This window comes from Kryptolebias marmoratus, linkage group LG5 (assembly GCF_001649575.2).
Source record: "Kryptolebias marmoratus isolate JLee-2015 linkage group LG5, ASM164957v2, whole genome shotgun sequence".
NCBI lineage: Eukaryota > Metazoa > Chordata > Actinopteri > Cyprinodontiformes > Rivulidae > Kryptolebias > Kryptolebias marmoratus.
The window spans coordinates 7,183,000-7,253,150 of NC_051434.1; the positions used below are offsets into that span (position 1 = coordinate 7,183,000).

Sequence of the window (70,151 nt, forward strand, 5' to 3'; positions counted from 1 at the left end):
ATCATATCAGCATAATTACTCTCAGTTAAACTTCTAAAAGTACCACGCTGTACCGTTGTATTGGTAGTTTTAGAAGTTTGAGCTTTTCCTTTAAGTCGTTGTTTGATTTGTATCATTGTGTTTTGTTGCTGTTCTTGTTTAAATAAAACTGGATTCATTTCAGTTAATTATGCTGATATAAGGAGCGTCAGCCTCTGTTTTGATTTGCCGACCCTTTTCCTGACACTTTTGTGTATTAAAGTGGCTCCTTATAATTACACTTCCTCCTCCGTGCTTCACAGTTAACGTTTAACTCGCTGTGGTAGTCATGGCAAAGACGTTTGTTGTTGTTTTTTTTTTTTCCCTTTCACATCATATTTCGAGGTTAGCAGTTTGCAGCGTCCTTCAAAGTTTCACAGAAACTCAGATTGTTTCAAATATAAAAGCAGCATCTGTTTGTTCGGCAAGAACTTCACAAGAACTCAGGCTTGCTGCAGCACAGCCTTTAAATTCTTCTTTCCGTGTGAAAAATTCAATAATCAGTGTAATTAATTTAGCTTCAGTTGGTTTTCTCGTATGTGTATAATTGATTACAGGTGTTTTCACATTTGCGCCATCAGGTTTTTATTCTGCATTTTCAACATAGTCTTTGAAAAGCTTAATTTTTTGTTACTGCCGAAGCCTTACAGAGCCCACAAAATGATGAATAAATTGGTGAAATACCCAATCTCAGGACAAAAGGTGTAATAGCTCTCTTGGTTTCAAGCACAAACCACTGCAGTCTCACAATAGAAGTGAATAAATTGTACAATGGGCCTGTTTAACTCACTCATTTCTCCATTGTCTGAAGACTCAATACCTTTTTTACTGAGGATTGGTTGGAGAAAAAAAGGTCAGCTGATAACCACTAAAAAAAAACATTTGTAAATGAATGTTTTCACATTCAAGACCTCACAGAGTACTCAGAAATAGAGTTTGGAGTTAAAAAAAACAGTTAAAGTTAGACAGAATATACACGTTTAGGTTTAAATGTTGCAAACACAGCTTGGATTTGGTTAGGTTTAGATTTTTATACAAAGTTTATTAGTTTTAATATTCATTTCCTGTCAGGTCACATAGATAATCAGCCGAGCAAGTTTTCATTCAAGTTATTACGTTTTTCTTTTGATGAGACTAAACTCAATTAAAACTTGTTTTGTTCTTAAATAATTCATCTATGTTCAAACTGTAAGCAGATACAGAAAGTCTGGCTGTCTTTGAATCAACAAAAATAACCCTTCAAACTAAGAACTTGACGATATTTTGATCTGTGCCAACAGATCCCGCTGAAAGTAGAGATTTTCATTTCACTGAAAAATTAAGTCCCGTATTTAAACAGCTGGGCACTTTCAGCAAACATTTTGCCGTCTTTGGCTGCAGAATAATTCACGTTTGATGCTCTGGAGTGTTTTTCCAGTGGCAGGATGATGGATATGGGACTGACCGTGAATAAAACTGAGGCATTCATCGTAATGGGAAAACATGACCAGTGCGATGTGTGGCTTATTAATTTGTTTCTAATCATTTTATGACACAGAGGTAAATAAATCTCAGGCTTTGGCTACACAAGCCGCATTTATTTTCCTCCCCCGGATGGATTTAGCTACGCTTTACAAGGGATTTGGTGACAAGAACTACTCTGTACAGTGTTCCTGCTCTTATTTATTTTAGGAAAACCGTTAAAATTCTGTCTTTTCAAGGCTAAAAATGTTTCCTACATTCCTGACAAATACTGTCTTCTGTTAAGTTTCCTTCTCTTTGTCTGCTGTCGTTCTGCCTCTTCCTCTTTCAAGTCAGCTCTACAAGCAGGCAGAAGGCAAACTTCCTGCCAGAGGGTTTGTGAAAGGTTATTCTCCTTTGAGCACATGCTGACACTCACACCTGTACAGAGAAAATAAAAGATTCTCTTGTTTTTCTAACACTTGTGCTCTCCTCTTCTTCCTACCTGTCCCGACATCCAAAAAGAAGAATGGGGGGGGGGAGAAATGGCAGTGGGGGGTACAGGAGGAGGAGAGAAAGTGCTGATGCGCCGGTGGGAGCTGGACGGGCCTTAATTGATCACTTCATTCAGAAAGGAAGAAAGGAAGGAAGGAGGGGGTGCTGGGAAAGGAGGAAGAGGAAGGGAGGGTTAATGGAGGAAAGAGTGGCATCATGGGTAATTCGTTGGATTTATGAGGGACGGTGACAGGAGAGATGGGTGCTCAGACAAGTATAACTCAGTCACTGGCATCAAATTAAAGGTCACTGCACTAGCTCACGCCACAAGGGGAAGATATATCCCAAAAGAATAAACAAATTAGACAACCGCCTTCATGCGACTCTATCTCTGCCGAGGGGAGCCGGAGTCGCCGCCTGGCCTTCGCCGTGTCACTCAGTCAGTGTGTTAGGATGAGTAAAGAGTCATCGGCGTATTTATAGTAGCCCGGCGGTCCTTTTTCAGCCCAGGCAAGGCTCCCTGCCTGATGAGCTAACTCGACGGTGGGAAAATGTGCAGCGCCAGCAATCTGGCAGCACTTAGATTTACTGTGTTCACTCAGATGGAATAAAAGAAGAGCGAGTCAGGAGGCTGTGTGTGTGTGTGTGTGTGTGTGTGTGTGTCCGTGGGGGAGATGAGCCTGCGGGTTTCCATGTATGAACCCACTCAGTCAGTTCTTGTTTTCTCCCTCCACCTCAATCCTTATTTCACGAGAGAGCACTGACCTAAAGGCTTCGCTCAAGCATCAGATGTTACCACAAGGCTAATTCAGCAAATCGTGCCGGCATCAGGTTCAGCCTCTCAGCTGTTTGACCTTAGGGTGAAAAAATGTAAGTCAGAAGGATATCATCACTGCTCAGTTTATAAGCTAAAAAAAAACCAAAAAGGCAGCAAGGAATGCATTTCAGGAGCTGAAACCCTTTGCATACTTCCATCCAGCTGTGCAGTGTTACATGTAAAGCAGCATGTGGGGACATACTGAGGAGCACCCACCCATGTGTGAGCACACCTGTTCACTCCAAAAGTCCCCGTGCTGCTGCAGGCTCGCATCCCAACAATCCTGCGGCTGAAGCCGATCAATGCCTTTTAATTACCAAAGGCCCAAAGCTCTGGTCGATAGAGCTGACGAGAAGCAGAGAGAGAGAGAGAGAGAGAGAGAGGAGGGGAGATTCTCCGGACGTTGATTGATGCTCACTCCTCCCAGCGAGCCTACCTGCAGATGTGTCGTTAGGCCTGATTAATCCTGCCGGCCTGTGTTCGCTCATTTCACAGACTGTCATTTAACCAGCTCCGGCCGCCGTGGTCACAAGGTTAAGTGGAAACGAGGCGTCCGCACCCAGGGACAAAAGCCCCCTACGACCAATAAGTCAATAGTGGCTGATTACAGACTACAATACTGACTGAAAGTCTGAGCAGACTGAGGTCTGGTTTCTTTTTAACACGTGGAAGACACTTGAACAAAATTCGTCAGTGCAAACTTCCACTCCCATAAAAGCTTCCTTTCAACACATTCACTCAGGAACCCTCAAGTATCTGGAAAGGCAGGGAGTTATTTCAGCTCGAGGTCATGTTTCATTGTTCTGACTTGTCGTCATCTTTTCATCCATTTTTTAAAAGCGTACTCCAGCTATATCTTTCTAATAAATGCCAGATTCAAAAAAAGAAAAAAGAAAAACAAGATGAAAAGCAGCAGAGGCTGAAACATTTCGAACCGAAGCCGACAGCATCTTTTATATGATCCCACACCTGTGAAAACTGGATCATGTAGAGCTCTTGTTCTTTAAAAAAGAATCTATCTAAATTCCAAAAAACAAACTACAACCCTGCAGCCTGAAATAATACACATGAAAAACAATCAGAGACAACATCTATTTACCCTGCCTCCCTCTCTCAGCAGCCATCGTTTCTCTTAAAACCACCTGATCTGGTTTTCAAAATGGCTTGCTGAGCTTCTACAAACAGAACCAGAACCCCAGTTTCCAAATGACACCAAAACATCTGCTTCCCACTTCATCTTTAGACTGTGGAAAGGATGTTTGAGCAGCTGCTAAAGAAAACAAACAAACAGACATTTAGGTGTGCAGGTTCTGACCAGAGTTAGAATCAGAAAACATCCTGTAAAGGACGAAGGAATGCATATCGCCCAACGAGTTTTAAACTGAAATCATTTTATGATGAAAAGGGATGGAATTCGCTTAGCTGGGGTGGCCATCTTAAATGGCATAGACCAGGGGTGTCCAATCCTGGTCCTGGAGGGCCACCATCCTGCACGTTTTCCTTATTTCCCTGCTCCAACACACCTGATTCAGTGGTTAAATCACCTCTTCATGTTCTGCAGAAGCCTGTTAATCACCCATTGATTCAAATCAGGTGTGTTGGAGCAGAGAAACAAGTAAAACCTGCAGGATGAGGCCCTCCAGGACCAGGACTGGACACCACTGGCATAGACACTAAAACTCAACAGATGTAGATCCAATGGTTCCTTTCTGAGAGTTTCAACAAATCCGTCCAGTGGGTCATGGGATATTTTGCCAAACAGATGCACGCACAGACACGGGCAACACTGTTTCCACCTCTTGCCTTTGGTGTCGGGAGTTAATGGTGTTGTTTTTTTTTTAAATAAATGGATAAATGTTCCCTGTGTCAGAGAAACAAAGGACTGAGTCCTAAGAGCAACAAAATCCTCCATGTTACAACAGAATAAGTTAATAACAAGATGAAATATTAACTCAGAATCTTCAGCTGTCTTATTTCAGTCACTTTGTTCTACGCCTCAGACGGTTCCTCACACTTTGTGTTAAAATACTGTCTCCAGCCTCGCACCGAGGCATCATCTGAGTTATTTCTGCACGCCTCAGAAGGTCAAAGACGGCCTTAACCAACAGCAGATAGGTACTGATGTGAGGAGGGCAGCAATCCTGACGTGTAAAAATGAGAAAGTGCTGCTTTATATACTGCTGATAGTGGAATCAGACCGACCGCTATAAAGTCTTGTTAGCTGACATGTTATGGGCTTTCATGTCTTGTGATGGATCACCTGACAAAAAGCCACGAGCCTGCTTTATGCAGTTACTGGTAATGGATGTTTCAGGAACTTTGGACATGCTGCTGTGAAATCTTGCTCAAGAAACGAGCAGAACGTCGCACGTGAATCTCACTGAAACCTGTAGGAGCGTTTAACGTTTTAAAGCTGTCGCCGTGGGAAAAAAAAACTGCAATTCAGTACAGCAGAGACGGGGAGAAATATACACGGATAATCCAGGTCTTCTCTGAGAAACCAAAAAAACAGAAAACAGGAGTCTTGATTTGGGACTCAAGAGGAAAATATACATGATTATGCAAGCTTTGGGGTTACATAATGTAATTTAAGATTCTGGAGTCAGCACTCTGGGAAGCAGACGCATGAGAAACACAAAGGAGCTGGTGGGTTTGCCGAATGAACACGGAAGAAAAAGAAAAAAAAAGACTGACAAATAATTGGACTCCAGCAGAAAAAGGCTGCTAGAGGTAACTCGGTGAAAAGCCAAGAATGGCACGTTGGACAGACGCCCACACAGCTTCCACTGGAGCCTCGGCGTAAGTGGACGATAAGTGGGCCTGACACGTTTTTCCTCAGGTGTGACCACTAGATAAGCAGCCCCTCCGCAGCTCTGAGGTCATTATTCCAACCTGACAGGGAAAATTAGCCGACTGTACGGAGGAGAGGTGTTCTTGTTGTAAGACAAGAGGATTCACCTCTCTCCGCCTGCACGACACGTCACCCTTCAAGCTGCGGATCCATGTTGGGACTGACGTTTGCTGTGAGTTCCAAACTTTAGACGTCCGAGTTAATGTTAGAGCCTGTCGGTGAACAGTGGAGGACCAAATCCTGAGTTCTTTAGCATCTCCGCTTTAAATCCTCAATAAAATGGTCAACTATTAGTTTATTGTTTGTTAAAATAAAGCAGACTTGCAGTGGCTGAAGAGGCGTTTTTCAGATGAATAAAAGGAAATACTAAAGAAAAGATGTTTATTCTCTCCGGTGGAGTGATTTATAAAAATCAGGGGATTTACTGCTTATAACTTAATGAACAAGACAATCAGATTGGCTTCAAGAAGTTATTTTTCTTTTAGTTTAAGTACTTAAATGCAACAGCCTGTGTATATTTATTCTAAAGCACCGCTGATGCATTAAAAAAAAAGGAGTTTAGGATTTAGTGACATCTAGTGGTGAAGTTACAATCTGCAGCCAAACCAAAAAAACCCTCGACTCACCCTCTCCAAGACAAACTATTTTGGCTGTAAAAGACTTTAAGTTTTAGGTTTTGGGCGTCAACCCCGTTTAAGATGGCCGCCCAGGTAAGGGACCTTGGCAAACACAAAATACTGATCTAAACTTTGGTGACTTTTAGCTGAAAGTCATTCCCAACACAGTCTGAGAGCTGACAGATCCAGGGAGATCTGTTTGCCATTACCTGTTACAGGAAACTGTGTCTGTCAGCAAAATATCTCATGTAATTAATGGATTTAAATGAACCTTTCAGAAAATAGTCACTGAATGTACTCCTACAACTCACTAATCTTTGAAATCAGCCCAATTCAAGATGGCTGCCACAGCTAACTGCCTCTAGCCAACACAAGCAGGGCTTTAACTCAGTCAGTCTTGCAGACATCGAGCTAAAATTTGGTGTGGTGGTCGCTGAGAGTCGCCCTCAACGCACCGTACAAGATCTCACAAAGGTTTTTACGTTCATAGAGCGGCGGCGGGTGATATGCATTCATTATTAGCACAATCAGCAGACCCTACTGTCCTCAGAGCCGCAGCTGTCAGTCCATCCGCAGGCATTAGGAGCTCAGTCACGTAGCTGTGAATATTATACATTAAACTTTTAAAACTTATAATACATGCAAATATATTTGCCTTCCAAATCTCTATCCAGACACAGAGATAATGATGCCAATTACATCCATGCTGCTAGTTGCACATAAATATTAATTCCACGTCGACACAATGTAGGAAATTAAACCGCGACAAACATGAAATAGTGTCACATAAAACGAATAATTAACGAGAAATGGTATAAATACCATTTCAGCACCAATCAAACCCAATCCTTGCAGACTGACAAGCTAATCCTTGAGTAGGTAAAATTAAAGAGTTTGATTTTTGGTTCCTTTTACCACTGTTGTGCAAAACAGAGCAACTACTTTTACAAAAAACACACAAAGCTGTGAACACACTTATTAAAACGAATCGAAGATGGCACAATAACAGAACAAATACAAACAGGAACAAGCCTGAAAGATTAAAAAAGATAACATTTCCAAGAATACTGTTATTCTCCTTAGTTTTAAAGTTCTTTTTTTTTAAAAAATATAAATACCTTTTTTGCTCTGTAATATCTCCTAATTTTGCCGTTTTTGCATCTTGGGGTACGAGCCTCTGTCAGCGTGAAGAAGATTACGCTTCAAAACACAATTAAGAAAAAGCCCAGCAGTTCTGCTTTTTAAATGACTGGCTGCCATTTAATGCTGTCAACAGACAGTCGTTTCTGGAATTAAGCCTACAGTTTTTGCGATAAATAAATACAAGAAAAGAGAAAGAAACATGAAGTCAGGGGTTTAAAGAGAGAGAGACATCTCTTATAAAGAATGAGCATTTTCACCTCAGCAGCACAGAACATTTTATGGGCTTGTTTCCATGAGCTGCATTAAGCATCCCTGCACTTTCAGTTTCGATAAAACCTGTCCCACTTTCCCCCCCCGTGCCGTGCAACAGTTCCTGTTCCTGTTCCTGTTCCTGCACAGCGAACGAACCCGGAGATCAGTGCGGCACGTGCCCATCAAAATGTCACCGTGTCCGAGGCTCTGCCAGGATAATGTGCCTGCCGGAGGAGCTGCAAATCATGATACATGGCCTTGGGACATGTAATGTTCTGCAAAGTGCTTCTCCCTTCCCAATAAACCCGGGGCTATGTGCAAGGCAGGGAAATGGGAATCTGTAATGAGAACTGCACAGTAAGAAAATAAGAAGAGAACTGCAACAGAGCAGCCTGTCATTTCATTAGCTACAAAAAAAAATTAGATGATGTTTAAATTTCTATTCATCTTCGCCCCTTTTAATGATGAAACTCATCCTGCCAACAAGCTGCCGTATCTGTTCCCCGTCCTTCTCATGCGCCGGGGCTGTGCAGTGCAAAAAAAAAAAAAAAAAAAGGTGTGGAGACGAACAAAAACTGCTGTCAAAGCCGCTCCAGGCCCTCGACTCAGCCGCTCTGAGCCAAACTCAACATTTATCGGCAGCGAGTCGGCATGAAAAGCCACCCACAAAGGCGGAAATTGCAGGAATTATCCTGCAAAGGGAGACGCACAAACCCAGAGACAGAATGATGTGAGTGAAAACATCCCATGGACTGGCAGCTCACAGAAGAAACATTCAGAATCAAAACTTATTCAAGATACATTAAAGGTCTAACGTTTCGTCGAAGGGATGCATATCGCCCGCCACCTTTCATGCACCGAGATCATCTTAAGACAAGAAATCGGAGTTATAGTTATTTTGGTCATTTTGATGCATGGTCCAGTGGTTCATGGGTTATTTTGCTAACGCTACAGAAAAATGAACACACACACCGAGACATGGAAAAGAAATGATCACCTTTGTCTTTGGGCGATAATACGTTTGATTTATGAGAGAATATATTGAACAGATCTTATTAAAAACATATTAGTTCTTGTTTTCTGTCACCAGAAGGTTGAATCGTCTCAGCTAAGCTCCTCCGCTGCTTCATTGTGTCCCAGGTGGACAGTCTGGACCCTGGTGAGGTCTCACCGGACAAACAATAATAAACCCAACATGAGAGACGCATCATTTAAACAGCATGTAAAAAAAGAAACAAAAATAAAGCCACACTGGAGGCTCAGATGACAGAGAGACCACAGTAAACACATTCAGACCAGCCTTTTTCCCAATATATAACTTTATTTAAAATATTGTTACAATTTATTACTCTACACAACATTTTTTAAACTCTTTTTTTCTTTTTTTTATATACTGGTTAGTAAACCTTTACAGACATTTTTAGATATAAAACTATTTTTTTAAGCTTGTGTTAATTGCTGTCTTTATACACTCATTAAATGAGAAACCAGATGTGTTTTAAACAACTTCTTGAGTTCAGGTAATTATCCGCGGAGCTGTTTCTCCACACCAAATTAACCGTTAATAGTGTTTGTACACGATGATTTGACCAATCTGTTTAAATAAATAAAAGCTCTGAGTTGGAGAAATAAGAGTGCTTTTCTGTTTAGAAAGAATACTTTTTTTTTTTTTTTTTTTAAACACGAACAAGTCTCAGGATTTTTCCTGTCACTGCCTCCCTGCTCCTGAAAAGCTACTTTTCCAGAGCAGCAAACGTAACTGTACGAATAGGCAAACACTTTCCGTGCAGGAGTTACATCCACCCGTCATGTTAGTAAAAGTTAGGACGCGCCAGCAGCGAGCGCGCTCGAGCCTGCAGCGAGCGCGCTCGAGCCTGCCGCGAGCGCGCTCGAGCCTGCCGCGCCTTCCAGAGGCTGACAAATACTGAGCTCAGACAGAAAAAGGCGATGATGAAACGAACACTGCGACTCTGACTGGACCGAAACTGTCCACGAAAGACAAACAACCCTAAAGAAAGTCCGTTTAAAAACTGGAAGCCTCGCGAAAACGCCGCACAGCTAAAACCCAGACAACTGATGTGTTGCTGTAGCAACAGCATCTAGTAGGTAAAGGAAAAAAAAAAAACTTTCTGAGCCTCATACAGCTCCACAAAGAGTTTTTTTCTTCCTCTTTTACACAAGGTTTGCTGCCTCATCCAGCATTCATGAAATTGCTCTTTTGATAAATAATCGTTCAGGTAAAACTTCGGCTGTCCGTCATCTCAAAACATAAAAGCAAGGCGGCCCACAAAACTACACAGACTGACGATATCAAACACAGGTCATCTGTTTAAAGACGTGCTTGGCTACATTCCTGTCACATCTCTGCTTTCACCGTATTTATTTTTTTTTAACGATGACATTTAGCTCGTGGATGAAACGAACAACCGCTGACAACACACACAAACCTGGCTATGATCGAGCGTAAGGCGGCACCCGGTACAGACGAGACAAACCAAACCACAGAAAGATTTATATATATATATATATATATATATATAGATATTTTTTTAAAAAGCAGCTTTCTAAAAGCATATTCACAGCAGCCACAGGGACAGAATACAAACAGCAAAAACAAAACAAAACAAACAAACAAACAAAGAAACAGAACGCGTTGAATACATTATTGGGAGGAGTGAGTCAGTTGGCTGACAGGAATAAAAGGAACAGAAGCTGCACTGAGCGCGTTGAGGCAACGTGTTGCTGCCACGGCAACCGCATCCCCCTGCGATGATGGAAGACCAACCTGGAGAGAGCGAGAGCAGAGGACAAACAAGGCTGCACGCACAATCACAAACCTCACACTGTCTATTCTCTGTTTCCCAGGGAAATTAAACAAGAATAACAAAAACTGAAACACCATCATGGCTGAGCACCTGCAGTTCGTCTATCATCCATCTTTAAACTGGTTTTTACTTCTGCTGTCAAAATGACCATCCAGCAGTTTCTCAAACAAGCTGCTCGTTCAAAACACCGACATCCTACAACAGGGAGGTGTGTGTTGCTGTGTGACTGGGAAACAACGATCAGATGTCAAACATCTTGTGCTTCGAATACAATTCTGTTTCAGTGTGGCAGATAGATGGGGATATCTGTGTGTGTTCTGATGGGGAAAAAAAAAAAACAGACAAAAAGAGATGCTTCTCATTTGTCTAAATCCATCCAGCATCCCCGCTGTCTTACAAATACAAAATCCCATCTTCATTTGCTGGCGCCCACACCGACAGCTCATCAGACACGTCCAATCAGAGCCTAAAAGCTTATCAGCAATGTCAATGATAAACACAGAGGACACACGAGCACGCTCCAAGGTAACTGGCTGAAAGCACAGGATTACCAAACGCAGACATACAGAACCTGAAGGTAAAGAAAAAAAAAAAAAAAGGAAATCTGCAGAAGTCAAATTTGTGCTCTAAAATTTATTGTGAAGAGAGAGAGAGAGAGAAAAAAAAAAACATTCTGAATTTCAGGCTTTTGGTCCAAATTGTGAGTGAAGCACAGTAATGAATTAGTGGAGATTAATTCTAGCCCTTAATGGGGGAAAAAACAAACAAAAAGTACAGCATTGAGGTAAAAATCAGAGCGTTTTCTGTCAGCATGTGCGCCTGCCTTTTTACAGTTCAGTTAAAGGTGGTAAACATCTACAGAGTCAAAAAAAATTATAATTAAAAAACATAAATAAACCTAGCATCTGTATAACAGAAAAAGAACAAGTGTGGGTAATTTTATCAGGTTATGTGCAAACGCACATGACTAATACTGTCTCCGTGTCTGCGCAGAGGGAGGCAGACGCTGATGGCTGCAGTCAAATAACTTCACGCTCTACTTTCTGTACAAGACTTCATCTTCTCTCCCGACTTCCTTAATGGACAAACTGCAAAGGAGTGATACTTTTGGGTGACTTACAGACCCAGAGGGGATCACGCTGAGAAGATTTCCATTTAAGCTCGCAAAGCTTACTCGAGCTTAGTCTCTGCCGCCACCTGCTGCCTATTCGGGAAACTGCGCCGCGTACGCTCATAAATCCTGTTGTGTTTAAATTCACAATCTGTCAGTGAGAGTCCCCCCGTCGTGTAAGATGTGACATTTTAATAACATTAACGCTTTGGCCCATCAACCTTTTTGTTGAAGAGATTATTCCTACGGAGCTGAGAATGACAAAGCCGCCTCCTCTCGGCTCCAAAGCTCGGTTAAATAGCCACTATAAAACACTCGCAATGGAGATAAAATATCCATACGCTGAGATTAATGGCCGCCTGCCAGCGGACGTCACTCTGCGGCGCGGGTTAGACCGGGGACGGGGAGGGAACCGGAGATTAGTTAATACATCCTTAACGTGATTCAGTTAAATCAAGAAAACAATTTTTACTGCTCTTATATTAATCTATACTTTATCAGAAGCGTGATCGTTAAACAAACAAATAGTTATGAACACATCTGCTTCCTTTGTGCTGCTTATATTCTCTGACAAAGACAGGACACTAAGGACCCCGGAAATAGAAAACGTTTTTTTTTTTTTTTTGTTAATGTCCAGCATCAGTGTAAAGCATGATTTTGCTTTTACCATTTGACTGTGAAAGAAGCAGAAAACCCATTTTCAGATGAACCCTTCCTTTCCCACCCCCTGTCTTATGTTTTTTTTTTTTTTTATCTCAGCTCAGTTCACCATTTAGGGCTCAAGCTGCAGGATTTGGGCTGAATGGGTCTGTCAGAAAAGCTGACTGTCAAATCTCCGTCCCAGAAGTCGGCTCTTTTCATCGGATTTCTTTGAGGTGGTCCGCTTTGCAACGGTGCTTCTCGCCATGCCGTGTCAAACCTGAGCAGCCAGCCTCGGAGCTGACACGTCTCATCTCGTCCAATGGTGACGAGCTGCTAGCGTCAAGCCCGGCGTCGCAGGGCAGATGCATGGAGGAAAACAACAGACACACTATGAAGGTCGAGTAAATTACATGGAAAGCTGGTTTATGCCGATTTTTTCCTCTTCTCACTCCGTCCGTCCGTCCCTGGATTTGTTTACATGTGACTTTTACGGTTTCCCAAATTGGTCGCCTCGGCCTCTCGGTTCCGCTGGTTAAAATCGATGGGCGCTCTCCGGGGTGGCTGTGATGATGCGAGTGGGTCAGTTCTGGTTCGAGTGACAGCAGGCGTGTTTTAGGAGGTTGCGATTTCCCCCCCTAGGTGGCGCCATCCCTTCTGCTGCGTCTCCAGAGGAGGCAGATACTCTGGAACACAGTGATGGTTCAGAGGAACAAATCTAAGTGATCGTCTTAGTTTACACGACGAATGAAAAACAACAACAGAGATCGGTGTGCGTGTTTTAATTACTGATCGTTATCACGTACGAGTCAATCCGCTGCACGCCGATACCCTCGCCTCATTTCTGACTGTCCTCAGCTCTCTTCAGGTGTTTCAGATTCCATCTCCTTTCCTGAAACTCTGAAGCTTGGTATTCCTGCAGGGTAGTCGTTTGTCCACATACTTGTGTTGATGACTGCCCGTCGTCTCACATTTGGCAAATAGCTTTAACGTCTATCTCGTAATCAGAACTCAGCAATGAACCTGATCGTGAGGCACGTTTATCCTAAAATCTCTGCTGTCCCGTGTGAACAAACACTATCAGTTCATGTCCCAGACTCTTCGCCCTCAGCGACTTGTTTGACTTTTTGTAAATGTGTGACGGTGATCCGACATTCACGCTGCGGTTTTCTTCTTTTTAGTATTCTGTTTGTTTTTTTTAATCCTACTTCTGTATATATCAAAGCGTTCAGCTCATTCAAGAAGATACCATTTGGTTTTTGTCATTTTTATACTTTAAAATAATTAACTTTATTTACAAAGACTTCCTAGAGAACTACATTAGGATCTCTTCAGTGCCTTCAAAACCACTGATCTCTTTTAAATTAGCTTCAGCTTCTATTTTATCTTATTTATTTTTTAGCTATAGTTCTCGCAACTGGCTTTAGGTCAGTTTCAGCTTCTTCAGCAAATTCCAGCACTCAACATATTTTCAGAAATATTCTCTAATTTTCTGTAACTTATAACTACACTGCAGCTGTCCTTCGCCCTTGTTTAGTTAAATATAGCACTTAATGTGCAACACAAAAAGGTATTTTGTAAATTTGGATGCATGTCTTCATTCCTCTTTTAATCTGGAAATAATTTACCAAATTTAATTCACTTTAAAGAGGCTGGAATAGATTTAGTCTTCAATCAATTCACACTTGAAATTCTTGCTCTGCCCTTGACATTTTAGGTTTTATCAGACAGGATGCTTTTGAATTATTTATGTTCTTTGATGGGTGCCATCAATCAAAGAAGAACAACATCTGAATGCATATTTCCTGCTGATAAAAATCTAGCTCCTCACACTGGAGTGATTTTTCTTTTTGGGTCCGAGAAGAAAAAAAACAGCAGCTGTTTACCGTTGTTGGTGCAGTTCTTGTTGTCTTTATCAGAGGCCTCTTCCTCAACCTGAAACAGATAAAACACGAACATTAAATACAAATCTAAAATAAAAAACAACAACCATGCAAGCACTTTCTGTATTTGCAAGGAACAATGTAAGACCAGGCTAAGTTTAGACCAAAGCTGGCATGCAGTCGTCAATTTCCCACAAGAGGAAAGGAGTGGTCCTTACCTGTTTCCTCCACTTCAGTTCACAGAAGACGCGCTCGAAACACTCGTGCATGTAGTTGAACTGGGAAGGGGGAGAAAACGGTTGTTCAGACATCCAGTAAAACTGCTAAATAAGGTTGATGTTTGCCGTTTTCGTTTGCTCCTCCTGACGATGGGAGATTAAAGGGTGTGTGAGCTGCGTAAAGTTCAGAACATTTGCATTTCAGGAAGCACTCAAGTCTGAGCAACAATTTCCTTAAAGTCCTTCTCATCAAAGCACATTCTTAGCTCTTCTGATGAAGACTGAGAAATGAAACTTTAAAGAGATTGCACATTTTAAACACCCTTTTCATTTTTTAAGTTCTCTTTTGCTGTGATACTTTCATTAGATATGTTTTATTCAATTTTATCTATTTAAAAACCTATTTCTTGGAAATAACTTCTCAGTGAAAACCATGTCAGTAAAGGTTGACTTCAGTTTTTTTTAATAGCAGGACATCAGATTTAAGCTATGCTACCACAGATAAAGTTACAGAAGCCCGGAAGGATTTACTGAAGGTCTGTCTCTCTTTGCAGACATTTAAATCTCCAAACTAAAGCGAATCAATAAACTGTTTGACCCAAACTAAAGCGGTATGTAGACGTCACCTCTCAAAGACTACATTCTTGCAGAAGCTTCAGCAGCAGTAAACACACAGCCTCGTCTCCACCTTACCATTTCTGGACAGATGTCTTTCACATCACTTCTGTTATTAAACGGATAAGTTCCTAAAATATGGGCCTCTCTTTAAATCAATGAGCTTCCAGGAATTCCAAATATGTCGTCATGATGCAGGTTTGTGATATTATTAGAATGTCGATCTCTATCCATCACCTCTGACGTAACGTTTCACAGCTGTTAGGTCTGTGTATCCATGCATGTAATACTACAGTATATGTACATACTCTCAGCTTTGTGTTTGTGTACGCTCAGTTCTGATGTGTAAAACGCACACACACTTACATATGGAGTGAAAATCTTGACCCAGCGAGGTTTCTTCTCTCCTCTGGCGTACTCGAAGCAGAAAGCCATCCCCTCCTCATCGGTGTCCCAGCGCTGCATCTCTGCCCACTCGAAGGTTATTACTTGGTTCTGGGAAAGAGACAGACTGATGGTACTTCATGCAAATAGATGTTTATACTAATGTCAAGATTTAATATTTAGAAAAGTCTTTTCAAAGAAGAGTGGGCATGAATAAGTGAAGCCAATTACTCTTCCTAAATGGCGCAGAAAACTGGATCCGTGACGTGCTCCGTGTTGTAAACCAGCTGAAGACAAATGCTCACCTCCAGCGTGCCGTCCTCAGTGCACGCGTGCAGCTTGAAGTGATGGATGCTGATGGCTGTGGTGACGTGGCCCTTCCTCCTGGAGTCGCAGGAGCAGTGGGGGAAGACCACCTCGTTGTAGCCCTCACATGTCCGCAACAGGCTTAGGTACTAACCAGTGACAAAGGACAGACATCAAAACGTAATGTAACCAAAACAATAAAGACGTATTCACATTTAGATGTGTTTTTGTTGAAAACAATCAAAAGACAATCTCAGACTTCGATTAAGTTTTTATCTAAACCATAAGAAAATAAATGCTACTTTCATTTAAAGAACGTTTCTCTTTCTAAGTGTAGGACTGTAATTTGTAATGTGACTGTAAATGTAGTTTGAACTTAGACACAAAGGGCTTTTTGTAGTTAATGATCCACAAACATCAATATAAGCTCAATGGCTTTATGTTCGTTTACTCCACAGAGGGCTGTTTTCTGAAGCGTGAAAGGATTTCAGATTTTTTTTTCCCCGGCCATGTTTCTGTGAAAGTGTTTTGGTGATGGCTCTGGTCAGCGGGCACACAGTGGTAGTCATCCCGGTCTCTTCCCTCAACAAAGACTGGTTTGTGGTACTGACCGTGGCCATCTTGCGCTGCTCCGCCAGCTTCTGCAGCTGGTAGGATTTGTCCTCTGTTTTTATGAATCCCTTCTTCACATCCTCCAGTGCCTAGACAAACAGGGAGCGGGAATGTGGTGGTGGGGGTTTAGGGTGGCGCAAAAAAGGATACAACAACACTTATCGGCTGAGATGACTGAACACAAACAATTAGACAAAGTGCAAAACAACAATTTCCCAACACAGTCAGAGCTCAGGACTGTTTGGTACAGCATTTAATGATAAAGAAAGAAATACTTCAGTTAATGTGTAAATACCCAGAGGACAAATTCCTAATAAGTAATAAATGCTACTTTTTAAACTGCTGTTAATACAAAACAACTCATAACAACCAAGTGACCTCTGTTGATGTTTCCAAGTGGTCGTATTCTGGAAAGGTTTGTTTTAGTTAATTTTTACTTGCTTTAATAAGTAAATATCACTGCTGTACCTAACATGCATCAGATAATGACCTTCATTGATTGGAAAACAACTTGGGAGGCTAATAAAGCCAATTCAGGTGAATTTATACTTAGATGCAGATCTAAAAACAAACTTCTCATGAAGAATTAGTAAATTCTCCTACGGCTGATATGAATAGTTAAGAGTAAAATAACAGAGTACAGCCCTTTTCTTTAATTCAAACAGGAACTATTCGATATGCTTGATCCTTTTCGACCTAAAAGTGCGAATGGAGACTGTCGGGGGGGGGGAAATGTTAATCATTGTCCCTACCTGGTGGAAGCAGTAGTGCAGTGCCAGCGGGTTATCTCTGAGTAACTCCTCCTCTTGGATGCTGAATAACCATTTGCGGAGTGCTAAACATGTTCCCGGAACAGCTGATGTGTAGTTTTGCACATAAAGCTTGTGGGGGAACTCATTCGGCGCAAGCTTCCTCACTGTAACAAAAAACAGATAGAAGGAAAAGAATGAGGGATGTGGTGGAGCTTTAAAAACAAACATGTTAGTTCACCTCAATGCCTACTCTTCCTGTTCCAACTTACACACAATTCCCGAGATAAACTCAACTCCGAAAGCAGAATTTCAGGTGACAGAGAGAATCAAACGCCTTGTCTAAGAAAGTCTCCCTTTAAAAATAAAGCTGACATTAAATTACTTACCAAAGGAATGGTTGATGACTTCAAAAAGAGCAAAGTAGCTTGCCATAATACTGTCCATTCCAACCTTAATCATTAAAGCCTACAGAAGAGCAAAAGAAAGCAAACAATGTTTCCCAGCAGACAAAATATGATACAGCTCACATACCAGAGGGTTCAACAGCATTAGCTGGTCTTACCTGGTACACCTGGTCTGTGGTGCTGTTTTTACGGACTCTGACAGAGATGGTGGTCTTGTCTGGCAGGGCTATCCGCAGTTCCACATCTGTCACACCGTTGTAGTTCTGTAAAGAGAATAACAACAATGAAGAACGAGCGCGTGGTGTCCCCTGTCACTCCACAAGACCGTCCAGGAACAGCTCAAAGAACACAACAGAGAGCCTGCAGAATCCAGTCCAATGTTTCAGAGTAATCACGCATCCAGTAGATGAGCCAAAGCAGTCTCAGTCCACACGGACCGATCTCTGCAAGCTGCAGAAGCTAAAGAACCTGCAGCAGTGGTCCCAGAGTGGGACACATCAAAAGATGTGTTGTGTTTATGCCCCGATGAGTCAGAGCTGTTCAAATGGCACAAAACAACCATCTGCACGATTTAAGGCAGCTGTTTTTAAGGCTGCATTAATTGATGTAACTGCAAGAAATCAAAAAGCTTCAGTCTTCTCCTAAATGTATCAACTTCTGAGTATTTTCAGTAACTACTGCCTGAAACTTATCTTCTGCAAAGCCAAGGCTTTTTTGTGCTGAAACTAGAGAGGAAGGGGTTTAATTGACATTTTCCAGGCAGATTGTGAGTTGAAAGAAGCCACTTTCTTGGCCTAAATTCCACTTCCCATCTGTCTCCGAACACACAACACATAAATCAAGGTTTGTTCTTCCGAGGATTGTCCTGAATGCAAGTTCTTGGGCTTCCCCCAAACTAGGGGTTGCCATGTGGTAAATCTGTGAAAAGGCCATCCCACCAAGTGTTTTCTTTTTTTTTTCCCTTTCTGGGCTACTGAGGTACTCAGTTGCGCAAGAAGTCAGACTTGAATCTTTGGATTTATTTTCCTTCTTTGGAGCTATAGAAATGATTTTACGTTCTACCACGATTCTAACAAGAAAAGCTTAGTTGATGATTGTTATAGATCGATCTAAATGCTGTACAGCACAGCTTTCAGCATCAACAAATCCAAAATCAGAAGGGCGTTTGCAGGAGAGAGTTAAAAAGATCATACAACGTTACAGAAGAGCGATGACGTACCTCATCTGACTCAGAGAGGAACTCCTGCATGATGTCACACTCTCCTATCACCCGCACCGAACACACTGGAAACAATTATAGAGGGAAAATGAGACAAAAAAAGGAAAGCTGGAGCAAACCAAATAAACAGGAAAAAACTATACGTTGCTGTTTTAAGTATTCCGTTTTCACTGTAGTGTTTGAGTACTTCAGAAAACTGATGACATGACTCCGTCCTCGTGACATGTTGTCTGCAAATTTATTCAAGTTTAGATATCCAAAGCAGGCCTGACTTTACATAAACGTAGAAAACCGAGCTGTAGTTTTCCTCCACAACATCCAGGTTAATAACAGAAAGGTTTCTCTTGTTTTCTCTGGCGTTAAACTCAAGCAGGTTTATTCACCTCTCTCCAGGTATTCCTCCAGGCCTCTGCGGCGAGCGTCCAGCTGCTGCTCGGAGAGCGAGAAGGGCCATTTGCCGGGAAGCTTTGGGAAGTTGAAGTTCGAAAATTCCCTCTTCAGGTTTTGGTGCAGGATGGCGAACTCACGGTAGCGCTTTGAGCACAGCTGTCTGCCTGACATGTACACATTGTACACCTGTGGCCAAAACATTCACAAGTTAGAGGGATTTGAATATGCACATGGTATAAAATACATTTTCAACCATTAAAATATCCGTAAAAGGGTATTCCTTTGTTCTGTATGTTTTAAGTTAAAATAATTACAATAAAACAAGTCAAAATTACTCACCACAAACCTCTCTGAGTGCTGCTCTACATGCTTGTATGTGGGAATAGAAATGGGCACCGCCTGCTTGTCACTGTAGTCGTAGTTGGGTTGGATATCCTCTCCTCCTTCTAACCCATCGGCTTCTTGAGGTGGGACAGACAACACGGCCAGAACCAGCTCCTTCTCCGCTGCCCGGATCAGGTCCACGACCTGCTTATGAGTCGCTCCTTCCACGTTCACCCCATTCCTGGAGGGCAGCAGGAGCGAGAAAATACAGTCAGGAAGGGCCACGCACACAGAGAGCAAAGTGTTTTAAAAGCTTCATTTGCTTATCTTTGGTGTACTGAAACTTAAAAACACTTTCTGCCCCGAACAGCACGTAACATTGTGATGCTGCTTCTCCATTTTAACGTCAAATTTAAAAACACAATGAGCCCCGAGTTTCACTTCATGTGACCTGAAACCACACTGTGGCCCACTGTGACAGGACGAATACAACAGGAAAAAAAAAATCTAATAACTCTGGAAGAACTCGGAGAAATAAACCGCTAGTGTCACAGCTAACAATCGATGCACCTGATACAATCAGGACTGGCACAGATGCAGAATTCATGAATATAATTACAGTCCCACTCAAGCTTATTTTTGGCGTATGAATATTCCAAGTGCGCTTCTAGAGCATTGTCCAGTTGTAATGCGCCATAATATCAGGGCATTGTCCTTCGCTGATTAACACACAGAGCCGGGAGCAACCAGGTCAGCTATTATGTTTCCCTTTCCTTTAGCGCTGAAAGACACCTCCCTCCCTCCTTGGCTTTGATGAGAGCAGATGGCACCGGCATCAGGTGTCTCTGTTAATCTCACCATGAGAAACAGTTGGGCAAACACAGGAAAGGACTAAAAAAAAAAGAAAGCACATGTCTAACAATTTGCCAGTTTTTCTGTCATTATTCATAAACGCATATCTGGGTGATACTGCGGACTGAAAAAGGTAAGCCACAAACGTTAAATCTGAGGGAAGTGAAGAAATAAAGTCAAACGCAGGAGCTGGAGAAGCACTGTGGTGGGAATAAATGGTGACAAGTTCAAAACAGTAAAAACAGGGGGAATTATGGGGACCACAGAGGTGAAGTGTAATCAACATTTGACCAATATGAGTTTCATTTCAATGAAAGATAACGGATGTGTATCATATTTCAGGGCTGTCAACCACTTCTGTCATCTTTAAGGTGAATTTATTAGGATGAAAATAGATACATGTCATGTCTAATTTTGGATCCTGATTATGGAAACTAAATAAAAGAATAAAATCTGCTGTTTTTGCCAGAGTTCATTATGTAATGATGACATTGTGCTCTCTCTCTCTCTCCTCCCAAGAAGACCGAGCTCTCACACTCTGCAAAGTTGTGAAATGTCCAACACAGTTTGTGCCAAAATGAACAGAAAAACTCTTTGAACTGGAGAAAACTAAACTTCTAATGAGATTTCTGTCGGTGCATCACGGATCTGACTGTCTACCTTCAAGCAGGTGGTCATTTAGTCTCTATCAGATTACCGTGAATCGCACGCCTCAGAAACCAAAATGTCAGCTGTTCTTCGTCATTTTTAATACGACCCAGTTTGTATCAATTTATATTTAGATTTCAGATAAATTCATTTTCTTAAAAGGCATCTTTATCTTTTTGTCAATAAAACGTACATTTCCAATAATCTGTGATCTATCAATTAAGTAATTATGGCTTAAACTTGAACCAAATATTCATATATGCTGCAAACACCCCTGCTTTCATTATTCTGTTTAACACCTAATAAAATAATAAATATTTAAAATAATCCAACCCAAAACACACTAATGCCTGTCAGACAGGTGTCTAAATAAGAACGTAAATAATCAATTAAGCTGAAATAGAAATTAAGCAATTTTTACACTGAAGTAATGCCATTAGTAGTCTTAATATTTAGTCTATAAAGTATTGACTGATTTTTCTATACAAAACAGAATATACTGCACAACTATTTTCTCTTTAATAGATTCAACAGTTTGACAGAAGAATATAACAAGTTAATAAAAATGAGATGTAGATAGATAGTTTTTAGACCCAGTTTGACATAAAAGGTTGACATTGATCACACTCAGCTGATTCTTGTTAGTCAAACAGGTTAAAATAAAAATCACATGATAAGATATCGGTCCTGTCATGTGAGCAAAGTAGTTTAATGCCAAAATGCACACACACACACACACAAACTGGACGAGTTGGAACCAAACTGATGCCTCAGCAAGTAGAAATAGATCAGTGTTCCTCGTTTTCTGTTTCTCTCCTTCCTTATTCTCAGCCCACAGAAAGATGCATGTGAACACGGCTTACTGCCGGTTTTTAAAGCTCAACAAATCCTGCAATCATGCAAGAAATTCGCAACAATGCAAGAGAAGGAACCGCACAGAGTTCCGGCGACATTAGAGCCCAGCTTTAGGGTCAGCCTCCCATGTAAACAGCTCGGCTAGTCGTCTGTGAAGGCTTCTCATCGAGACAAAACTGGCCCCAACCGCGGCACAACGCTGCTCTAAACCCAGATCAGCCCCAATGTGTGTGACTATCCATGTCAACAAGGCTGCTGTTTTAATTTATTCAGCGCTAACACGCTAATAGCCACTGCACAGCTGAGAACAGACGCTACCTGGCTTGGTTGCTAGCTAAAGCTAATCAGCATGCACAGGCTGTTGTCCAACTTATGTAAGCTGGTTAGCTTTTCATTAAACTCACCAGCTTTGTAGGTTATTTCCAAAACACGTAGCTCAAATACCCACGGAACGAGCAATTAACCATCTCGCACATGCTTGAAACCGAATCCGCACACAGCCCAAAGTGAATTTGGCGAGCTAGCCTCAGCCGCTAATTGGGACGGATATAGTCTGACTTACACCTCCAGGATCCTGTCACCCTTCGCTATCCCCGCTCGGTCTGCGGCACCTCCGGGCAGGACGGCGCTGACGTGCTGGAGAGGAGCGTACAGCTCCCCGTTGATGCTCCGCAGCTGCCCCCCTTCGCTGACCTGACCGCGAACGTTGAAACCGTAGCCAGACTCCGACTTGACGATCCGAACTATCCGCGGACCAGACGTTACCGTCGCGGCGTTCTGGCCCGCGGTGCCCGCCGACGATGAACCGACAACCGGACCGTTGCGGGGTGCCGCGGGGAGACCCGGCCGAGTTTCTTCGTCTCCTACATCCGCCATCTTCTTCGTAACAAGCACTAACCCCCTCCCGCAAGTCGCTGTTTTCGAGCAATTTCAAAACAACAGTTGGGGTCTGTCCCTCTAGTTACGCTAGCTCCAAACAGACAGACTCTGTTGGTAAAGACCCGCCCCTCGGTGACGTCACGAGTCACGGCCACACAACGTGACCTGCGGGAGATTATGGCAAGCCGATTTATCATTTATTATCATTTGTCAGAAATTTCATAAAAGGAAACTGAAAATCTACATACTTCTAACACGATCTTCTATAGTGACTCTTTCAATGATAAAAGTATCACCACAGGAAAAATATCACCAGCTAAAAAAATATTTATATTATGAATTGTTTAAAAGCTGTTATAAGAAACTACGAAAAATGTATTTAAGGAATATTTCAATAAATTATTATTATTTTTTTTATTCTTGGGCCCACCTAGGGCCACTTCAGACTATATTATTATTATTATTATTATTATTATTATTATTATTATTATTATTATTATTATTATTATTATTAAGTCCACTCAGTGCATTGTCTAAATAATTTAAAGGTCCTGATGATTTGATTTAACAAAAACCAAGTGCAATAGAGTGATCCTACATTGTAGGATACAATGACAGTAAAGGGTGTTACTGATATTATTAATGCAAAGAATTGAATGTCATTTTGTTTCAGTTTGTCTTGGTATTACATAATAAACCTGCATGCCCTTTTTACTCACTGTTCCCCACTAAATAAGATCATTTTATTCTTTTACTTTGTCAAAATGTGTGCATTAATTCAAATTATTTGTCTTTAATGGTCCAAACTGAATGTAATCTGTATTATTGCTTGCAAATCTGTGGTTTAAAAAACAAAAAAGATTGAGAAATAAATGACCGATCTGGCCCTTTTATCATAATATTGCTATTAGGAACTATTAGATAAAACTTTTAGCATTAGAACAATTCTTTTAAATATTTCCTTAATCTGTTGTTACCAATTTATCTCAAAACACTGGTAATAATGTGCTTTATCATGCATTGAAAAAGATAGATTACATTTAGACTAGGCTACATATCTGTATCGATTTCATTCATGATATGTTTAGGGTTTTATTTAGAGGATTTGTGAAATAACTCATTTTGAACCATTTCCCCCTAAATCAACATTTTTTGTAATCAATAACAAAAACCACCACTTACCGTAATTTCCTTTTAGTTTGTGACTACATTTCAAAGTAATCTGACCAAAAACTAAACATTTGGTTGAAATAAAAACTCAGACATCAAACTACATGATTATCTTCACACATCCATCAACTGCATTCTGTTGAAATATTGTTTGTTTGTTTTTTTCAGTCGTACAAAAGCTTGATTAGAAGCAATAAAAGTAAAGAAAAGTGATCAAATAGTCTGCATTAAAGCCAGTTTTTTACTGATGCACAACATGCTCTTTATGAGATGCAGGGATGTTTGCTGCGTTACAAGATTATCACATATGTTTAAAAACGTTGGCGCCTAAGGGCAATTTAGAAATTTTAGATTATGTAATTTACAGACTTTACAAGCGAGCTGGGACAAAAAGCAGCCACCAGCAGGTCTGGTTTAAACCTGGGACCTTCAGGTTGCAAAAGTGACTGTTATGTCGCTTTATTATGCAAGCGTCATCGGTTATTTCTGTCCTGTTAAAACTTGTAAAATCCTGTCGAGGTATGGCTCTTTTCCTAAAGTGACCTAAGCGGCAAAGCATGAAATCTAATGTCACAACAGGAAAAATAAGGAACCAAATGTGTTTAGGCCAACAAATAACCTTCCAAAGTGCTGAAACATTCGTTCAGCTGTTCAGAAATAACCCCGTTGTTCCCACAGAACACAAAGAAGGTAATTACAGTGATTCAGAGGAGGAAAAAACAACAACATTTATTTAATTTTGCATGACAAGATAATTTCTGGGAGTTGACAGAATGGCAGCTCTCTCAGTCAGCCTCGGGGTGGCGCTGGGATTCTTTCATTTTTTACAGATGAAGTATTCATGGCACATCTGAGTGACGCAGCACACCAGGTTGACGAACTCGCTGAAGTCCACGCTGTTGCTCTTGTTTGTGTCCAGGTCCTTGAAGATGCGGTCGATTGCTGCCTTGTCATTGGCTTTCTGCAAGAAAGAAACCAAAAGTTATTGTCAAAACATCTAATAATTTTCGTTGTTTGCAGAACTGCGGACCAATATTTGCTTGGATTCCAGTGGGTGTGCAGGACTGAGAAAGACTGAGGTCAAAGGTCACTTACACACAGCAGATCTCCAAATTCATTCTGCAGAAGCTCCTTCAGCTCCTCCTTGTTCAGAGTGTCCTTGTCATCCTCCTTGCTTGCGTATTTTGTGAAGGCGGTGATGAGGAGGGCCATGGCCTGCTGGATGTCAGACATGCTGGTGGACAGTCTAAGACAGCAGGGAAACAATGAACCAAAGAAAGAGAATAAAAACAGATTGTGGACATTTTGATTAAAAAAAAGTTCATTTTTAGGATCCCAAATTTCACAAACTCATTTGCACAAAGACCTCAATGTCTAAAATAAGATTTAACTCAACATTTTAAATCAGAACTTCAAACTTTTTCTCCTTATTTATATTTAATCAGTTCTTTAATATCAACAGATGAATTATGGGGCATTATAATCAAACTTGGATCTTATTAATATAGGACTTGTAGGATGTTCAGTCACAACTTTAGTAAAATTAGAAACAAACAAAGAAGTGAGATTTTAACTGAGTAGAAATACATGAATTTACTGTAAATAATAGACATGTATTCACTCATTAAGAGCATTAAGTGTTTGACATCACTGCCTACATCTTTGTCCTTGTTTTTCTTATAATTTTCCACTGAGGTGGTTAAAAATAATCCCTGGGTTTCCACCTGGGCCCCTCCGTTCTGACTTCACACCGTTCCCGGTCTCTAAAGCGACGTCTCTGCAGTGACACGGGACATCGTTATGGAAACGGGTATCTCAGGTGAACAGCTGCAGCTAAAGAAGAAGATCAAGACCTGAATGAAGCCTTTCTTGTACCTTCAGTTGTTTGTTCTCAAAAAAAAAAAAAATCATCAATTGTTTAATTAGTGTTTTATAATTTCTTATTCCGCCCCTCCAGCGAGTCCATGGATTTTGACAGAGGCAGTTGTGGTTACATTGTGACTCAGAGGCGGTTTCCTCCCTGGAGCACAGTTAGTGGAGGAAACTGTGGTGTCAGAGGGTTTGTAAACAGGTTAGAAATGAGGAGGAAGATAGAGAGCACAGAACCAGAAACTATGGCGCTGATCAGGTGTTTCCACTGTCCACCGAGCATCACATCCAAAGCATTTATCAGTGTGTTCAAAACAAAAACTCTTTAAAGTAATTTAAGAAGCTCTGTAATAATGCATGTAACTGGGTGAATGTGGTGTAAAGAATTTGTCAAGAAGACTAGAAATACCTGTGTCATTGCTTTTGTTATTTCATGTTTCATTTGTTTAAGATTAAAAAAATAATTGTGTTAACTTCAGAATACGCATGGCACCTTGTTACCTGAGCTGCACTACTTACCTCGAAAAGGTTCCCATCACATGTTTGTAATTAAAATCAGACAAAGAAAACAACATTTCGTAGTTATTTTACTCACCGGAGGTTGAGATTTCAGACGGGGAACAGTCGGTGCTCGAGGAGTGACGGGGAGGCGGATGTGAGGGATGCTTTATACTCGCCACACCCTGAATCTCTGCCTCGACAACACTCCCCTCATCTTCATCCACTCCTCCCACTCCATCATTCTCTCTTCTTTTTCTTTAATCTTTTGTGTGATTTGTTGTGTGTGTGCCCAGTTGCATTGAAGAATAAATTAGAAACTACTAAACATAGATAAAATAAGTTTCTTTTTCTGGGTTTGCAGTTTTTTTTTGTTAGCCCAGTTCATTCTCACTTTATGATGAAACTTTCATCCCTTTAAGACTCTTGTTTAGCAAGTTTATAAAAAAGAACTTCAGTGTTTATTTTAGTGTTGTGATGTTCAGGTTTATTTTTGTATATCCTCTGAAAGGAGTCACATTTTGTGCCACTTTGTTTAGTCATATCCTTGCAAATACATGACGTTCATAAACTTTACTAATCAGAGATTTTTGCACGTTCATATTTAATCAAAACTCTAGGTTCCCACTGTGCATGCTGCAGATGTTTGTGTGGAAGACATCTTGGAAGATGTCGACCAAATGTTATGCATGGTGACAAAGAAATGATCTCTGTGCTCTTTTTCTGCACGTTTCAATGACAGAACGCTTGTTTTCCACATTGTGCGAGCTCATTCCCAGTGTTCTGTGTATGCAGGAGGCTTGATTTACTAATTTTATTTACTTGTTTGAGAGGCGCGTGATCCCTAAGTGAAAACACTGGCCACACTGACTCACTGTGTGCAGATTGTTAAAGTCCCATGCGGCTCCACTCTTCCTTACAATTTTGTGAAGTCAGAAAATAAAAGCTCTGTGGCGACTCGGTTTCTTTCTTTATGAGTGTGTGGTCTGTTTTTTGTTTTTTGTTTTCAGTATCTTGTCTTCAGGTCAGAATATAGTTGATTTAGTCTCTAATTCAGTTTGTCACAGCCCAGTTAAACACAGATCATTGTTATAAACTATCATAAATTCTTTCCAAGACACATCTTTTCTGAGTGGAAATAGTTTGTCAGTCTTTGTCGTGTCGTCTCTCTGTCTCAGTGACTCAGAAGAACCGAACTGGGAGGAAGCAACCAAGGAAACCATTATATTTATCATAAACAGCTTTCAGTCATGAGAACATGTGTTTGCTAATGATTTTAAATCGAATATGCATGCCCTGCGTTGTAATTTCAGCTGTGCTCTGGTGCCATCTAGTGGATTAAAAGAGAATAGTAGAAAAAGAACTTGCAGTTTCAGAAAAAAAATTAAAAAAGCTGAATTCCAGCTGACTTTACTTCAGCCTGTAGACTTTGACCTGAAACTGACAAAAACAGCTTCACTGAAACATATTTAAACAAGATGCAACAAAATTTTAATTGGTAACAAATTGTCAGGAAAATCTTTTTGAATAATTTCTTATTTTCACACAAAACATCACACATGTAAAAGTTTACAGTAGATTTTCTCCACATACTTAAAAAAACAGACAGTCAAAGTTACGTTATTTCTTGTTTTACATATTTAACTATTATTCCGTACATTTAAGGAAAACTACAAGACAAAACCAACTACTACTAGTACTGGCAATTAATCATTGGCTTAATTATTATTTTTTTAACATTTGTAAAAGTATCAACCTAGATTTTGAGTTTTATTTTGGTTTTTAGCTACTATTCTGCTACTTTTAGCTAGTGCTTTGCTTCTATAAGCTTTTATTTAATCTTTTGTTAGTTTTAGCTAGTACTTTTAGCTTCTGGCTACTGCTTTTCTACTTTTAGTTAGTGTTTAATTACTTGCATTTTTCTACTTTTAACTTCAACTAGCATGTCTTCCTATTAGCTTTTAGCTTGTTTTTTGCTCTTTTTAGCTTTTATTCAGTGCTCGGCTTTGTTCGGCTTTAACAGCTCAGTTTCAGCTTCCTCAGCGAATGTCAGTAAAGTCATTCAGCACTCAGCGTTCACATATTTTTACAGAAAATGCAATTTCTCTAATTTACATTCCTTCCCTTCTTTGTTATGAAAATGTTTTACGATCTAAACACTTTAGTTTTATTAAACTGTGAGTTAAATGTTTCATATAAAGTTAAGAAGTTGAGTAAATATTTAAAGCCCCAACTTTCATTCAGTTACGTCAGCTAATTTTACTTTCTAGCGTGAGGTTTTAATTGCTGATTCAAAGCACCCTTCATTGCTAAAATAACTTGTGCAAAAACTGGAATGCACTTTGCCCATTAAGAGAAACTCACAGAAGTTAAATAGAACTGATGTGAGCAGCTACAAAGCAGATGTTTGCAGATGTTTTAACAGAGAGGGGCTTCTTCTGTGTCTGAGCCAGGTGAATGTCTGAATGTTTGCTAACCCTGCAGCTCACACAAACACACCCTGAGGAGGAATGCCTGGAGCTACAGCAGAACTGAGAGTGTGGAGGATTACTTTGTCAGACAGAGCCCGAGGCAAAGGGGTCATACTCTTTGTATCTAAAGGAGGTCTTTTAGCTCTTAGCCTGATCCTTTTCTTCAGGGTTGGAGACCCTGATAAATGATGATTATTTTATTAGAGCATGCAGTGCATATTTCCACATATGTGAACTCATGACCGTATTTTTACTACAACTCTTTCAACACCAGAATTCGTTTTGACCAAAGGCAGCAAAAATCCCCCGTATGACAGAAACAGTGAACAAAGCTGGATTTCCCGTCTCTGTGCTCTGCTGCGGGTCACATGGGTGTGGTGCTTCTGTAAACACATGCGGACACATACAGTCAGAGCACAGTAACCTAGCAACGAAAGTGTTTGCTCGGTTTCCATGAACACCAGTAGACCAAAAACCAAAGCCCTCCCCGCAACGATGACAGACATTTCCTCCCTGAGTTTAGTCTCTCAGGCAGAAAGTCTCAGTCTGCCCACACCACTGGGACTGCCTTATGGGATGATATTCTTCACATCTATGAAGAAAAAAACTGGATGGATTGCTTGTAAAAAAAATTTTTTTTTAAAGTGTTGCTTGTGAGATTTAATTGCTCACGGATGAATCAGAAGGGTGGTTAGCAGAAGAGCTTCTCCTCTAATTAGCGTGAGCCAACTTTTACCAGACATGAATCACAATGATCAGATTTTTGTGCACGGTGCTGATGTAATGGACCATGTTCCTCTGTAATGTGCCAAAAGGCATGCTTCACCCCTACATCACTAGCAGCACAAAATACTCAAAAATAGGCCTAGGGACTAAGGGGTTAGTTAAATCAGAGGTCTAGGTTTCCTTGAAGGAATGCATATCGCCCACACTGCCTTTCATGCCAGATTTTTAAACTAAAATCATTTTATGCTCAGAAGGAACAGCGTTAAAGCTGTTTTAGTCAAACCTTATAAATGAAGTTATGCACAATCTCATGTGTGGTCTCACGAGATGTGAATGTGTTGACGGTGACTCTCAGCTACTACCACAACAAAACTTAATCCAATATCTGTAAAATCAGGCAGACAGTATTGATGCCAATACTAGATGCTACAGTTAGAGTAGTACTCAAAGTAATTTAGCTTTGAGTACAACACTTTTAGCTCAATATCTGTAAAATTAGCTGAGTTATAGACAACTTTGTGTTTTCTGATGTCAGTTGGCATCTTGGCTCCAAAGGTTAATCAGTGATTATCTTCTGTGAGTTTCATTAAAATCCTTCAATCCTCCGTGAGATATTTTGCTAACAGGCAGACACAGCTGACTGCACTAGTTAATAATAATAATAATAATATGCGATCTGTTAGCACACAGAGTGCATGTTGGAGAGGATTCAGCTACTACCATTCACCAGCACTGCATCAAAGTTGTCTGCAGCAAGTAAGATACTGTTTATAACTTTACCTCAGAACCGCCATTTTAAAAAATCGCTGTCTCTTTAATGCATCGCTACGCAGAGTTGCAACATCTGCTGAGATAAAAGCTCACAGTGGGGTGTGTTTGTGCCCAGAACATTTGTCAGATTCCTCAAGGCAGTGATAAGCAGGACTTTATGATGAGAGCAAAACAAAGTCCACCTGTTTTTTTTCGATCACAACTATTTTCACAGCTCAAGGGGTCAAAGGGCAATGCTTACTGTTTACTTTCAATGATAATGATTATAGTAAAAGCTTAAAACTATTTTAAATGCAAATCATATAAAATGTGTTGTGGCGTGAAAACAATACACACAAGATGGTTTTGAAATTGTTCCCCATATTTAATCAACAAAACATTTCTTTTATTTTTTACAAAAGCTGAACATCTTTTGGACTCTTCTCTTCACGTCGTTGCCTTTTAACATTTTCCGGTTTTCTTCATGTGCTGCTGATAGCACTGCTCACAGGCAACGGACAGTCCAACAACCAGAGAAACAAACTCCTCAAAGTTCACCCGGCCGTCGCCGTTGGCGTCCAGGTCCTTCATGATCTTATCTACAGCGGCGGGGTCCTTCTGAGACTGCGTGGATAACAAAAACAGTGGTGTGAAAGGGTGCATCAGCAACCATCCCGTGTTGTGTAAAAAGTGATAAAACAATAAGAGATGATGTCAACAGTCGCTCCGCACCTTGAGGAAGTTGGACAGCTCGTTCTCCATCAGCAGCCGGAGATCCCGGCGATTGAGGGTGGCCCCACTGCCGTCTTTAGAGGCGTAATGGTGGAACACCTTGATGAGTGATTCCATGCAAGTCTCCAGCTCTGAAGGCATGGCTGCTGGGATGTCTTTAGGCTGAAAAACAACATTCAAATACAGCAGAAAGAGGTTAAAATCTGATCCCTGTACGATTACATTCTGTTTTATCTGTCATACTTGATGTAAACCTTTTCAATAGGCTCCCAGATAAGGATATGAAGACCTCAACTGAGCCCAGAGTTTGATCATCTTTGTGTGAAACCAACTAAGTTTCTGTAAATTATAAGAGGATGCTGCCCAACGAATGGATAAACAACACTTTGCTGACTCTCCCACAAATGAGTAATCCTCATCAGCAGCTATGGGTCATCATGTTAGGCATGTTATCATGTTGTTAGAGAAAAAAATAACAGTAATCATCGGATTTGACTGAAAAAGTAAAGCATTCCTGCAACTCAAACCCCATGAAAGCTTTTGCTTTGTTGTAGCAACAGTAAAAAAAAGAAAAAAGGAGAAGTGGGAGGAACATCTGAGGCTACTTTTTGTCTGAGAGGCAGTGGAAAACTTGAACAAGCTGAGAAATGAGAGGCCCAGAGTGGTGGGATTCAAGGCGAGCAGCAGGACATGTGTGTGTGTGTGTGAGACTGTCCACAGTCCAGCCACACCCTGATATTACCCCACACTGCACTTCTGAAAAGCTTACAGTGCAAAAAGATCCCAAAACATTGCCTAATCTTTAAAATAATGACTTCATAATTCTTAGAAAGTTTGGTTTAAAGTCCTAAAAGTTGTCCAAAGTAAATCTAACATGAGAAATCGGCTAAACTAAAAGCAATGATGCATAATAGATTTTTAAAAGTCATTTAAAAGTAGGGCTGTACAGCAGAAAAAAGAATTATTGTAGACTTAGTGTTAACAGGGTGAGTAAAAATGACAGGCACCACATGAAAGCAGCTAATTCGTATCAATCCCCTGAGAATCCTGACAGAACCACACCCGTGGGGCCGGAGCGCCACAGTTAGTTCTTACCGTGCAGAGCTGAGACGGGTCCGGCAGAGGAGAGCAGGAGGTGTGCAGGAGGGTGAAGGAAGAGCAGCAGGGCTTTTATACCGAGGCACCGCCCCGCTGCTGCTGCTGCTGCTGCTGCTGCTCCTGCTGTGAGTCAAGCTCACATGGACTAACCGGACCCTATCCGCGCTCACAGACAGCAAGGGGCGGCAACTTCATCAGGATACTGGAAAGAAGTTTGTAATTTAGGAGTGACCCACACAGTTCCTCAAATCAAAAGTCTGTGGGTTTAAAGGCTTCTGCAGTCATCGCCTGCAGGCTACAGTGGAACAATAATGTTTTAGCCTGTGGGCGAGTGTGTTTTCTGTGCCTTCAGCAAAATATCTCATGAACCACTGAAGGAATTTGAATGAAAGTTTCAGTAAAGTAGTCATTAGCAGTTCTGTTTAGATATTAAGCTAAAATTTGGTGTGGTAGTAGCTGATCATCCTTCCCAGCAGATACTTCAGATACTTTGAACAACAACACCTTGTATGATGTCTAAAAAACTTGGCATTAACTGTTGGAGTCCACCCTGTTTATCTGTTAGCAAAATATCTCATGAACCACTGGACAGATCTTCATGAAACTCATACATCTACAACTGATTACTTTTTGGAGTCATCCCAGTTTAAGATGGCTGCCACAGCTAATCAACACTAGCCAATATAAAGACTACACCTCAGTGTATTTTATATATATTCAGCTAAATCTTAGTGTGGTAGTAGCTGACAGTCTTTCACAACATACTCTAAGTGCTAACAGATGGTATGAGATTGCACATAATGTTATTTTTAGTGTTTGACCAAAATGACTATAACTGTGTCATTTCTCATCATCACATGACCTCAGTCTAAAACTGGAATAGGCCTTTAATTTATTCATGTTTTCTTTAGGTCCACTGTAGTTTTATTAAGCCGCTTGCTCTGCAGTCTTAATGATTTATTCTTTAAGACAAGAAGATTCCCCAACTTCCTGATTGCTGCTTTAAAATCATCAGAAAGAAGATAAGAGGTAATCTTAGAGCTTCATCCCAAAGAGAAAAAAATCTGCTAAACAGTACAAAATAACTTATCTATTGCAAAGCTATCACCCTACAGTCACATGACAACACACATGCCCAAAGTATAATCATGAAGCAAGTTAATCTGAAGCTCTTTGGAGAGTAAAATTAAAACAGGATTTGTGTGCCCCCTTGTGTTGAAACTATGACATTACAAACTTTTAAACTGAGTCTCCTGAAACAAATGAATGCATGCTATTTTAATTAGTTACACACAAAAGGATACCTGTTCAATTTTTGTCTTCTTGGGCTCTGTTTAGCTTTTAGCTACCATTTTTCTAATTTTAGCTTTTAGTTACTATCTTGCTAAATTGAGCAGTTTTGTTAATTTTAGCACTTATCTCTGGTTTTGGTCATTAAGCTTTAAGCTGCAGTTTTATTTATTTATTTATTTTTTGTTTTTAGCTTTAGTTTTGTTCATTTTAGCTTTAAGTTACTGTTTTTCCAATTTTAGGTTTTAGCTATGTTGGTTTATCATCTGCTTGTTGAACTTCTAGTGGAGACTGAACTTGACTGGTTTTGTATGATTTTTATAATAACAAAAGAGCAACTTTTCTATTAATTTATCACCTTATATGCATATTACACAGCATTTATAACCTTCAGATTTTAAATGTTTTAAAGGTTTTAGGGACTTTTTTTGCGACAACAGTTATTGTGATAATTATTGTGGTTAGTTTGTTAGGCTGTGGCAAATCAGAAGGAAAAGAAAAGCATTATGCTCAGATATGTTTTGGCGTGGTGCATGAACAGAAAACCTGTCAGGTCAGGTTGGTATGTCATTAAACACAAACACTTCTGGCAGGAGTAGATTTCCTCAACTGTGGGAAAAATACTGAAAACTGAAATGTATTTGTTGCAAGCTTTTCAGTGTTTGCCATTCTTTGTTTCTTGAAACTATTAAGTGTAAAAAAGGTATAAAATCAAGAATTAATGGCAAAATTATAGTTGTTTGAGGGAGTTGATCTAGTCAATAACATTTTGGATAAAAACAACAACAAAATAAACCTCTACCGTATTTTCTTATTTTGTTTTTGTTAATTTTTGTGGCCTTTTTTATGTTTTTACATCTCTCCTGCAGCTTGGCTTCAAGACTTTTATAAATGAATTTTGCGCCCTCGTGTGGTGGAGTTATGAATTACACAATCCTTCAGTGGGTTATAAAAAGTCCATCCATCCATCCATCCATCCATCCATCCATCCATCCATCCATCCATCCATCTGGGCTGGTGATCTCCAGCAGTTTTTGTGATTTTTTTGTGATTTTGTGAGTTTTTGTGGTACACCCCGGACAGATAAAAGTACATTTATGCCTCTTAAATGAAACAAAATCCCTTCACATACCACCTACTGAGTGTTGTGTAAATCACAAAAAAGAGTTGAGTAAATTACAAAAGCTTCAAATGAGTTTGTAATATAATGAACTTCACTGGAAGAGACTCGGGTGTCTGTTTTTGTAAAACGCAGATCAGTGCATTTTTTCAAAAACACCTGATCACAAAGAAAATTTCTGCCTTTTAGTGAAGTGACACTATAACAAGAAACGAGAAAAGACAGTTACTCAGGTACCTCGTAACGAAAGCGCCAATTCTAAGCCTGCACACTGATTAATGAATAACCCATTTTTCTGTTTCACCTGCAGATAAAGAACTCATAAGGAGTCTGATTTTTGTTTTACTTCACACGTCTGCTACAAATATTCACAAAAGTTAAATGTATGATTTGTCTATTTGAAGCCACTCTAATGTGCCACAGTGAACGGAGCTGCAGCGTGCAATGTGATTAATGACATTCAGTGTTGGCCACCTTCAGCAAACACAGCAGTTTTCTCGCCCTTCCAGTTTCTCTGCTAAACCTGATCACTACAACAAGAAGAGACAAGTAATGCAAAAGTGATTGGCACAAAAGCTTTTATTTTCCTTGATGTGAAACCAAGTACTTCAGAATGTAAAGTATTTATTCAAGCACAATGGCCTGGTTATGGTTTTCCGTGTTTTTCTTTTGCGCACTTCATGACTTCCTCAAGGATTGCATGGTTTGCGCAGGCGAACGAGCACACCAGGCTGCAAAACTCAGGGAAATCCAGAGTCCCATCTTTGTTCACGTCTATTTTCTTGAAAATCTCATCTTTATTTTCAGCACATGCCTTCATGAAAAAGAACACAAATACAAGTGAATTTGTATATAACTGGTTCTCCATTTCTGCAAAAATCATTAACTTTGATAGCTGTTCCGTAAGAAAATATGAAAAACTTTTGTTGAAATGTAACATAAATCATATCTTTTGAAGTCAATGTAAAATAGAAGTAAATCAGTGCAACTTTTTGTTTATCATCTGGAATTTCTGCACCAATATTATACAACAGAAATTAAAAAACAAACAGATAAATGTTCCCTCACTTCATTAAATGATGGCATCTGCTCTGCCAAGATTTCCTTAAAGGCGTCACTGCACAGCTTTCCGTTCTCGTTTTGATGCTGCATGAATACACACAACATACTACCTACTGCCATTTCCATCAAAGTCATGTCCTTGCAGCCTGCCATTTTAGATTTTAAACAGATCTGGACACAAAGAAAAAACAGAAAAAACAATCTTAACTGTTTAGCACCTCAAATTAGGAATTCTATACTAACATAAGCAGAGCTACAAATTGATTCGAATGATCAGGGTGATGTTTTTTTTTAATTTTTGGATCTAGTCAACACATTTTTACATACCTGGCAAAAGGTAGATGAAGTCTCGTGAAGCACCTAAAATTGGGATACGTGCATTATCAGTATTCAAAAACAGAAATATATGAGAAATATTCCAAATACGTAGTGAAATTTGCAGAAAAACTAAGCAGTTGGCTGTTTTGTTCCTACCTGGATCTGAAGACGAGTCCAAAGTGTGAACTCAGACTCGCTGTGAGAGCTTAAATAGAGCTGGAACGCCCTCTAAAACCCCACCACACCCTCTTTATGTGTCCTACTCAGCAGGTATTTGTGGCAAAGTAAATTTAAGAAGATACATCTAAATGCACCTTAGACATGCTTTAAAAAAGTGTCACTTTTCTACTCATTTATAACATTACATGCATATTATGCAGCTTTGATAACGTTAAGGTTTTAACCATTTCCAGCGAGTTGTGCAGAATTTATAGGAAAACCGCCGTAGGGGCTTTTTGATACGGCGGTTATTGTGCTGTTTATTAAGGTTGGTTTCTTAGGCTCTGACGCTAACAGCTCAGCAGAAAGAAATGCACTTTACAAAGATTTGGGCGTGGTGCATGAACAGAAAACCTGTCTGGTCAGGTTGCCATGTCAGAAAACACTAAATCTTCTGGCAGGAGTGGATTTTCTCACCAGTGGGGAAAATACTGAGACTTTACTTGAATAAAAGCAGTAGCACTATTGTTTAGGACAGTATAAAAACAATTTCACTCTGTAGCACGATGTTAAAATATGCTCTAAAACATAAAATGTTATTTGTAAGGCTTTGTATTTTTAATAGGGTGTTAAACCCATAACTACTCACTGAATCGACTGCATGCATGTTTGTGTTGCATAAGGAGACAACAGACCTGTGCACGTCCCTGGCTGTCTGAACTTTCATTTCAAGATTTCTGCAGAGAAGCAGCTGTTAAATACTTAAATAATGTGAATGAACGGAAGGGCTATCATTTCATTTTGTCTGCCACCTTTCATGTCAAAGTTTAGATGTTTTGGTCAAAATATTTTGCGACGCCTGCAGTGTTGCAAAATGCCACACAGAGCGTGTGTTTTTATTTTTAGCTCATAATCTGTAAAATTGACTGAGTTACAGCCATTTTTGTATTGGTGGATCAGCAGTGGCGGCCATTTTGAACTGGATAAACATGTTGTAGATGTACATCAAAGGATTGAAAGGTTCATTAAAATCAGTGGTTCATGAGATATTTTGCTAACAGACAGACAGAGTTGAGACCAGACAGTTGATGGGAAAATGTTAAACAAAGATGTTGCAAAACCTGCTGGAATATGAGACAGGGATGACTCTCAGCTACTACCACACCAAATATTAGCTCACTATCTGTGCAGCTGACAGAATATAAGCATTTTGTCAGAGTTTTAAATGAAAGACATTTGTCTTACTGGCTTTTTTTCTTCCACCCAAGCCTTAAAAATACACGATTTATTCGTGTTTTTGAGCTTCATTGGTCAAAATGCATCACATTTAATGTATATTCTTGCTCAATTATTTACTCAGCTGGATGTAAACAACGTAGATGCACGAGAAAATTAGGAACCAAACAAATAACAGATGGTGTTTAGTTTTCCTGTTTCTTTCTCTCCTCCATGTGCCACATCATTTAATGGCATCCGGTGCGGGGTGGGGTGAGCTGAGAGGTGGGGTGGGGTGTGTGGATGAGGAATAAAGCCACAGGCATCTCTTAATATCCAGCGTGGACGTACAGCGAGGCTTTATATATTTAAGATGGCGGCAAATCAAGAAAAATAATAAAAATAAAAAAAATCCTCTTTTTCCTCCATCTGAACGCGTCACGTGGTGACGTTCATCAGCGCGCACCAGGACCGAGACGCTTCTGAAAACCAGAAAAAAATAAACCAAAAACGCAGGAAATAAGGAGCAGTTAATTGATCATTTCCAGTAACCCGGAGGGATAAAGTGAAACCTGTGACTGAGCGCGTTTAAGATGCACCACAGGTTCTGTGGTCTGAGCCGAATCGCATCCAGATGATGAAAACGGGGGGCAGCTTTTTTTACGTGGCAGAGATGGATGTGAAAACAGCCTCATCCGCCATGGAAGCGTTGGTTCGCATCAGCGTGAGTACATCTTTATACTTGTCTCCTCACTGTGTTAAAATTAAAATATTTTTAGGCGAAGCTTCGTGATTTCACAGGGAATGATTTGTGTGGAAACCACTGAGAAAAAACAGGTTTATGTCGCTTGATTTTGAAGCCAAATTAAAAGGTTTTGAGGTGAAATGAAATAGACTCTCGGTGGGGATTAAATTATTTGCTGTGAGGATCGTTATTAAGAGGTTCGCTGTTTCTGGAGGGGATTAATGGAACAGGCCTCTCAGATTCGACCTAAATCTTCATCCAAAACAAGAAAACAATGATCTCTCTCCTGTTTTTTTTTTGTTATTGTTGACGAGATGCTGCTGTTTTGTTGGTAAATATAAAATGGTAAAATAGGCTTTTTGTTTTTCTTTTTTTTTTTGCGGGGCTGGTTGGATGCTCGTTTCCATGGAGACCGGATGCAAGCCTCCAGTTCCCTGCTGCTGAGGGAAAATAAAAAAAAACAAACAAACGATGAGCTGCTTGGAAGGTTTTTTTTTTTCAGAAACGATGACAATCAGATAAAAATAAATAAATAAATCTCAGAGAAAGTGCAGAGCTGCATCTTTTCAGGCTGTCGAATCAGATCTTCTCTTCTACGGAGCCCATCTTACACCTCCTTACTGGCGATGTAATCCCTCAAACCCCTCCCCTCTTCTCAGTCGCTGTCCTCCTGCGGGATATATAGCCTGTAGTCCACTATCATGGCGCCTAGATTCCAGGTGAAGGTAAGGATGTGCCTGCTTTACGCCTTCACCAGCAATGCAGCAGCCATTAGAGGCGGATGCGGAGAGCCACAGCTTGCGGTCTGCAGACCGTGCAGTAACCTGGATTTGTTAGGATGAGCTGCAGGAGCAGGAGACGGACAGGCCGGAGTTGACATTGGAGAATGACACAAAGGGGGACTGACTGAATGTGATGTAGGTCTTAGCTGCAGAGTCATGTCTCAGCAAAGGTGTGTGTGGCTTTATAATTTTAGAGAAGAAGGGTGAAGGAACGAGCTTTATCTGGTCCTGCATCACATCACACACAGCAGTGAGAAAATTCACAATTCCCCCCCTGCGTGCAGCACTCAGTCAGCTTTTCTCAGCCTCTGCTTGAAGTTAATTCATCGTGAGCGTGATGAGAGCGGCATGACCTGCAACAGTTTTGCTTTGGAGGTTGTGTGTCAAGGGCATCCTGTCTGCCTGCCAAAAAGACTTAGAAACACAGAGTGGAGACAAAATCGGAGAAATTAGACACAAAGCATTAATGTAATGATGGCATTCCTTCCGTTTTTTTCATAAAAGCCGTGCAGGTAGAGCGGCTGTAGGTGTGAAGTTGGGTTTTTGAAGCAGCAGTGTCCTGTTTTGTCAAACTGATGTCCTTGAGTGAAACTGTGACACTCTTAAGGGCCTCAGAGATTCAGACACACACTCACTCTGAAGCCCTGATTTAGTTTCATTGACTGTGCTAGCTCAAGAGTAAAGTACAGAAAGTTACAAATGTGTTTTGATTTACTGTGCTGCGTTATTGTCTCTTGAATTATTTTTTTGGAGTCCCTTCTCATTTTTGTCCTGCTGTAATCAATTCACTTTTTGTAATAAATGTAATAAACAAGGTTTGTTGTCATAGTATCATAAAACAATTGGACTCTTGGAGCTTTTATTCATACGCAGGGCTGTTATATAAGAAATGCAGAGGTTGAAGAATTAATGGTTGGTCTTTATCAATAATTTACAAGAATGATGGCTCGTGTCATCTGTTTGGCACATCTTTTTACACTGGCCACTTTTATCTCCTCTAACCTGCATACTTTACTGGTACTGACTAAATATGTAAGACTTTTTAGCAATTTTTAAATTAATTTTCAACCCAATTCAAGGTTTGTTATGCACTTTTCTCCCTCTACATGTTGCGTTTCAGAGGTTTTATGAACTAAAATGATTCCATCTTTGGGATCTATAAATAATCCATGACCTCTTTGCCTCCGACAGTCTAACATGAAGAGCCTGGAGCAGGAGCTGCATTGCCCCGTGTGTAAAGAGATAGTCAAACAGCCTGTGGTCCTGCCGTGCCAGCACAGCGTCTGTCTAATGTGTGCCTCCGAGGTCTTAGTGGCAAATGGCTACCCGCCTCCGGACCTTCCCCCTGAGCCCAACTCTCCAGCCTCCACCCCCAACATGCGCTCGCCCCGTCAGGCTCGCCGGCCCACTCCAAAATCCGAGCAGCGGCCTATTGACCGCGTGCTGCGGTCAGGTAAGAAACGCGTCTTTATTTTGATTATTTATCTGATTTCTCGAATATAAGAGAAGCTTGTTCAATTGAAATCTTCTCCTTCTGCTCATGAGGTCCCCACCCACCATCGCCATCCATGCCTCGTTCCCCTGGTCATGGGACGTATCCAGGGCGACGACGTAAGGAGGGCCCTCCCCTGGTGATGATGTTCCCCTGTGTCCCCTGCGGTCGAGACGTTGAACTGGGAGAGAAGGGCCTCACCGACTGTCTCCGCAACCTCACACTGGAGCGGATAGTGGAGAGGTAGCACGCAGATGTGCTCACACACTCATATAACAAAATTATATATTAAGAAAATTGCTAAGATAAGCACATAAAGCCTCCACATTATATTGATTTGATGTTAAGGACTGAATATAAATGAATAAATGACTCTGAAGTGAAAAAAACAGGAGGTGTGGGAACATTTCCAGATCTGATCGTCATCATTCAGCAGCAGCTGAACTGTGAAAAATCCTGCACCGTGTGCAATACAACATACTGTCCGGTAGCTACACTTACTGACAGTGTTTCCACAGGCTAGCAGCTTTCTGTTTACTTTCTCACACATTTCTTGCTGCCTGTCTCATCCTAGATCCCTACATCTTTTAGACACCTTGATTTGACTTGCTTTTACAACACAGGCAGAAAATTGCTCCCTCATTTGACAAAATAAAAAAAGGTGTTTAGTCACAACTGAACAAGACAAAAACTGGGTTTTCTGGGTTTTTTCTACCTTATTTTGTGGTCATTATCTCTAGGTACAGGCACACAGTGAGCCTGGGCAGCGTCGCTGTGATGTGTCAGTTCTGTAAACCTCCACAAGCTCTGGAGGCCACTAAGGGCTGCGCTGACTGCAGAGCGAATTTCTGCAACGAGTGTTTCAAGCTCTATCACCCATGGGGGACGCCGCGGGCCCAACACGAGCATATCCTGCCAACGCTCAACTTCAGACCAAAGGTGCTGAGACACTTATTACTCATTTTTATCTGCATATAAGATAAACTATAAAACTACATGATAAAAAACTCATTTAAGCTGTGTTCTTATCCTGTCAATAAAGGTTTTTAGGTTATAAAACTATAACATGTAATGGGAATTTGTTCAACAGATGTGAAAATATTTCATAGTCTGATTTTAGTTTTAATATTTTGAGCCATGTGGCTTAAATAACACAAAAGGAACAAACATCTGTATCAATTTTATGACCAAAAATTCAGTAATCATTTGCTTTATACTGTTTTACTGACGTTTAGCTGCAGTTGTCTATTTTCCCAAAGTGAGAATAGTGAATTACAAATATGTAAACATCTTTGTTCTGTTTTCCACACGTAAAGTTTGGCTCAGATGGATTTGCTCAGGTTTAACGAGCCTCTCCTCCTCAGGTTCTGACCTGTACGGAGCATGACCAGGAGAAGCTGCAGTTTTATTGCAGGTCCTGCCAGCGGCTGCTCTGTCCTCTCTGCAAACTGCGCCGAGTCCACACGGGACACAAAATCCTCCCCGTGGCCCAGGCTTACCAAGCTCTAAAGGTCTCAGCCCGACTCTTCACCAGTTCCTCATAAAAATATGTGTAAAATCTGTTCAGATGAAGAGTTATATCCCCATACTTTCATGTCATATACTCAAATTGTGAATTAAAATCAGCACTAGTCAGATTTAGGATTTAAAAATCACATTTTGACGTATAATAAATAAACGCAAACAGGCTAATGGAGAGTTAATGTCTGCCTTTTAATCCGTGCTGTCATTTTTTTTCAACAGGAGAAGATTACTAAAGAGATAAACTACATTTTGTCGAACCAGGACACAGTTCTGTCTCAGATCACCCAGCTGGAGAGCTCCATCACTCAGACTGAGGTGATTAACACTTTTGCACAACAACATTATGCTTAACGTTAAATTAAAACCAGTCACCAGTTCGACCACATTAAACAGCTGAAGGCACAAATCGCTTGTCCCTTTTGTTGATGCGTTCAATCAGATTAATTCAGAATCAGTTTATATCTAATATGACATGAAGATTGATGTTTTATTTTACCAGATATTACAAACGAAAAGGCCATTAGTGGTTTGGATACCAAATGCTTTTGTCTTTTGCTGTGTTTCCCCATTTTTATAGTTTCTTCCTGCTTGTCTCAAACTGCGTGTTTAGAATTCAGTGCTTGTGTCATTAAATCAGTGAGTCGATGAAATCTGTGCTTGTGTCTTACAGACACATTTGGTGAAAACATTTTAAAGAAATGTGTCAGCGTTCAGTTCATACAGATGAAAATAAAACCATATAATGTGATGATATTAATCCATAAGTAAAACTGACATATGCAGACACTGATACATTTATTGCTACCCTACTGTCCACTCTATTTCAGCATATCCTTGTAAAATAAAACTTTTTTTGTTTACTCTATCACGTATTAAAGGCATGCATATCTACATTTTAACAAACCTTTGTTTCAGTGAGCTGTAAGGGTACCAATAAATGTATCTGTATCTATAAAACATTAGTAATATATGCATTTTAAAACATTTGGTCCTGTTTGTGACTCATGCAGGTGTTTCAAACATCATCTATGCATCTTTATGTGTACTTTGACCTTTGGTACACCTTTTAATGAAGGACAAAGGCCTTCTGTGAAGATGTGAGCCAGCTTCAGCTGAGTGTTAGTTTTCAGATGTTTGAACTTTTTTTTTTTTTTTTCCCCCCTCAGGTGAACAGCGTGTCAGCCAGAGAGCAGCTGGCTCAGAGCATCAGGGATCTGACCGCCGCCCTGGCTGAGCGCCACGCCTCGCTCACCCAGGCCCTGGAGGCGGCGCGGCAGAAGCGGGGCGAGGCCTTGGCTGCTCAGGTGTCGGAGAGGCGGAGCTTGATGGAACACGCGGGGCTCATGGCGTTCACCCAGGAGCTGCTGAAAGAAACCGACCAGCCCTGCTTCGTGCAGGCTGCGCGACAAACTCACAACAGGTTTTTTCTTTTTTGTTTACCTTCGGTTCCACTCCCTGACTTGACTAAACAGATATTAGGTTTGTGGTTTTTATCCTCGGTTTTGGAAAAGAACGGCAGCACAAATTAAATTTATCTAATTATAGCTGTACTTTAAACTTTAATAAAAATGTTCTCAGTTCTGTTTGAAAGTAGAGCCTAAATGATTTAGCTGTATTTGTAAATCGCTCCATTCCGTTTTACATTTAATGATCCATCTTCTGGGGGATGAAGTTAATGTGTTTGCTTTAGATCGCTGCAGTTATAATTAATGAAAACTCACTATTGCAGTGGGTAACGTCCTTTATAAACAAAAGCACAGAAGTTTAGCTCAAATAAACATGCAAATGTGCATTTAATCTTCATTAAAGCCTATTTATTTATTTTTAGGTTGAGCCACAGTTTATAACATCCAATTCACCATTTTGACCAGGAAAGCAATATTTTGGTTTTCTGTCTTTAATAAAAATTGAATGTGTTTGGAGTTAGAGACAAACAGGACAGTGATGCATTAAGAGGACTAAAGTTGTTAGTTTTGGCCCATCTGCTAGATTTGTTAGGCCTAATAAAAATATAGGATGAGGCTGCAGCCTCATCTTTTATTTTATCTTTTCCAAACATCCCTCCCACATTATCATCCCGTCTCTCCCTCCCATTTATCTTGATCAAAGCATTGCGTAAACACGACTCTTCCTGTTATGCTGTTTTTTTTCTCTCTCTCTCTCCAGGCTGAGCAAAGCAATTGAGAATCTCCAGCATTTCACTTTAGCTGCTGATCCGTCCTTCAGACACTTCCAGCTGGATGTCTCCAAAGAGCTCAAACTCCTGACAGATCTGACATTCATCCAGGGTGAGAAGGGCAGCTGTGGGAGGAAGGGTGGGGCAGAGAATACAATAAGAAAGAAAAAATTTGTTCGAATAAATAAAAACTAAAAGTCTTAAGCCCCACATTGAGCATATTCCTGTTGTAGCTCCTCAGGCTCCAGTGATCGACACCCAGCGCTCTCTGGCCTACGACCAGCTCTTCCTGTGCTGGCGTCTGCCCCAAGAGTCCCCTCCCGTCTGGCACTTCTCGGTGGAGTACCGCCGTCGCGGCGTGGTACCAGGAGGGGCGTCCAGAGGCGGCATCAGAGGAGGACTCGCTGCAGCTCGCTGGGGCTGGCAGCGCTTGGATGAAGTGAGTGGAACCAGCGCTGTGATTGACAGGTTGGAGATGGACAGCGTTTACGTGCTGCGGGTGAGAGGCTGCAACAAGGCGGGCTACGGGGAGTACAGCGAGGAGGTGTACCTGCACACCCCACCTGCACCAGGTGAGAAAACCTTAAACTCGTTTGTGTCATGATGTGGAGTGACGAAAGCGAACCCAGAGCGCAGACTCATGTTAAAAAGAAACTAATTTATTAAACTAAAGAATGAACAAAACAAAAGCTGACATGGCAGCAAAACAAAAAGATAAACTGAGCAAAGCACGGAGTAGCAGAACCAGGAAGTAACGGCAAAAACAACAAGCAAACAAACGACAAACATTAGACAAACCTTAGACAGTGGACCAGCGAGGTATGGAGAGAAATGACCGGGTTTTAAAGTGCAGAGGATAATTGTGGTAAGTGGATTCAGGTGTATGGGAGCAGTCATGGGCAGGTGGAGATGGGCGTGGCCAGGAAACAGCAAAAGGGTGACTGGGGAGGAGTGAATACACAAGCATGAACATGAGACCAAACAAAAAGCAAATACAACAGAATAGAAACAAAACAAAAACCCAAACCAAATAAAAATAAAACATAAACAAAACCCATGGAAAAACCAAATCACCACAGTTTGTCCCAAATTGATTATTATCATCTCATGAATGTGAACATCTACAGTAGATCCTCAAAAATATGTGTATTTTTCTCAAAATCTTACTTTTGTATTGAGGAAAAACAGGATTTTCTTTTTTTTTACCAATATTACAAAAATTGCTAAAGTTTGTAAGTCCAAAAAGCGGTGGGAGCAGCTAGCTGTAGCACTTCTGGTGCAGCCTGGGCCACTTCCTGCAGGAATATCATAATATTATGAAATGCAAAACTTACTGCAATGTAAAAAAAAATCATCAGTCTGGTCAGAATCAAACTCTATTTCTCCAAACTGAGGTTGGTCAAAGAGCTACCTACAACAAGTAAGATATTGTTTATAATTGTTCCACAGAAATTCACTTTTAGTTATTCTGTAGTACTGAATAACTAAAAGTTGATTTCAGTTTTATGATTAAAGCCAACCTCCTAACTATCTTTAAATATACTTAATTCTCTGGAACTAGAGTCTTCTTCTTCTTTTGTTTGTGTTATCAGATCCTCCTGACCTGAGATGTAACGTTGTGTTGCCATTGTCCAATGGTGAAACAATCTAAAGAGCAATGAACAAAAACTCAACACAATGCAGTTAAACAAGTTGTAGAACAAGAACAATCTTTATCTGGTTATTTTCCACTTGATGGATTTCCAGACCAAGACACACCTATATGTACACACCCTGCAGAAATGTTTCATGTTTCCATACGATGGAAGGTATGATGTGTCAAAGCTGGTTTATGACAGATAACATCAAGAAATAGTTTTAGAGATCTTTTTTTTTTTTTTTTTTTGAAAAACCCACTCCGCTTACCTTCTTTGTTTGTTACAAATTCTTTACAGTTTTATCTTTACATTTGTTTTTATGGTGAAATGATGAAAAGTTCACTTTTTTTTTTTCTTTCTCCGTTCCCATCTTCTTGTTTCCAACGAACGTCCACCTCTGACTTCTCACCTTCAACACATCCTCGCTTTTCTCTTTACGTCCTCATTTATTTCCATTTCACAGCTTTGTACTTGCCATCTTCAGCTGTGCTACTTCCACGCTACCAACCTACATGCCTCCTACAGAACGTAAGAAGTGCTTTCATCCCTGTGTCACCCTCTGTTTTTAGACTGCCCGCCTCCCCCACTCATCCCCTCTTTCTCCCATTCTCACTCAGATCTGTCCGAGCATCGATGAGGTTTGCAGTTTGTTAAGACCCGAGGCTTAACAAAATAGATCTGATTCAGATCCAGGGCTTTTTGTAAGGGTCGATTTGTGAGATTGGTGAATTCCTTTGTGCCCCTGTTGGCTGTTTTACCTTCCTGCTATGTTCCCTTGGTATCTTTAAAAAGACAAATTCCAGCTGTCAAAGTTTTGTGGTCAAAGTTGTTGCATAGTTGACTCTGTGAGTCCTCTTCTGTTCCAGGGCTGACAGGAGGAGGTGCATCTGCTCCTCTCCTCTCAGTTGTTTCTTACTCTCCTCACCTTTGTTCTGCTTTCTGGCTGTAAATCTGTACGCCTTTCCTTCTGTTGCCTCCCAAACCTCTCTTCTCACCTCTGAAATTTTAATTTCATATTTCCTAACGCTCCTACCTGTCTTTGATTTCTGTTCGTCGCTGATCTTGTCCGCCCTTGTTCCCTTTTTCTCTGCTGTTTCCTCTCAGTGCTTAACTTTTACCTGGACTCTCGCTGGGGTCTCCATGCCGACCGGCTGGTGGTCAACAAAGAGCAGCGCGGCGCTCGAAGCGTCCCCGGCCTCTCTCTGCTGCAGGCTGCTGACCACGCTCTCACTTCCTGTCACCTTACTTCTGACCTCCTTGTCGGGGATGTAGCCATTACACAGGGCAGGCACTACTGGGCATGCTCAGTAGAGCCTGGATCTTACCTTGTGAAGGCAAGTAAATGTGGACTGCAGGGTCTTTCTGGCAGCATGTCTCTGTGTAGGAACTTTGTTAATGCCTTGGCTTTAGGCTGAGGAGGTGACTGCAGAGAGCTTTTATGTTCTTGCACTTTTACATACAGCAGTATTACATATTTAGGTTGTATTATTGATACAGGCATGCTCATCCTAAAGCTTTTAAGTTATTGAATCGATAAAAGAGAATAAGCTTGAATGGGATCTGCTTATTTAATTCCATATCTTTACTACTTCTTCTTGTTGAACAGGTGGGAGTCGGTCTGGAGTCCAAACTGCAGGAGTGGTTTCACCTCCCTCAGGACATGGCCAGTCCTCGGTGAGTAGAAACAAGAAAAGAAAAATTAAAGTAATTTTCAAACAGAGATCCCTGCATCATGATTATATTAACCCCAGCTGAACTGGAATTGGCTCTGGGGCTACAGGAAAAGATTGCAGAGTAGCCTGAAATAACAATTTAATACAAACTAATCACATGTGATGTTTTGGGTGCCCATAAATATTAGAAAGTGACCTGTTTTACTGCCTATAAATAAAAAGTTCTGCATAATATTTTAAAGATTAATCCAGCATTAATTAAACACATACTGATCTGTTTTAACAAACAGAGCTATAAAAGAAGTTTTATGGGCTCTGGTTTTAATTTTACTTTTAGTTTAGACTTGTTTTATGTTCGCTTGAGGTGTTGTTACTCAGGTGCCACGCCTTTTTCAAAAGGACCGTTCAGATTTTTTTAACCCTCTTGAAGCCTGCGTAACTGAAGAGAGGAAGAGAAGCCGTGGTAACATAGGGTCCATTTGACCCGAAGGCCACAGGAGGGTAAAGACGGTTACTACTCGGCAAAGAGCAGTTAGAAAGATTTCAGTCAGAAATGAGCCCATGTAAGAGCAAACTTAGTTTTTTATAAAATGAATCATCCTCAGTTTATCATCCATTCTCATTTCCCAGTTACGACCCAGACAGCGGCCATGACAGCGGAGCAGAGGATGGCTTGGACTCAGCACCGCCCTTCTGCTTCCTTACCATGGGGATGGGTAAAATATATCTCCCGCAGCACAACTACCACCACCACAGCAACAATCGAGACCCCATCACCAACGGCAACAGCCCCTCCTCTCCCGCGGGCCTCACCTACCCTCTGCCGCCCCGGCTCGGTGTGTGCCTTGACTTTGAGAAGGGACGCGTCACCTTCTACGACGCCCACTCTTTGCGTCCGCTGTGGGAGGGTCACGTCGACTGCTCCGGGCCCGTCTGCCCCGCTTTCTGCTTCATCGGTGGGGGGGCGCTGCAGCTGCAGGAGCTGGTTGCCAACCGGAACGCGGATCAGACTCCGGTGAGGCGGGTAACCATCCAACCCCGTGTCTCTAACTTAAACAACAACAACAACTGATCGAAGGCTGTAGCTGTAATCTGGAATGTATTTGTGAAGTATTTACTCGGCTAGAGCGAAAAGGTTCAGACATCTCAGCGATTTTGTTAAGTATTTAATTTTCTTGAAAAGGAAGATGTTTCTATAGCCACAAATATGCAATGTAATTATGTTTCTTACCTTTTGTTACATGCAGTTTTGCAAGATTTATTGCTTAAATAGTGTCTGGTAAGTCCAGCACTGGTTATGTAATTATATATATTTAGTGCTTGCATCTAAAAAGCTAATGTAGATAAAGAATCACACAATTTTTGCCTTTTCTGTAGAGCTTTTACTCTGTTGTTTTGTCTTTAATGCTTTCCATTTGCTTCATATATATGGATGTTGCATAAAGCCTAAAATATAATATTGCACCAAAATTTTTAACCGCTTCAGTTCTTTTCATCTCAGCCAAAGTTATTGTTTTTCTGGGATGTAAATGTGGTAAATTAAAAGTAGAGAGGAACAATGAGGCAAAACAGTAATTAGAGACTCCAATTATACCTCGGCTGCACAGTTAATCACCAGTTTCCACACTTTTGTTTGTGTGTTCGTGTTTCGTATTTGAACACATGTGTTTGATGTTGGGGTGTGTGTGTGTATGTGTGTGTTAATTCCCTGAGCATATCGGAGCATATGGTTTGACTGATAACAGCTCTAAATGTTAGGGAATCAAAAAGCTGTGTCCTCACAAACACATTTTTTTAAACCTTTGCCTGGTTATAAATTAATGAGAAGCCCTTCTAAGGAAAACAGTAGCAGATTAATTTATTGTAAACTTCACCTGCTGGCAGAATGTTTGCTAAAGAAAAACGGATTATGGAAATTAACGTTGAATAAACTCAAATGGGTAAACTTACACTTTTTGTTTCCTTTTATTCTGTGTGTCACTGATTCAAAATCAGCCTCCTTATTGTTTGGATCAATCATTATGGCTGTTTTTTGCCACTAGGGGGCAGCAGAGCATAATCCATCCTCGTCTGGGCTGGCCCTAAGAAGATGGCCAGAATTTTAATATTGGAGACGCATGGTTAATGGAAATTAATGTTTGTCATTGGATATTGGCAAACATGATCGTTTTCCACATTTCCTCGCTGTAATTCCTCACAGATTTGCTTATACATAATTAAAAGAGGTGACAAATTGAAAGATAACGGAGAAACATGAACAAGTGCAGAAAATTTAAACAGGTGCAATGGATGGTGTAGTGAAGCAATTAACGTCAACTTGTACTCGCTGTTGTGTATAAAAATACAAAGCAGACCCAATTAATACTAACTTAAACTCTATGTTATGACTTGTATTTCATTAGGAAGTCTCCAGCAAAAGCTGAAGAAAAGATTTTTCATTTAAACATCAAAACAAAGCATCTTTAGGTGTTGTATTATTTAATGACCATGATAGTATTTAAAGGCAGGAGCAAATATTTATAAATACTTCCAACAAAGACCACATGAGTCACACACATCAAAATAAAGTTTTGTTACTTTATACAAAAGTAAAAGTCTCGGAAAATTAGCCGGGTACTCATATGGTACTTAGTTACTGTGGAGCTGTGTTTATTTTTAAAGATGCAAAGTAATCTCTGATAACTGTTTCTTTAATCACCTTCATTTCAAAGCCATGAAGTCCGAACTAAAAAAGAAAAAACAAGTTAATAAACAAAACATTTTTTAAAAAATTAGGTTAATGTGTGCCTAAATTAAAAAATTAAAAGCAAAACTTGTGACTAAATGCCGACTAGCACGCATCTCTTTACCTGACTGAAAACAGGTCAGACTCTAAATTCACCGGTCTAACAGATGTTTTAGAAAAGCCACATTGTTGAAGGCCAAGCTCTGTCTTTATGATGCTTCACCGCCCCGCTTGATCCCGATGTTTATTCTTGACGGTTGTCTTCCTCGATCTTAATCTTTCCTTTTGCGCTCAGCAGCAGATTCACTCTTGTATTTTCACTTAAGTGAAGTGAGATTTATTTATATAGCACTTTTCAGCAACAAGGCGAGCCATAGTGCTTTACAACAGAAACAACAACAGAATCAAACGCAGAAAAAACACATCAATCATGTATAATCTAAATGAAATATAGGATAATCTAAATAAAATCACGAAACCAGACATATCTAAACATGAGCTAAGACAATCAAAATAGTAGCTAAAATAATCTAAATGTAAATGTCTTCTTGGACATTTCACGTTTTTTCCAATTCCACTATATTTGTTGACCTATTCTGATTCTGAGTGTTTTGTTTACATTGAGTGTGGGCTCGCATTGCAGAATTGCATATCAATATATCTGGAAAACTCCTGGAGTAAACTCTTTCAAACCACCTTTCATATTTTGTGCTTTTAAAGAGCAAATAAAATGATTTCTAATGACAAATGTGACGCTGACGAAGAACTAATATCTTTTTTAGATTCACCTACAGGTTGTCTATAGGTTCAGACTGAACTTGATTAAGTTTAGAGAATGTTAACGTGCTGTTTTACACCTTTATTTCTCCAAGTTAAAGCATGCTGTGTGTGTGTGACGCAAGAAAGGTGACACATATAAGCATTAATGACCTTTACTTGTACACTAGTATATGGTAGTAAAACGGCACAGAGAGGGGTGACTTCATGTGGTAAATGAGAACGTCTGTGTGATTAAACTGTGTGAGCATGAACGATCCAATGAGAATTACACAGAGAGGGATTTTATAGCAGGACAGCCATGCACAAACCCTTCATTACAAAGACGAATGTAATATGCTGAAAGGTCAGTGGTGGAAAAGACTAAATGCTCTAGTTAACACATGTGGGAAAAAGATGTTTATTTTTTTTACCATATACCATCCCAGATAATAAAGCCCTGAACCACCATCGCCTACAATAAGAGCATCCTGTGATTCTGACATGTTGTAACTGGTGGTTTGGGTCCGCTTGTCCTCAGAAGGAAAGTTCACAACAAATCAATGCAAAGCTCTTCTGAGTGATCATTTTTATCCTGTTATGAAACATGCACATATATGTCCTGATGAGACTCATATTTTCCGAGGACAAAAGGGTCACTGAATGGATTGATGACCTGACCTTCACTGGATCTAAATCCGGTTCAATATCAACAAAGATTTTGAACCGACATCAAAGGTAAAGCTTTTCACCAACAACGAGTCAAACGAGGGTCTATCTTCTGAAACCAGAGCTCCGCAGACATGCAGAATCAGTGCAAAGAGGCTAGTTTGGCAACACACGCTGTTCAAACAAAGCACTAAAGCCACATGTTGGGTTTGTCTTAATTTATCATCCATCTGCTGCGTTTTGGTTTTGACGCTCTCAGTTAACAGCACAGTTTGTTGCTTTTCGTATACTAAATTTAGTTTGGCAACGTGGAGGCTGCGAAGAAGGCTGTGCATAAGATAAGAGGAGAAAATCCGAAAAACACAACATTTATGTAACTAAAACTTTTCAAAAATTACAACTATGCTATAAATCGCTGACCAATGACAGTCATCACATTAAATCACATTAAGAGCTCGCAAAACTTTTACCACAGCTGTTAAAATTTAACAAGACAGCACGGGACGCTTTTTCAACTCCGTCACTAAATCATGTAGGTTTATATGGAATTACATGGATGAGGGGTTGATTAGGAATCATCAGTACATCAGACTTTACTGTTAACATTCATGCAACAATTCACATAATAACAGATCTAAATTAAAGGCCTAGCAGTTTTTGAAAGAATGAATATTACCTGTCACCTTTCCTGCCAGTGTTTTAGACTAAGATCATCTTATGTTGAGAAAGAACAAAGTTAGAGCTTTAGCTTATGTGCAGTCTCATGCAATATTGCAACATGTTTTGTTAGCGCTTGAAGTATGTGTTGTGCATGACTGTCAGCTATTACCACACCAAATTTCAACACATTATCTGTAAAATTGACTAAGTTATAAGAATTGTTATTTTTTCCAGTGTCAACTTATGGTGACCATCTTGAATCAAGTTGGCTCCAAAAGTTAATCAGGTATAGAGGTACACCTCATGATTATTTCCTGAAAGTTTCAATAAACTCTTTCCAGTGGGTCATGATATATTTTGCTAACAGACAGAGATAGATGGTTCTTGAAGAATCTTGTAGCACTCAGAATATTTGTTGGGGACGACTCTCCTCTGCAACCACACCAAATGTTAGGTCAGTATTTGTAAAACTGACAGAGTTCAATCCACTTTTGTGTTTTTGCTGCTGTGGCAGCCATCTTGAATCAGTTGTACATCTAGGGATTGCTTCCTGAGAGTTTCATCAAACTTCGTCCAGATGTTCATGAAATATTCTGGTAACAGACAAATACATGAACACATACACAAGCACAAATAAAAACGTTATTCCTCCTCCTCAGTGGGTGATAATGACTTGGTCCTTCCTATAAGACTTTTAATACCCTGAACAGAACCAGAGTTGAGTTTGCAGTACAAGACGCCACCTGTTGGCTAATCACAACCATAAACAGAGCGTAGACTTTAAACACGCCTCAAATACCTTCACATGTTGAAATATTTGGCCTCTCCTGATAGGAAATGAAAGGAATTCTCCTCTTATCAAAAACAACATCACTGCCGAGATCATTTCTCAATGAAACAACCCAGATAAAAGTGATGAATAGTGATCTACATCTGCTTTTGATAAGAGATATCAGCACACCTCACATATGCGGGCGCTCAGCATTCCTCATGTAAATCCGATGTTAATGGTTGGAGTGTACCTTTTTATGAGCTTCAGTATGAAAATGCACATATGTGCTTAATTGGACCCACATTCAGGAGGAAACTGTATGGGGATTGGGGTTTGCCTTAACCGCAAGGGGAGAATAAAAAAAACAAAAAAAGAAAAACAGTGCACACAGCTTCAACGTAAGCCAAGGTTCTTTTATAATGATCTGAAGCACACAGATAAAAACACAGCCTCCAAAGAAGGGGGGGTTTTAGCTCTGATCCCTGATGATATAGATGAATTGGAATGTATGGTAGAGCATGAATACTGTACTGTACAACCACCCCACCCACCCCCATGAGTTCGCTGCACCTCTCTTCTTTAGTCCAAATCTGTAACAGATTGGGTTTAGTCTGACTGGAGGTATGCAGCCACAACACCACATGTAGGGGTCTCCATAATCCCTCTGCTGGGTATTAAAGCTCACAGCATGGGCATTCTTTTAAAGACCACGCAGGAATTACCAATTCATAATCTCCACGATCATCAGTTAGTTTGTGTTTTTCTACGTGGAGAGGGGAGGGGGGTGAGGGTTCATCAGAGCCTTTTGAAGGAGCCGTGTGTGATCTGTGGGAGCCGGTGTGTGGTGCCATCTGGAGAACACACAGGGTAGTCTTTAGGAATCTGCTAACCCGACTGTCTTAAACAACGTAAAGCTAAAGCACATGTTCAGAAGGCCCGATCTGGGTGCTGAAAGCAGTGTGTGGTTTCTGCAGCCTGAAGTGGGATATATTGTTTATATGCTGAGTCAAAACAGTTATCATGAAAGTCTGGGCTGAAGGCCTGGAAAACAGACGGTGAGGGAAATATAAAAGTAGACATCAACACGACATATTAGCTGCTACATAACCTTAAAGTAATAGGTCAAATCTTTAAAAGCGGAGTTCTGTGGAAAGGTTATGAGCAGTCAGTATCTTACCTGCTGCAGATAGCTCTATGGATGACGTCAGTTTGAAGAAATGAAGCTTAATAATGAGCAGCTTGAAGCTTAACCGAGCAGGGTCAAGGTTTGCCATTTTAAATAAACTTCAACTGCAAAGATGTCAAAGTGGTTTGTGCAAATGCTATTTATTAACATTTACATAACCGTCAATTTCCTGCTGCACAGTTATTAACAAAGAATTTGAGGTATTAATTGCAATAGTAGCAGCAGCTAGCTGTAGCGCTTCTGGTGCAGCCTTGGACACTTCCTGCGTGAATATTAGAATATTTCTGCTAGAATAATAATGTAATACACAACTGATGGCAGTTTATGTTCAGGTTAAAGTGCTAGTTTATTTATAAAGCACATTTAAAAACAACAGCCATTGACCTAAACTGTAAATACATAAAAAAAAGAAAAAAAGCACAGAACGATTATAAACAATCTGCTAGTGCTTAAAGTATGTGTTGAAGGAGACTCTCAGCTACTACTACACACAACTTTTGCTCAGTATCTGTAAAAGCGACTGCCTTTAAAATGTAAATCCACTTTGGTCCTGCCCCCACTTGGACTCGGTGTTAATGTTAAACTTTTTCCATTTAAACTTAATTTCACCAGGTTGCAACAAGTATGAAACTAATTGTTCATAACCTTTCCACAAAACCCCACTTTAAAAAGTCTGAACTATCCCTTTAAACAGCTGTAAAACTTTTATCAGATTGCCTGAAGAAGCCAATTAAATATTAATTTTCATGAGGACAAACTTCTGTATTTTAATCCCAACAGTTTAATTTCTCTGACTCACCTCTTCTCCACGAGGAACAATATTTGCTGACAGCTCTGAATCCCACTCACATCCTTCATTTCCTTTACTGAATTTGCTTTAAACATAATTAAATCACCTTGATATTATTCTTCCAGATTTATTCACTGCTGAAACATTAATGCTTCATTTTCTCCACCATACGTCCACCCAGGAGACCGAATGGCATTAATAATATACAGCTTCCTGCTTTTATCCCATTGATAATCTGAATGGAGCTAGAAAGGGAAAAATCAATCAGCTAAAAGTTGGCTAAGAGGATTTGAGGGCCATCTTCCCTCTCGGTGATAAATGAGGGGTGACAGTAATGCGCAGCAGAGCCCATATGGACACGCTGTAACCCGGCACTCTGCAGGTCAGGGAGGAAACTCAGGGAAACGTTCACACTCCAGAGACATATCCCACTCCATTCGATCTGTGTTCTTTTATTTTCTCCATTTAATGATGCAACATGTGTCACGTGGGGATATTGTCCACGGCATTGACCATTCAGATTTTTGGACGACATTGGAAATGTTAAAGCAGTTTTTTTTATCAGTCTTTTTGATAAATTAGACACTGCCATGCATGTGCGTTAACAGCTGGCTGGCTGGCTCTAATTGTTAAGTTGACCCGATGATGGAAGAACTCGTGTAAGCACTGTGGACACCCCCGTTTTATTTATTTATGCTACATGTGCTAATCTTTTAATCTAACCATTTACAAGACAGGAAATAAGCTCATTTACAAGATGCTGAGCTGTTTCTTTAATTACAAACTGAAGGAGAGAATGCTGATGCATCACTCTTTGCAGTGCATGCTCATATAATACGCACATTTTATTCCACTGTGTTGACTTTGTTCATCATGCACATCCTAATCAAACCACTATAGTTTTGTCTTTAAATGTCTTTAAAGTTTTTTTTTTGTTTGTTTTTACGTTGTTTATAATTTATTTAACTACTAATACCTAAACACAAAAGGACAATTTGTTGTAAAAATGACCAGGGAAAATAGTGTCTGCTTCTTCTTAACCTACAGTGATCTTAGTTTAAACATCTGGCATAAAAGGCGGTGGGCGATATGCATTCCTTCAAGGAATGCTAGGTCTTTAATTAATTAGCTGTTACTGAAGCAGGAACAAGCCTCCTAAACGCAGTTCAGAGTACATTTTCTTCTTTGTCAGGTTTTAATAGAATCTCAATCAGGTGAGGAGGCGTGGGAGGAGGTTAACAGACATCTTTAAAGAGATATTAATATGGGGGTCTCTGCTGAAGAATTAATACCTTACATTTTGTAGATAGCTCTTTGTTTGGAGAAGCAGAGTTATCATCTGAGAGGATTGATGAGCTAATAGCTAGACCTAAAGCGTCAAAGACCAAAGTGGATTGCTGTCGTCTTAAAACAACTCTCATCTCAAAGATTTTAGTGCTTCATGCAAAGTCTTCTCCAGAGACCTTCCTGTCTTTGTCAGTTTTTCAATACATGGTTATTAACATAGATTTCTGTGGTTAAGTGCAAATAGCAGCACTTCTGCTGCAGCCTGGGGTCAGTTTCAAGAATTTCATATCTTTTCCAAAATGATTGGGTAACGGGAAACTGATGGCATTGTAAAGATTTAAATAATACCGTGTGCATGAACTGCTATAACTTGTTTAAATGTTGGAGTTGTTTTATAAAATGGCAGCAATCTGCTTTGGTTTGGGTCCACTTTGCTCGCCATTATTAGCTCTGAATGGGGCCACTTCCAAATCCAAAACGGTTCTCTGCCATCTTAAAATTGCTGCTGGTATGATTCCTGGTAGTCTTATGGTAAATTTTCTTAAACAGTTTTGCGTAGGTGTGTGTGTGTGTGTGTGTGTGTTATTTTATTTTTTTCCTTTTTGTGGGTGCATAAATCAGGAATTCTCAAAGTTTTATGGCTGTGTGTGACTTTCTGGAGCCAGCATGTGACTGAGGGCCACACAGGAAAAGTGCTCGGATCAGACCTGAACCCAATAGGTTCAATGTACCAAACAGTTTTAAGAGCTTGCTGGAACTTCGCTACGTTTCACAAGATTTTTAAAGACTGAAGAATTGAATTTAAGTTGTTCACTTTGTCTTCTTTACTCATGAACTTGTCACAGACTTTCCTTTTTATCTCAGATGCATTAAATATCAGAGTCTTTAAGCACAGACTCCAGATGTTTGCATTAAAGCACAGAGTCCAAGAAAAAAGTAACATAACAGGTTTGCTGTAATATATTTAACCATGTAATTGTTACTTTAAGTACGTTTAAGTTATGACTTACGTGCATAAAAGTTATCTAATCTGAAGAAATGAAGCAGCTTAAACCCCTCTCTCACATCATAATTAAATGGATAATTACTTTAAAATAATTAAACACAATTATTATATAGTTTAATTGTGGTTAAAAGCAGAGGAAGGTGCACACAAAGAGCAGAAAACTCACAGAGATGACGTTACATTGTGAACCTAAACTTGTTCTAAATAAAAGGCATGATGTGGACCAAAGAAAAGCAGACAGCTGTAGTCTGAAATATATATATGTCAGTCCAGAAACTTAACAACTTGAGGGATATTGTCTTCATGAAACCGATGTGAGGAAAAGCATTTCAGTGAGACTAAGAACACAAACTTGGTTTTGTAGCAATGGTGTGAGCAGGTGTGGGGCCATTGCCTGTGTGGTTAGAAACCATGATTTTTTATCAGGCTTTATGTACCATGTGACACATCCACTCAGTAAGCCATTCAGTCAATCAGGACGCTGCACATTTTTAGTGGTTTTCCACCGCGGTCGAACACGCTGAGTCGGACCTCGGTGTTCCTTGCGCAGTTAAAACCCCAGCTCTCTGAAAAGTAAAAGGAAAGACAAAATCAACGAGTCATCGGGGGGGATCTGTAAACCACACGTTTCCTGGACGGCTCTGTCAGGACCAGCTGTGCACACATCACAGCCTGCATGATATGTGTGCTCTGCTTAAGACAGCAGAAAGAAGGAAGGATAAAGAAAGAAAACAAACAGAAAGAGACAGATCAGTGACAACTGACATATACAGAACATGAAGTGGAGGGTATATGATCTGTAAAAAGGAAAAGATGGTCGAACGATGTCAGTGAAGTCTCTCTGGGGCTGTTACCTTGTAAAAAAAAACATCTCAACTGCCCCGTCTATCCCTCCACACCTTCCAGATGCTCTCCCAGGGAAGAGGTGGGGGGTTGACAGGTACCTCAAGAGGCACAAAGGAGCCTCAGGGTCAAATTTCCAGGAGGTCAAGCAGTTGGAGCAATCACAGCGCTGATGCAGTATGTGTGTAGATATGCAGGACTAAAAAGCCTGAGTCCAACCTAATCAACATTATTTATGAAGAATGACAGCTTTGCCTGTCTGAGATGGCCAAAATCTGCTTTCATGGTATTACTCAGTGGCCCCCACAAATCCATAATCCTTAAACCTTTTGCTTTTAGCCCAGCAGCAGAAATGATCACGACCATATATGGTGAGTTTCTGTTCCTGAACTGGGCTGTAATCTGAAATAAATCAGTATTTAGTCCGTGCATGAAATCCATAACATATAGATTGGTGCCCAGTTGACTGAATCCCGTTCAAGCCTGAACATCCAGTATAGTCTCCCCAAATCCGAGAAATGCCAAACGTGATCTAGGGATTTGTGCAAACACACAAAAACGTGATAAAAACTGATTAGAACAAGACTGGCACGTTTGGAAAGGAAATTTTCAGATAGGCAGTGATAAGGAGTTGTCATTGTTGACTCTTATTAAACATATAATCTGCCAGTTACTGCCAGTATAAATAATAAGTGGCTTCAAAATGTGTGCCCTTGCTTTTAAATCAACAGCTTTGAGAGAAAAAAAAGATTCATTTATGGTCTTAAAAACCCTGAATCCAGAAAGGTTACTTTTTACCTTTTACAAAATGGTTGTATTTTTATAAACACCTTTTTTTTCTTTACTTGCTTGCTAACTCTGACATTTACTCTCTGTTCTGTTTAGGTTTGAGTTACTTGGTTAGGTTTTGTAAAAATCTCAGCTTGGTTTAAAACAGGCTCTCTTTAAACGTCATTTGGAACCAGAAAGAAACAAACAAGAGAGGAAATGTTTGCACAATGAAACATCATAGGTAGTAACCCTTGACATGATAACTCACAATGTGAGTCATTAACTTTGCAAAAGTCAGTGGTTTTGGTTCTTTCCCTGATGATGAGTACAACCAGCAATTTATTTAAGATTTACCTGTAAATCTTAGAATTAGGAGCATCAGATTCAGTAAACCATGCCAGGCCGTGACAATCAGTTACCAGAACAAAGCAGACCAAGTCAAAATGCCTAAATTGCTACATGCAATGTCAATAATCACCAAGAACAAAGTAGATTTAATCAAATTATTTTATTATTTCTGATTTTATTGGGTCCAATCGGGGCCTTCTCTGAATACCCTGAAGATCCTGATGGTTTGTCTCTGATCCATCCCATCAGAGTAATGAGCAGTTACAATTATAAACAGAATTTTCCTCTTTGTCCCATTATCACCTATTAATCAAACCCCTGATGAGGTCAATTTATTCTCGTCCAGACATGAAGCCCTTCATCATCCGCCCCCTTGCTGTGAGGAGCACCACACTGACCCACAATAATACATATATAATCAATATCTTTTCTGTTCTTGTATGCAGAGTCGAATGCTGAAGGAAGCTGTGCAGTCCAATTTAAAACGGCCCGAGGGGAATGTTCATAACCATGTGCCAATTAGTTCCACTGTCAATAACGATAACGCTGAAGGACACTGTGTTTCAGGGTGAGAGGAGAGAACAGATAGAGGAAGGACGGAGACATTGGGAATCTTTTGCCTCATTGTTAATGGCTTTTTACACCGACAAGAAGCATTTGATCAGACGCGAACACGCACACATATAGTTGGCTACGGTTGTGGTTGAGGGGTTTGTGTTACGGGGCAAAATTACACAAAGCATGAAGATAATAAGCAGCGACGTCTTGCAAAGGTCAACAAACAAAGCTCGAGTGGGGCAAACAGAGGCTGGGTGATGAGATTCATTAGGACAGCAGCGAAAGCATGGTGGGAGAGGATATGAAAGCGCATTCCTCCACTGTTTCAGCTGAAACAGGTGTGCCTTTACTGAGAGCAAACAAGCTCTGCTCTCATATGGTTCTGGCTGGTCACACTTGACCACATTTTGACCTTACACCCCCCTGAGTGACCCGAGATGTCATTAGTTAGCACATGGATCCCACAGATATTATCTCAGAAATTTCATACTGATTCCTGCTGTCCCTAAATAATCTTGGCTCGAGGACATTTATCATGCATGTGTTTATGAGAGTAAAAGCTTTCACAACCCTTGATGAGAAATACCAAAAGCATCTCAGTCCTGATTCATCTACGATGACTCACATCTGCAGAGGGAAGGAGCTTCTTCGTTAGCTTGCAAAATCATCCAGCAGATTCTGCATCAGACACAAAAAGATATGAGACCAGTATTTATACAAATAAAAGTATTTACTTGAACTGTTATGAAATTTTCCACGTCTAAGCTGTTTTGGTTTGTTGGTAGAAATTATTTTTCACCTAACTCTGTTCTGAGCAACTTGGTTTCCTGAGCACAGATTATTTGTAATTTCCTAACAGATTGCCTGCTTTTATGTCAAAGTCAGAAAATGAGATTACCTTATGTTGAGTAATAATGGAGTTATTGCTGTTTTGGTCAAACCTTGAAAATAAGACTCCAAGATGTTGCATTTATTTTTAGTATTTGTTGCGAATGACTCTCAGCTCCAACCACATTAAATTTTAGGACAATATCTCTAAAATTGACTGAGTCCTAGCCATTTTTGTGTTGGCTAAAGTTAATTAGCTGTGGTGGCCATCTTGAGATATACTGACTCCAAAAGCTAATCGGTTTTAGATGATTAAATGATTATTTTCTACAGGACTCATTCAAATCTGCCAAGTGGTTCATAAGATATTTTGCTAACAAGCAAACAGGGTCATGTCCAACAGATAATACTAATGGTTTGGACAAATATCCTGCACAAAGTGTAGCATTTAGAGCATTTGTTGTCAATGATGCTTAGCAATAACCACACTAAATATCAGATCAATATCTGTAATACTAACTGAATTCTAATCATTTTGTGTTTTCTAAGGTCAGTTGGCTTTGGCAGCCATTTTAAATTGAGTTGAATCCAAACATTTATTCGTTGTAGAGGTACATGCAGTAATTATTTGCTGAAAGTTGACAAGATATTTTACTAATAAACAAACAGAGATCAATTTAAACTGGAATGGCAACATTTCAAACAAAGATCTGTAACAATCTCTGAATATTATACATATGGTGCTCAGCTGCAGTTACTACCACACCAAATTTTAGGTCAATATCTTTAAAATTGATTAATTTATGGTCATTTATGTGTTTTTTAAGGTCAGTTGACTGTCCCAGCCATCTAAATTCAAGTTGTACATCGAATGATTGCTATCTGCAAGTTTTATTAAATCTCTCCAGTGGTTTATGAGATATTTTGCTAACAGACACATGAACACACGCACACACAAACAATGTGCTATTTGAAGGCTCTGATTCTTGTCTTTTACAGGTAAGATACTGAATTATCGTAAGTCTTTCACATAACCCCATTTCAAGTTAAAAAAAACAACCTTTAACTCAGATCTAATGACAACACGGCACTCAGCTTTTGTCTCCAGCTCAGGAAACAGAGGGTTCCTGTTTTGGACTTCAAGCTCTATTGTTATTTTAAACACCATTTTGAGAGCGTATTCTCTCTCTCTCGCTCTCTCTCTCTCTCTCTCTCTCTCTCTCTCCTCTTGTCTCTCCAGCTCTCGTTTCACACACTTGAAATCTGTTATCTACCCAAATCTTGATCCTTATTTGGCTGTTTAGCTGCACACATTTTTATCAGGTCTTTTCACTTCACTAATATTGACGAAACCAGAAAGATAGAGTCAACAGAACTCTCTGTTACCAATTTTCCTGTTTTATCTGTGCCTCTTATCTTTTCTCTCTGCCTGGAATCACACGCAGTCACTTCTATTTTTGCCATTGAGGAGCAAACATTTCCTTCGGCGTTGCTCCGTCACTGCTTTTCACAACCACTTGATGATTTTAGTTTTTTTCTTTCATTCCCTAATGTGCCGTTCTCCTCTGACTATATTTTCTCTCCTTTCTGTGGGAACCGAGGCGCTGCGGTCCAGTTAAAGGTGTTAGGGGGATTGAAGAAAAGTCAGGATAAGCAACAGCTGGGTTTAATGCACCATTAAGGTCATCTGATGTTCAAGCTGCACCTGCAGATTCCCTGATTTCACCCCCTCTCTGTTTAAACCTCTCGCCTGTCTGCTTCTTCCCTCTCCTTGCTCCTGTTTTGTCACTTGGTCACCCTTTCTTTTCATTCCTCAGCCTTGCCTCTGCTATCCTATCACATGAAACAACTTCCCCTTCTCTGTTCACTATTTTTTCCATTTTAATCAAAAATATCTTCTGCCCCTGCTTTGCCCCCTCTCACTGTGGCACTCCGAACCCCCTGCCCTCTGTTTTGTTTGTCTCGGCCTTGCTCTTTGTGTCTCGGTGTCTCTGTCGCTCTCATTTTCTCAGTTTCATGCCCCTCCCGCTCGCAGGCTGTTGTGTTGTGTCTGCCAGGCCTTCTCGGCTGGAGCGCAGGTTTCCTGAGTACTGGAACGGAACAGGAGCTGGCAGGGAGATACACTGAGAAAAGCCAACTTGACCGTTCCCACTGAGCGTCACACACGCTCACACTGCTGCTCACACCGAGGCATTTCAGACAGCGATGATGTATGTAATAATGCCGTGTGTCGTGGGTAATTCAAGCTCAACTCAGTTTATTATGTCAGTGCAGTGAAGTTCACCCTTGACAGTGTGATGTATATCATATCAGATCTAGATAGTAGCAATTATATGTCCCATGTTGAATGCATTAATGGGCTAGTTCAATGCATTTGAAGTGGGGTTCTGTGAAAAGGTAATAAGCAAATAGTAGCTTACCTGTTGCAGATAGCTCTTTTAATCGCCTTGGTTTGTGGAAATGGGGTTTAATTTTAACCAAAACTGAGAGGTACCAACGCCATAGTGGATTAATGTCGTCTTAAATCAACTCCAATGTCAAAACTTCCATAGCAAGTCATTCAAACGCTGTTTTATAAAGTTACATCAACAACAATTTCACATTACATGGTTATATACATAAAATGTTATTTTTTGCAAGCACTCTAGCTGTGGAAGCTAAGTGCTGTCACTTCTGGCAGGAACATCATAATATTTCTGACAAATAACCATGAAACGCAAACGCGATGTTGGTGGAAAAGTTTATAACATTTGTGAATTTGCATGAGGTGAAATTATATTTTTGAGATTTGAGTTGTTTTAAGAACAGCAGACACCCACGTTACCTCATTGGTTCACTCAGAATTAAACTCTATTTCTCCAAACTGAGGCAATTCAAAGAACTATCTACAACAGGTAAGATATTAACTGTTCATAACTTTTCTACAGAACCCCAAAATATCTGATCTCCCCCTTTAAGCATGAGATTGTCAGTAAACAATTCATACATTTATTAACCAATCAAACCAAATGTGATATGCCATTTAAACTGGTAAGATCTGTGGCATTTTCATGTTTTAGATAATTTATAATTGTATTCATATTTATTATCAGACTAGAGAGATTTGAAGGTTTTGAAATAGTTTAATTTTGTTTTCTGTTTTGCTGTTGTTGCTATCTTATATGAAATCCTAACACATTTTCTGATTTTGTTTTTTTTATCTGATCTATTTGATCACTTAAATTTTTATCAGGTTTATATAAATGTAAACCTTATTGGTTTTTACTTATGATATAACTCTTTGTAAGAAAATGACAATTAACAAGCATGAAAAAATAGGCTGTGCTGTGTAGTGAGACTGTTCAGCAAATGTACAATTTCACCTAAAGAATCCAACATACTCATAAATGCTTGGCATTGCCAACTTGCAAGTCATCACTGATTCCTGTTTTTAGAAACTTCACACAGACTATTTTCCAGTCTTGCCTTTTTCAGTCTCCATAAACAGAAGAAACACACCCCTCCAGCAGGTGCACAGATCATCACTCCCACTATTAACACTAATAAAGACAAACATAAACATCACCATTCTAAGAATAACTCTCCATTTTCCTGTAAAGAATGATGTTTATTTCTCAGTGGCTGCTTGGCATATCTCTCTCCCCGGCTCAATGAATGTTGTTTACATCTCCTCCCGCTCCTGATTTCACCCAGGAGAAATCATTGCCCTCTGCACCTGGTCAGTTCACAGCCCTGAATGAAAAGACATACCACACAGCCCTAAAACAGAGACCCAGGAGCCCCCTGTGGAGCCTAATTAAACTGCTGCTGGATTCCTCACTTTGGAAAAAAACATAGATAGCTTTTAGCGACTGCTAATTTTGAGAATGGCTTTTCTAAATGAAGAGACTACCCCCGAGAAAGAGTTAGAAGTCTAATTTGTGTTAAAAAGTTTTGCTGGGGAGGTTCATTAATGACTCAGTTGAACTGCAGATGATTGTTTTTCTCACAGCTGACTGAATGCTGATGGTGTTATACTTCATAAAAATCACACACAAGAAACCCATACAAATTAATTATGATTACTTTATTTACATAGACTTAGCAAAAGTCAATCCAGGCTACAAAAACATAAACATTTCCAATCTGAATTGAATTACATACAATCATATTCAATATAGTGCATTTATTAAATGGATCAATATTCGTAGAGCCTAATGACTGTCATACTTAATTCACTAGGTCAAAATCTGTGAAATAAATATGACAGTAAGAATACATATGTAGTCAAACTTAAGAATAATTATGTACTTATTATTTAAAAAAAAGAGTTTTATTGTATTTATTAGAATCTAAATGAGGTTCAATGCAAAGTTAACGGAACAATGAATTTGTCAACTTGGTGCAAAAGGTTCACAATCTAATAAATACACAAAAATAAACGGTTTTTAAGAGCATGCAAATATACAAACAAATGTACAAAAACATAAAACATGTAGATGTAAAAATAAAAACAGAGATGAAAATTTATGAATGTTTTTTATATTCAATTTCTCTGAATTTAGTTTAAAAGGTTTTTTTTAGGAAATATATATCGAAATGTAGTACTTTATTACAGAAAAAAGCTGATTCGTTGGTATTTCAGAGCGCTATAACTATCACTACATTTCCCACAATGCATCACAAATTTGACGTCAATATTCTGCGCAGGGCTGAGGTGGCGTTTGAAAGGAGGTAAACACACTCGCTTATTTTGTCTTTAACATGTACTGAACAAAATTATTTTGTACTCTTTTTATTTCAGTGAGTTTGTTGCTTTTGTAAGCCTTCTTTTACTTGCTAAAACTTCGTGTTGTTTGTTTTTATTCGGTGTGTTTTGGCTCGACGAGCTAACGCTGTTGCTACGTTACGGTGCTAACACGGTTTGTTCTCCGACAGGTCGTTTATAAAAAAAAATCCGTCAGGAGCTTTTTCCACCATGACGAAACTGATGCAGTGGTTGTTCGGCGTGTCGCTGCTGGCCACAGCTTGGGCTGTGGTCACTTTCGACCTGTTCGGCCTGAGCTTTCCGCCGGAGTACCGGGAAGTCGCCTGGCCGATGCCCGTCTACCTGCTGGTGTCTTTCGGCTGCTTCTCCCTGGCCACGGTGGGATACCGGGTGGCCACCTTCAATGACTGCGATGAGGCAGCCAGAGAGCTCCAGGACCAGATAAAAGAAGCTAAAGAAGACTTGAGAAAAAAGGGCTTGAAGCTGTAGGACATTTAAAAGGACTGTAGAAACTTAAAGACTTGGTAAAAAGGACTGAACAGTTTTACACACCACAGTTCAGTCTGCTCATGAAGTTGTTCCAAAAACTGTTGCTGCTAAATGAAACTTAACTCTAAATTACCCTCACATTCATTGTTTTCAGCAGATGCAGTCTGAGCATAAATTACAATCAAAGTCCAAGTCACTATTGTTGTTTCAGTGAGGTGTAATGTTTATGGAAAGGAGCACTTAATGGCTGAATATGCGTTTCTGTGAGTTACAAATATCTATAAACGTTCAGTTTTCCCTTCTTATTGTGTCCATTTCTCAGTGGATCCTAAAACAGAAAAACTTTGGTTGCAAACACTGTAGCATTTATGTCACTCTTATCAGCAACTAGTTGTAGTTTGCTTAAATCCCAGCAAATGTAAAAGAAAGTAAATTTTTAAGAAATGCTTTCAGGTTTCAAAGTAGACATTCTGTGTGTCTGGAGACAAAACCTGTCAGTGCAGATGGATTTAGATTTTATCTGTAAAGAAGTTTACATTCCTTTGTTCAGTGTCCTTGAGGTGTTGCAGAAAATTTAATTAAATGGGAGTTTATTTTCTAAATTGATTTCTGTTTGTGGCTTGGGGTGGGCGTCAGGTACATCTGTGAAGTATATATGTGGTTATACAGTGAGTTTCTTCTTCAAATGTAACCCACATTGCCTTTAGGCTTCAGATCAAACCTCCTAATGCCCACCTTTTGAGAATATACAGATCCCCTTTATTCCTTTGTTAAATAATGACACGTAAAACACATTATACAACATTTACCTCTTTGCAGTTGCTTACATTTGATCCATAAAATGAAATCTAAGCATATAACTATGAAGTGATTGAGGTTGGCAGTTATATTTTTTTTAGTGAGCCTTAAAAGGCTGCTTATGCTCATTTTCGTGGAGTCCCTGCTGGGTATAAACAAAGCATAACTTCACCAAAGGCATCATTATAGGGCTTCAAAAGAGCTCATAACTTCTGAACAAATGTGAAAGGGTTGGCAATTCTCTCTGCGAGAGCTCTGCCTGTTGTGCTGCTTGGCTGCAACGTCAACTTCCCAACCCCCCTGAATCTCTGCAAGCTGTTGCTTGAGCAGACTGGATGAAAAGCAACTGGTTGCTTAGAAAATCTTCTAATTTGGCAATTACACCAAAGGCAGATATGTTCTCACTTGTAGCCACTTCTGAAGTTTTTTGTTACTTTTCTTTATCTGAATTTCTCAACACATCAAACTTAAAAAGAAAGAACTTGCTCATATTTTCTTCCCAGACTATCAGACAAAAACATTCTTTTTTTTTTATCAAGTTAAACGTTTCACAGTCCTATTTTCAGGGCATTTAACATTTAACATCATGTAAGCATTTTTTTTAATCCCTTATTGGAAGCATACAATACATAAGCTCCCTCCCAGACTTCGGCATTTTCATAATAGCAGGTCTAAGTAGATGTAATCTGACGCACAGACAGAAAATGTCTGCGAAAGCCACCACAGATGACCTCAGATACTCCAGCTCTTTTGCCCCTGTTCTTAAATTCCCGAGCATTTTATTTGCAGCAAACATGAGGCGACCACCTGCACAGATGAGAGGCAGCGTTCACGAAACGGGAGGATGCACCTGATGGAGCACAAAACACAGGCACTGAGCAAAAACTACATACTGCCCGAATAATAATACAGTGTTTTTGTCTATCTAGTCTTACACGAAGTTTAAAGGTCGGCTCTTTGTGTGAGAAAGCCACAATTTTAGTTCTTTAAGATTCAGCTTTGAGAATCATTAATAGGAGGCATCGTTTCAGCCGAGCGGCAGGAACAGACTTTGGATTGTTATCTGACTCCTTAGCTGCTGTAAAACTGGACTAGAACTAAACTGAGAGCCTATTATCCTCTGTTGCTGGTTCAAGTTTCAGGTTAAGAGTTTTTTTTCTTGTGTGAGCTTTCTTATAAAGTAATTCAGTAAGTTGTAGGTAACGCTATACTTCTTTTCTAAAAAGGAAATTAACTGTTTTTTTGTGAAATACCAACATAACAGAGCTTCGTGGTAGACTATTCTCAGAGAAATCAAAAATACAGCAGGGATATAAAAAAATGAGCTTTACTTAAAGGAACTCCTAACTCCTGCTGGCTTGCGTGCAGAAGTTTTAAACAAAGACGTGTGATCTGTTAGAGCTCAGAATGTGTGTTGGGGGAAACTCAGCTTCTACATCCAACTTTTAGCTCAAAATCTGTGAAATGACCGTGTTGTAGTCATTTTTATGTTTGCTAAGGTTGATTAGCTGCGGTGGCCATCTTAAACTGGTTTGATTGCAAAAGTTAATCAGTTATACATTATTTCCTGAGAGTTTTATTAAAATCCATCAAGTGGTTCATGAGATATTTTGCTAACAGACATGCAAACACACAGACGCAGGTAATTACAGTCATTTATCTTTTATTTTGACGGACAAAAATGAGTACTTCCTGACTGAAATGAGCTGCCTGTCTCTTCAAGTATCAAAGTTACATGAGATGGGACTGAGAAATTTGTTTTGGTTAAAGATTTCTTGGACCCTGTAATTTTGCACATTGCAAAGAACATACAGTGACATCTATTTAAAAACTAAACTAAACTTAAGAACTAGATAAACCTTTGTAGAATGAAAACAAACATTTAGGGAAAAGGACCTTTGTTTTTATTTGGAAATCATGGGTGCTGTTTCGTCCAGACCAAGGAGGAGTGGGGCAGTTGAAAAAATGCAGTTTCTAAATCTAAGACATTGTTTTGAAAGAAAGTGTTGCTTAAAAGCTGTATACTAAATTTATTTTAACTGTGTGGCTCTCACTTTTAATTCTGCACTCAGTCCCTAAATTTACTTTTAAATATGAGCCCACATTTCTCATAAAACAACACTACTTTTTAGGTTCAGTATTTCATATTTTGTCTATGCAAAATTATCCAATAAAGTATTAGTTGAAAGTATATTAATTGCATTTTTTTTAACCCAAGTTCAAAGTATTTAAAAGGAAAGACTGTAAAACAAACATTAAGTTAAAAATTTTCATACACAAAGATACAAGGCTGGTTTTGTTGTGTAAAGTAAAACATTAACACATTCTTGGGCAACAAAGCTGTTTTCCTGTAGGTTTCGTGTCAAAATCAGGTTTGGGGGTCAGAGAGAAGCTCAGCTGCTTTTTACAAGTTCTTTGTCTTCACCAGGACAGGGTTTTGAAGATGAGAAACACTGGACATTCTTCATCGTCTTCTCCAAGGTGGCAGAGTGAGAGGCTCAATCGGAGGAGGAGCTGACAAATGAGAGGAAACTTGTTGAGGATTTAGGTTCAGACCTGCTGTATGGCCCCTCAGAGACCTTGAGACTTTCCTAGAGACACTCTGTGACACTGCTGAAAACAAATCTATCTCACGAGGCTGAGAACCGAGACTAAAAAATGATAGGTTATCATTTTTGTCCTCTGAGAAGGCTTCTTTTCCCCACCCACACATTTCACAGCAAAACCTCAAACCCATCTCAAGACGGACAGAACGTAAGAATGAGTCAAAGCCTTTAGCTGAGAGAGATTTGACTTGTTTTATGTAAAAATGTGACAATATACTTCACTGACTTGTGAGTTAGATGGGCTAAATTGAACGCACGTATGTATACTTTTAAAATGATTTTTAAAAAACAAAGTGAGTGCAAAACACAGACAGGAAACCCCCCCAAAAAAAGAGCTTGAACAAGACAGATGACCCTGGCAGTGGGGACAGCAATTGACAGAACTTTTCGGGAAGAGGAGACCACACCCCGACCGCCAACCATGGCAGGGGACCAAAGCGCACCCTTAGTGGCCCCAAAGTTCCAGCTTACGCTGTAAAACCAAGGTGTTTCCGTCCCAGCAGCCTCATCTGAACCCGCTGTCATGCGAAGCTTTAACATGCTGAAGCAGAAACGGAATAAAGGCACTTTTGAAATGTTAAAAGGCCGTTTAATCCGAACAGTAAGTGGATCGTCGCTGCATTAAAAACAATGTGAATGACGCAAAAAAAAAAAAAAAGTCACTTCTGGGTCAGGTTTTTGTCTCTGCGCTGCTTATGAACAGCTGTTCTGATGCTCACAGGATACTGGGTTTCTGTTCAGGGCGGTTTGGCAGCTTATAAATGCTCCAAATAGCTACAAAACCATTAGGTGACCTCCCAGAGGTCCTGTAAGGCAGATACTCCTGGCTTTTGTGAGCAGAAACATACACAGACTGGCGGACAGGGACTGGTTATGTGTTCCACTGATAGGAGATTTGACTCGGCCCAGAGACGCAGAAATGGACCAGCTGGTCCTGCCAAATGCGCTCTGAAATGTAGCTTTCATTACTGTCTCCCAGGTTTTAGTATCACACATGGTCAGCATAACCACGGCTCTGTTAGAATATAAATGAAAGAAGGAAGACAGTTTATTTTTGGCCTGCCATGTGTTACATTCATACACTGATTTATTGCATTCAACACACTCAGTCGCACATTTATGAAAACGTATAACTGTGTGTTTTTGCCACGCGATAAAAATAATGTACATTCAGTTGAAAAACAAAGTACCCAACAAATCAAAACTTGGTTCCTAAAGTTGCTACAATAAAAAGAAATTATTCCTTACATGATATT

The 70,151-nt window shown here is 40.0% G+C and overlaps 6 protein-coding genes across 10 annotated transcripts; 2 read left to right on the forward strand and 4 right to left on the reverse strand.

Moving 5' to 3' along the window:
* Positions 1–9,276: 9,276 nt before the first annotated feature.
* On the reverse strand, positions 9,277–22,669 carry snx27a (sorting nexin 27a). The gene is made up of 13 exons (XM_017425915.3): positions 22,233–22,669; positions 19,331–19,556; positions 18,985–19,177; positions 18,602–18,666; positions 17,541–17,645; positions 17,365–17,443; positions 16,979–17,142; positions 16,226–16,315; positions 15,614–15,763; positions 15,291–15,419; positions 14,310–14,369; positions 14,095–14,143; positions 9,277–12,894 (listed from the first exon to the last, which is right to left on the reverse strand). Exons 1-13 carry the CDS (start codon positions 22,544–22,546, stop codon positions 12,824–12,826), a joined length of 1,695 nt encoding a protein of 564 aa, XP_017281404.1. The 5' UTR covers positions 22,547–22,669; the 3' UTR covers positions 9,277–12,823.
* A 1,753-nt stretch (positions 22,670–24,422) lies between these two features.
* On the reverse strand, positions 24,423–26,327 carry LOC108239491 (ictacalcin). Its single transcript, XM_017422218.2, has 3 exons — positions 26,184–26,327; positions 24,815–24,965; positions 24,423–24,680 (listed from the first exon to the last, which is right to left on the reverse strand). The coding sequence occupies exons 2-3, from the start codon at positions 24,950–24,952 to the stop codon at positions 24,537–24,539; spliced, it is 282 nt and encodes a 93-aa protein (XP_017277707.1). The 5' UTR covers positions 24,953–24,965; positions 26,184–26,327; the 3' UTR covers positions 24,423–24,536.
* Positions 26,328–30,397: 4,070 nt separating this feature from the next.
* s100a10a (S100 calcium binding protein A10a) lies at positions 30,398–32,017 on the reverse strand. Its single transcript, XM_017420766.3, has 3 exons — positions 31,861–32,017; positions 30,766–30,927; positions 30,398–30,657 (listed from the first exon to the last, which is right to left on the reverse strand). Exons 2-3 carry the CDS (start codon positions 30,904–30,906, stop codon positions 30,496–30,498), a joined length of 303 nt encoding a protein of 100 aa, XP_017276255.1. The 5' UTR covers positions 30,907–30,927; positions 31,861–32,017; the 3' UTR covers positions 30,398–30,495.
* A 2,817-nt stretch (positions 32,018–34,834) lies between these two features.
* On the reverse strand, positions 34,835–35,923 carry LOC108239501 (protein S100-A11-like). Its single transcript, XM_017422245.3, has 4 exons — positions 35,810–35,923; positions 35,663–35,695; positions 35,342–35,506; positions 34,835–35,087 (listed from the first exon to the last, which is right to left on the reverse strand). The coding sequence occupies exons 3-4, from the start codon at positions 35,486–35,488 to the stop codon at positions 34,920–34,922; spliced, it is 315 nt and encodes a 104-aa protein (XP_017277734.1). The 5' UTR covers positions 35,489–35,506; positions 35,663–35,695; positions 35,810–35,923; the 3' UTR covers positions 34,835–34,919.
* A 1,434-nt stretch (positions 35,924–37,357) lies between these two features.
* On the forward strand, positions 37,358–49,007 carry trim46b (tripartite motif containing 46b). Of its 5 annotated transcripts, none has more exons than XR_001808834.2 (12): positions 37,359–37,751; positions 39,746–40,007; positions 40,100–40,289; positions 40,787–40,985; positions 41,411–41,557; positions 41,790–41,885; positions 42,737–42,990; positions 43,737–43,858; positions 43,980–44,318; positions 45,847–45,911; positions 46,488–46,717; positions 46,990–47,057. XR_001808834.2 is itself a non-coding variant. In XM_017426476.3 (12 exons), exons 1-12 carry the CDS (start codon positions 37,662–37,664, stop codon positions 48,126–48,128), a joined length of 2,439 nt encoding a protein of 812 aa, XP_017281965.1. In that variant the 5' UTR covers positions 37,367–37,661; the 3' UTR covers positions 48,129–49,007. The 5 variants fall into 5 exon arrangements, 4 of the variants coding, with proteins under 4 accessions (XP_017281984.1, XP_017281993.1, XP_017281965.1 ...); XM_017426476.3 differs by lacking the exon at positions 45,847–45,911 and adding an exon at positions 47,687–49,007 and having other exon boundaries at positions 37,367–37,751; XM_017426482.3 differs by lacking the exons at positions 37,359–37,751; positions 45,847–45,911 and adding exons at positions 38,429–38,497; positions 47,687–49,007.
* Positions 49,008–64,904: 15,897 nt separating this feature from the next.
* dpm3 (dolichyl-phosphate mannosyltransferase subunit 3, regulatory) lies at positions 64,905–66,093 on the forward strand. The gene is made up of 2 exons (XM_017422187.2): positions 64,905–64,968; positions 65,173–66,093. Exons 1-2 carry the CDS (start codon positions 64,910–64,912, stop codon positions 65,489–65,491), a joined length of 378 nt encoding a protein of 125 aa, XP_017277676.2. The 5' UTR covers positions 64,905–64,909; the 3' UTR covers positions 65,492–66,093.
* The last annotated feature ends 4,058 nt before the right edge of the window (positions 66,094–70,151 follow it).

Coding starts and splice junctions, on each gene's coding strand:
- dpm3 (XM_017422187.2), top strand. CDS start 64,910: ATGCATCACAAATTTGACGTCAATATTCTGCGCAGGGCTGAGGTGGCG. Junction 64,969..65,172: donor GAGGTGGCGTTTGAAAGGAG/GTAAACACACTC, acceptor GTTCTCCGACAG/GTCGTTTATAAAAAAAAATC.
- s100a10a (XM_017420766.3), bottom strand. CDS start 30,906: ATGCCTTCAGAGCTGGAGACTTGCATGGAATCACTCATCAAGGTGTTC. Junction 30,658..30,765: donor AGCTGTCCAACTTCCTCAAG/GTGCGGAGCGAC, acceptor TTATCCACGCAG/TCTCAGAAGGACCCCGCCGC.
- snx27a (XM_017425915.3), bottom strand. CDS start 22,546: ATGGCGGATGTAGGAGACGAAGAAACTCGGCCGGGTCTCCCCGCGGCA. Junction 19,178..19,330: donor AGCACTCAGAGAGGTTTGTG/GTGAGTAATTTT, acceptor TTTTGGCCACAG/GTGTACAATGTGTACATGTC. Junction 17,444..17,540: donor CCACAGACCAGGTGTACCAG/GTAAGACCAGCT, acceptor GCTCTTCTGTAG/GCTTTAATGATTAAGGTTGG.
- LOC108239491 (XM_017422218.2), bottom strand. CDS start 24,952: ATGTCTGACATCCAGCAGGCCATGGCCCTCCTCATCACCGCCTTCACA. Junction 24,681..24,814: donor AATTTGGAGATCTGCTGTGT/GTAAGTGACCTT, acceptor TCTTTCTTGCAG/AAAGCCAATGACAAGGCAGC.
- LOC108239501 (XM_017422245.3), bottom strand. CDS start 35,488: ATGGCAGGCTGCAAGGACATGACTTTGATGGAAATGGCAGTAGGTAGT. Junction 35,088..35,341: donor AGATGCCATCATTTAATGAA/GTGAGGGAACAT, acceptor TTTTTCATGAAG/GCATGTGCTGAAAATAAAGA.
- trim46b (XM_017426476.3), top strand. CDS start 37,662: ATGATGAAAACGGGGGGCAGCTTTTTTTACGTGGCAGAGATGGATGTG. Junction 40,290..40,786: donor CTGGAGCGGATAGTGGAGAG/GTAGCACGCAGA, acceptor CATTATCTCTAG/GTACAGGCACACAGTGAGCC. Junction 43,859..43,979: donor AGATCTGACATTCATCCAGG/GTGAGAAGGGCA, acceptor TTCCTGTTGTAG/CTCCTCAGGCTCCAGTGATC.